General features: G+C 41.7%; 3 protein-coding genes and 1 pseudogene across 4 annotated transcripts; 3 read left to right on the top strand and 1 right to left on the bottom strand.

The window, feature by feature from the left end:
- The first annotated feature begins 43,198 nt into the window (after positions 1–43,198).
- LOC117591078 lies at positions 43,199–43,597 on the top strand. 2 transcript variants are annotated; one of them, XM_034284179.1, is made up of 2 exons: positions 43,199–43,286; positions 43,344–43,597. In XM_034284179.1, the coding sequence occupies exon 2, from the start codon at positions 43,357–43,359 to the stop codon at positions 43,504–43,506; it is 150 nt and encodes a 49-aa protein (XP_034140070.1). In that variant the 5' UTR covers positions 43,199–43,286; positions 43,344–43,356; the 3' UTR covers positions 43,507–43,597. The 2 variants fall into 2 exon arrangements, with proteins under 2 accessions (XP_034140070.1, XP_034140071.1); XM_034284180.1 differs by having other exon boundaries at positions 43,341–43,597.
- A 3,280-nt stretch (positions 43,598–46,877) lies between these two features.
- On the top strand, positions 46,878–50,247 carry LOC117591068. Its single transcript, XM_034284169.1, has 4 exons — positions 46,878–47,040; positions 47,103–47,194; positions 47,252–48,313; positions 48,946–50,247. The coding sequence occupies exons 1-4, from the start codon at positions 47,003–47,005 to the stop codon at positions 50,148–50,150; spliced, it is 2,397 nt and encodes a 798-aa protein (XP_034140060.1). The 5' UTR covers positions 46,878–47,002; the 3' UTR covers positions 50,151–50,247.
- Positions 50,248–51,925: 1,678 nt separating this feature from the next.
- Positions 51,926–52,654, top strand: LOC117591084 (annotated as a pseudogene).
- A 2,949-nt stretch (positions 52,655–55,603) lies between these two features.
- Positions 55,604–56,789, bottom strand: LOC117591058. The gene is made up of 2 exons (XM_034284158.1): positions 55,834–56,789; positions 55,604–55,771 (listed from the first exon to the last, which is right to left on the bottom strand). The coding sequence occupies exons 1-2, from the start codon at positions 56,776–56,778 to the stop codon at positions 55,604–55,606; spliced, it is 1,113 nt and encodes a 370-aa protein (XP_034140049.1). The 5' UTR covers positions 56,779–56,789.
- Positions 56,790–67,649: the final 10,860 nt, after the last annotated feature.

Raw genomic sequence — 67,649 nt, 5'->3', positions numbered from 1 at the left:
ATCTCAACATCACATGCTCCCCCATCTCTCGTTCTTGATGCAGGATGTGTGGATTCTCCGGCATTTTGGCGGCATGCGCCTCCACCCTACTTTTTTTTATTTGAGATGCGGCAACGAGCACATGGCCTGCCGTCTGTTCCTCTCCTGCTGCCCTCTCCTCCATTAAATTGTTCATTGTGCAAAGAATACTCCGAGAGTCGACTCGGGTACTCCGACTAGTACTCGACTTTGCGGCAGTTGCATTCCAAGGATTGTGGCACGAACCTATTTGAACACACACGTGTGTCAGCAGAGAGGAAACTTCAGCCGGGGGATCGTCGTATCAATTGTGTGTGATGGTCAAAAGTCATTTCAACAGCACTAAATTATGATTATCTTCAAGAAGTTGTACATGCTCGACAATCATCCAAAATACTCGGTCAACATTGTGGGTCGGTGAGTGTGGTAGGGGGTAGTGCTGTACTGGAAGGCAGTGTACGATACTTTTGGATTTGTGTAATGGCATGGAATGTTTTGATGCTTGTACCCAAAAACTTCGAGGGAAAAAAAGGGGTTATGGAAAGAATTTGCGATTTTTGTGTACTAAAAGCACAGATAATGTTGTGTTGGGTATTTAGAAAGAAAAAATTCAGGTGGATATATTTGAAAAAGGAAATTAAATCTCTGAGAGCTTCAGATGGATCAGGAAACTTTTCAAATTACATTTTTGATTCTTTATATAAAGAATTCTTGAATATTTAACTCTCTGAAATGTTTCGTTTTATGTAGTTAAGTCCCATTCCAATCCACCAATTTTCTTTTACCCATTTAGCCAAAAGTCACTTTATAATTAGCCAATTTCAAGCTAATATTATTCTCTAAATAACGATTAGGTAATCAAATTTTCTAAGCTCTGGTTAACCCGAAAACAACCTTACCAAATTGCATACGAGTGTTTGCAGTAGTTGCCCCAGCCAGCAATTAGAAAATTCAAAAGAAATCACTAAGCAAAATTGGGATTCAAAAAACGATTTCAAATGTAACGAGAAGGGGCGTGTGAGACGCTTCTTACGCGTCACAACTTTTATACCCGGCACTCAGGACTACATCTGCACCTTAGCAGTTATTTGTCAAATTGTACATTTTTTCTTCATCTGTCATCTACAACACTTCTCACACCAACACGCTCCGTTAGCTCGCCGCCCTTCCCTAGACCCACACACTGCAGACTCGAGGCAGAGGCAGAGGCACCGTCCGCACAAAAAAAAACAAACAAATATAAGCTGCGGGACGGGGTGGGTTAAAAGTCGGAAGAGTCAACGCCAGGGGGTGGGCAGAGGCAGGGGCCGAGTGAAGCAGAAGCAAAGTGTGAATGAGAGAATGTAAAAAGAACAACAAAAGCTGCTGGACAGGGTGGGTTTAGCCACTAGGAATTAATTTCTTCATTCTGGCTATAATAATGATCCGATCGGATCCCAATTTGGTGATCTGATAGATATGGCCATTTACTACGGAATGTTTTAGTTTTCTTTTATCTTCAAAACTGTAGATTTGGGAGGTTTTCGCCCTTTTGCGGGGGCGGAAGGCTCATTTTTGAAATACAGTGGTTTCAGTGTGAGCATACAGTACGGAGCCAAAATTTGGGGGCTCTAGCTCTTATAGTCTCTGAGAACTAGCCGACAAACAAGACGGACAGACGGACAGACAGACATGGCTCTATCGACTCGGCTATTGATGCTGATCAAGAATATATATACTTTATGGGGTCGGAAACGTTTCCTTCTGTGCGTTACATACAACCGTTATTCCCCACAAATACAATATACCCTATTTACTCTTCGAGTACCGGGTATAAAAATCTAATGGAAAATGCACAAAAACAACACACAACGAGGAGGGACGTGTAAGACGCTTCGTACGCTTCACAACTTTTATAATCGGTACCCAGTCAGTATATCTTTACCTTAGCGGATATTCTCGAATTTTGAATTTTAAATATTTTCTACATTTGTAATCTACATCTACATCAATTCTCGCGGCATCTCGCCCTTTCAGCTCGCCACCCAGTGAAGCAAGAAAGAATGAACAACAAAAAACAAGCATAGGCAAAGCTGCTGGAAGGGTGAACCCGATTCCCAATCCCAGTTCGGTGATCTGATAAATATAGTCATTCCTACGCAATGGCGGAATTTTTTATACAGCAGATTTTCGACCTTTCTTGGGACGGAAAAAGGGGCGGATAATTTTTTAATCACACTTGTATCAATGTGATATCACAGCAGTCTGAAGGCCAAATTCGTTGGCTCTTGCTCTAATAGTCTTTGAGAACTAGCCGACAAACAAGACAGATATGGCTATATCGATTCGGCTATTGATGCTGATTAATAATATATTCACACTTAATGAGGTCGGAAACGTTTTCTTCTGTGGGTTACATACACTTTCGCGCACAAATACATATACCCTATTTTCTCCTCGAGTACCGGGTATTAAAAGTAGCTGAGCACGTAACAACACACGCAATTTGCAAATGAAAATTGTTTTTCGTCTAATGTGGCACCAAAAAAAAAAAACAACGAGCAACCAAATCCGAGTACAGAGTGTCGCTTTCTTGGCTGCGGTTTGTGGCATTCAATTTCTTGACTCTTGCACGTTACGAGCTAATTTCATCTCTAATATCATTTAGTTGTTATTAGATCTTCCTTTTTCTTTTCTTTTGGACGCTTTTCGCTGGCGTTTTTTTACTGCCAGCTGACGCTAAGTGCCGCTAATTGAAATTTCGTTTTGGACTATTTTCTAGATTAGAGAGGTTATTTCCTTCTTTTACCTTTTTTTTTAACATTTGCTTATTAATATTTTTTGGTGTAGAACAATTAGCAGCAACTGTGTAGGGAATTTTTAAAGCGACTAGATATTGATGGGATTTTTGGTCATTCAAGAGGAGAAGTTAAAAGTATTTTGGAGAAGAAACTTTGGAATAAGAGTGTTGACATGACATATTTTAAATCCTTTATTTTAAACAAATTTAGATAATATTTTTCTGATTGATTTTATTCAAATATACAAAAGTATTTTCTGTTTGAAATACCAGATATTTCTCTGGGAGTTTATCCTTGTTTTCCATGCCATTTGAACCCCTCCCAGCTGACTCTGCATTTTGTCCTAATTTCGTTAGTTTCTTCCCTGCCCCTTCGTACACACACCATTTGCTTTGTTTTCATCTAACATAGGTGTTACCCTAATGAATAAATGAGGACAACAAACAAAGTGTTACCGGCCTACCCACACAGTCCTTGCTTATCCAGCTCATGGGGCAGGTTGCCACACACTACTAACACAGTATCCTTTGTCAATATTCATTATACGGGTGTGCATACTTTCTGCCGCTTGACAAGCATCGTAGCATGGCCCAAGTCATAAAATTGTCTAGTGAACGTCTCATAAAACGTGACGATAATCATAATTGATGCTCCACAGCTTTCACAGAGGAGGTTAGAGGAAGGTTCTACAAATCTTCCACAGTCTTGAAAATATTGTAATTTAGTTTGGTTGACCTACAACCCTCCGAAAACACCTTAGCCGCAGCCTCATCTCTTCTGTTGGCTTTTTGGCTGATTTTTGTAGGCGAAACTTAGGGTAAAATTGTTAATTGAAATTTGTGTGTAATTTCCATTCCCATCACCATTCTCTGAAAATGTTTGGCTGAGAGTTTATTTGTACTACATTGTAGTATTGTTTACTACATTGTAGTAGTAGCAGCTGCAACTGATTTCCAGTTTGGCTGCCACTTCGCCTATCCCAATGATAAATCAATGCAACATATGGTTATGTAGCTGCAACCTTTAAAACGACTGTTGTAAATTTTAAATCAATGTTTCAGGTGGGCAGGAGGCGTTGCTGCTCTCTTTTTTCCTTGCCTGTAAGTTCCAGCTTGTATCCTTTTTGGCTACACACGCACGCACTTGCGCACTTCCTTTTTCGTTGCCGTATATCCTATGGAGCAGCAGCCTTTTGTCGTCTTTCAGAGGGGGAGAAGGACTGACTCCATTTCGAAGAGAGTCGTCCCCTAGTGCATGTCGAAGGCTCGCCACTCCATCCATTATTGTATTAATTAACAGGAACAGGATCACCAATCAGGCGCTTGATTAATGATGTCACTCGCCATCGTAAATCTCGATTTGAACATGTGCAAATTTCGGTTTGCAAATAAATGGGGCTGGACAGTACGGACTATGGTCCAAACGGTGTCCCGTTTTGCATATGCGAGGATGCAGCAACACAACGCCTCGTTGACCAATCGCCAGCCACAATCTACCATCCACACATTCCACCTCCTTTCCTCCTCGATGTCCTTGGCGTATGCTTTGTGTTTCGGACATAATCATACATTAGGCCCCATCCGAAACGAGGACTAAGAACGACCGACTGCAACTCTGGTACATCCTTCCTCTCTCTCTCCATCTCTCTCTTTCTCTCTTACTCTCTCTGTGTGCCGTCGGCGGATGCATTAGGCTGTGATTGTGTTGCAACCGCCTGTTGATTCTACAAGTCGTTGCACATTTAAATGGGATTAATGCTTCGCTTGAACAATTGGCATAAATTTAACTAAATATAGCTGATTTCGGGTGCGCATTAAATGTAATGCAGTTGTTAGCATTCTTGGTTCTCCCCGTGTGTACATTAATCCTGTGGGTTATCGGGGAATCCTTGGGACTTGAAAATACATCGTAGAAATAGATATTGTATTAATTTGGGTGATGATACATTGAATAATAAGAGAGTATATTAGTTTAAATGGAACAATCATGTTTTAGGAATATTTTTCTGTTGATATTGCCTCCGTGCCTCCACGCAGGCATCAAACGTTAAGATATTTCCTTTTAGATACTCCTTTAGTACTTCCACTTTCAACTAGCACTCCTTTTGCCCTCTGATACCCCACTGGCAATTGACATTTGTGCAACCAGAATTCCTAAAAAAAACACATTTGGAGACACAGCATTTTGTGGAAAATTAGTTGATCATAAATTAACGTTAATTGCAGACAGGAGCAATAGCATTCGTGGCAAATATGTATAATTTCAATTTGGAAATATGTATGTGAACATTTTGCCTGCATTTTTGGACTCATAAAGCAAAATGGTTGCAGAGTGTTTCAGGAGAGTGTGGAATTATGGAGCGAGGCCGTGAGGGAGCAGTAGGGCAAACGCGAACCGCAGGTACTTCTAATCTCATGTAGTCGCCGATTATAAATTGTTGCGTACTTCATTTCGACCAAAATAATAACATGAGTAATTAATTTAATGTGCCAGCCGCAAACCCCAAAACAAGAGCAGTGAGGGGTAAATTGGGTGCATGTGAGCACTGCCTGGCAGGGTATCACTTCTGGGTGTAGTAAATTGCGTAACAAATGAACTAATGTTTATTGCAATTGTCGCGTAAATTACAATGCATTTGCCGAAATCTATGCAGATGCGATGGCGTCGTTTGGCACTGGCGGCAGCTGTATTCAAAATCTGGCAAATAGTTGGAAATTATTTTGGTCGCGGTTAAGTCTCGCCGTCCACACGCTCCTCCGTATCCGATTCTCCAAAAATTGTTCATTCCGTAATACAATTTGAACTGAAATGTTAATTTAATTCTGAAACAGAGAGATGGAGCTGTCCATGTCCCTGGGCCGTATACCTGTTGGGGGTCTTGGCCTCCCAATTGAAATTTAAATTAGAATAATGTTCGGTGTTCCCTCCTCCCTTTTCTCATTGCCTGTAGGTATAGTCGTACCCCCATTAATTGTATTATTTTTATGTCCTATGGTATAAATTCGTCCTTAGTTTATGGTGCGTGAATAAATGGCTGAATGCAGCAAAACATTCATTTCGTTTCATTTGAATGTCGCATCCACTGCACACGGCTAAGCCAATACATAAATTCACTTTGGCCTCGCCCCCCTCCTCTACGCTTACTTTAAGCTTAAGATTAAATTTTGTTTTACATTATACAAATAATTTATACTGAATTATTTGCTAATTGAATTATTGGACCTTAATAAAGCTAACAAAGTAGCGTTCTTTGAAGTAATAAATTAAGCCTTCCAGAGATTGGTTACAATCAGAGATGCTTTCCGATCTATATGTACCGATAGGTATAGATTTGAAGAAAAGAAAATCTTAGTTATATGTTAAGATTGAGATGCAGAATAAAATGTGCTCTATTGTCTCCCCATTCAAATGAGAGTTAAGAAAATTGCAAGATCTCTGAAAAGACTGAAAAGATATGTATATCGATAATAATCGCTATCTTCATATGGTTTTCTTTCTGTATTTCCACCAAAGGAATAAGTCTAATAAATCAATTTCCCGTTCCCATAAATCCTAAATCAATTGTCTCTTAATCAATTGATTTATCCCCCATTCAATCCAAGACACTTATTTCCACAAAAATTAACTTTAAGTGAGTTGTAACTTCCCTTCCCATCCCTAGACTTGCAGGACACTATCTTATGTGTGTGTGTTTTCCTCCCATTCTCTGTGGGTGCTTCGAGGGTTCGTCTGGAGTTTTGTTTATGCTGCCGTCTAATGTCATCCTGGACCCTTTTTTGTTGTAACAAATTGCGTCTGCAAGTGCCATCACAAACACACACAGCCAAATACCACACACACACACACATCCATAGAGAAACTTGTCCAAGACCCATCTCCATATTCCTTATTTAGTTTATGGCGCACTTGGCGCTGCTATCGTTAACCGTTTTTCAGTAGTCGTTCTTTTGCCGCATCGTAATGTCGCTCCAACAAATCACACCAACTTGGACCATAAATTGTTTTCGTTAATTCCAATTAGAAGGCTTCTTTGTACGAGTATCGGAATTTCTCTGCTACCCGTACTCATTGAAGTAATTTTTAAGGCTTCCGTCTGGTTGCAAAGTTGAAAATTGATTTCCATTCAAGGTACATATGTACATACATACAAGAATTTATGTGGGTTCCATTTTGCTATTAAGCTGATTAATTTATAGACTTGTCCACAGGGAAAAGTGATTTCGTGTTTAAATACGACAGAAGTAATTATCGAAGATGAATTATGGTTCGGAATGATATTTAAAAATGTTTTATGGATAAAAAAAAAATATCTTAAACTCATTTTAGATCGATGGAACAGACCGATGGGGATCAAAAATATTCCATGGTTTCATCCAAAAAAGAAACAAATAATTAATTAAAGTGAAATAAAGTGACACAATTTAAAATCTCCCAGTCCTAACTCAAAAGTAGGAAATTGCCTCGTATATTTTGTGTAGTCCTTCAATTATTCTTTAAAGTTCCCCACAAAATGTAACGTAAATAACCTTTCGAGTATTTTTGGCTTTAGTTCTTATAGTTCTTCTTCCCAATAAATCAACTCAACCCCTTTCCACTACATTTTTGGTGAACATTTTCACAGCTTAAATACACCGTATAGTGAAGTGTGTATTCAATAAAATGATTTGTGTGATACATAAAAAAGTACGCATTCCAAAAATGGCGTTGGCTATTTATGTTCCAGGACATTGCAGCTTGGTCCGGTGGACCCTTCCCTCCACTCTCTAGGGGACACCGACCGACACTCGGCAACACTTTAGGGCGAGAATTTATGACTGCTTTTTTCAGCTGCAGGTAGTACGACTAGTATGCGCTTTTCCGGCCAAGCACTTAATTGATGTTGTGTCGCGTAAATTATAAACAAAACAAAAATTAAAGTGGACTCCATGCTTTGGCCAGCAGCTCCTTGGGATTCTTTTGGCTCTTTTTGCCGCTGGCGCTGGCCGTTGGAGTTATGGCAGTGCCTCGGAAGCATCGCTGCCGGATCCGGAAAGGCTTTCATTGCAAGTGGTGTGGCTCCCACAATAAAAAAAGATGAAGAGGAACGCACAAGAGGCGCCCACACACACGGGACGCGTACGCCATTCCATCCGCTGGAAGTCTCCTCCCTCCCCGCCCGTTTAAATTTAGGGTCTGGTCAAGAGGCTAAGCAGCCCGTGGGAGTGAGGTCAAGCGTGTAAGTGCCCCGCTTCTTCCAACCGGATGTCCATCTGATGCCCTCAGCCCCATGGCTTCCTGCTGCTCTCGTTCCTGGACATCCAAAGAACTCCTCGTTTTCCTGGCTTCCTCCTAATCCACGCCTTTTTGCATCGCAGTGTCCTGGAATAGTGTGGTCCTGGAGGAGGTTCGCTCTGGCCGCTCCCACGTTGCATGTGTCGTCTAATATGGGTTTCTGTTGCCATAACATACAAAGCCTCCTCCCTGCTCATCTCGGGAATAGTTGGGGAGGACTGTCCTTCCAGTGAGCCTTTCAATAATAATTATTTTATCTGATTTTGCAAAGTGTTTTTAGTTAAATATATTTCATGTTTTATGTGCAGGACAACGAGAAAAGGCAAGACTAAATTGTTCACTTTAGATATTGGGAAACTTATGATATTACAAGGCAAAGTCCTAACATTAGATAGATTTATCGGCAGAAAAGTGCAACTACTTCTAGGTCATCTAGATTCCATCGCTTTTACTTTCTCAAGATTGCCAAAATGGCTTTAAACTTAACCCAAATCAGCTAGAGAACTAATTCTTATCTTCATATTTCAATTATTTTCAGGTTTAGTTACCTCTAAATCAAATACAGAATACTCGAAGAACTGCTTCATTTCACAACAAAACTAATCTTGGTTAACGCTCCTTTCCAAACAACAGCGAATTACTGCGTATAAATAAAATAAAGCTTAAAATCACCTAGAAATCAAATTAGAATCGTCCCAGAAATATATTTTAATTATATTCAACTTTCAATATAATCAAAGACAGACTCACTCCTGTTCTTAGAACTGAAAAAAAGGAAAACCAATGAAAATATAAGCTCTCTTTTTTTTAAATATAATATTTCCCCACACACATCAACAATCTGCAGCAGGTTAAAGCATATATGTACATATGTATGTATATATATGTATGTATGTATATGTGTAAATGCTCTGATATCGAAATCATTTCAATTCGATTTTACCGCGCGGGTTTTGTCATGTCCACAAAATTGACTTTGTCTCTGCTTTCCGCTTTTCACATTTTCCCACCAAATCCGTAACACCCCACTCTCAATTCCTATATGTATAAACTCGTATGAACATATGTATGCTCGATGGCAGCCCGAAACGATTTCAAAAAGTGATTAAATTTAACAGTCTGCAACGGAGTTAAACTCGGAAATCAGAAATTATATACAATGCGAAGGACAATTGCCCAGCGAGAGGACATAAAACAAGTGACAAAGAAACAGGCACACAGACAGACACAGACACAGAGACGAGAGACTCCAGCTCCAAAGAGGTTGGAAAGAGTTGTGAGTAAGGACATGCAGCAGGACATGTGGATGGGTGCCACACACAGCGACTGGTACTACTCAAAATCTGTGCGTCTGCACGCATTACAAACGAATTACGAGACTCGTTGTGCAATTGCAGTTCATTGTTATTTAATACATCTCTGGACTGTTCGTCGATGGAGCACGAGGAACACGAGGAGTAGCAGCAGCAGCAGCAACGAAGAGAACATGACTGGTAAATTATACTTTATGCAGGCCGGACACTGGATTTCTACAGCAGCAGCAGTGGCGGGGCGAGAGTCACAGAGTCAGTGGCAGAGCCAAACAGAAGGCAGACGGCATGACACTGATTGCGATATAAACGATTGTCAACGTATCCAAGTGGATTATTACCTCATGCCAATTATCATATCAACGATACACAGCCCCAGGACCAGGCACAGGAACAGAACATACACAGTGGCACGCAGGACATGCCAGGACATGGCACATGGCTGACAAGTGGCGCTACTCTGCTCTCTTTCCGTGCTGTCCGTCTGTCTATGTGGATGGGAGGGAGTCAAGCCAATGAACAGACTCCAGCAAACTCCGCCCACACACTTGACGAGGCGTTGATGGTGTCGGCATCTGGCAGATCGTCGTGCACTTCCTTCTCCTGCTGCTGCTCTGGCGTCTGCCTGGCAGGTGGATTGCCGGCTCGACTCGACTCGATTCGACCAAATTGCATGTACAATTTTAAATGGATTTTGATTGTTTATGACAATTTGACGAGGTGACTGGCCCGTTCGCTGCTGGCCACTGATAATGCGGCATTTAAATGATGATGGAGCCAGGGAGAGACAGGAAAGAGGTCAGAGTCCACCCTGAACACCCCACAGCAATGCAATTTGTGAAAATTAAGTATTTGCATACACGAGACAGTGGGACGAAAACAAAACATAACGAAATTATGTGGAAGGACAGAAATTATTTAAAGTCCAAAAAATAGAATGAGAGGAGGCTTAGAACTATTTTTTACAAGTATATCTAGATCCATCGAAGATCCCAAGGATATTAAGATGAACAGAGGCTACATTCTGCTCTTTGAGAGCATCTACAATGTTTTTCATTGGGTCATATACGAATAGGAAAAACGCCAGGAGTGGATCAGCATGATCTATTCATGCAGAATGAATTCAGTGGCTACCCGTGGGAACGGGGGTACCCATGTGTTCCACACTCTACAGTATTACAAGGAAATGCTAAAACCACATCAGTCGTATACACAAGTCCTGGATGTGAACGACATTGAAGATCAGCTCGTTTGAACCTATGTGATAGCCACAATAAACAAAACGGCATTGTTGCCTTTTTCTGCTGGATGAGCAGAGAAACATCAAAAGTTATCTGAACCGCGTGATAGTCGATCGAAGTGTAACGCTCCAAACATACTGACGAGAACTTTGGTCTGACCCGCTGGCTAGGCAACAATCACGTTGCAGCCCTTCAATCTGGCGGCTTTCCTAGAACTTCTGGCCAAACACCATGTGAATGAAGTTCGGAAGATCCTTTGCTCTTGCAGTCTTTTTGAGGATCCCACCGAGAAGCTCAGAGAGAATCAGCGGACAATGGCAAACGGAACGCGCAACGAAATGTTAGTCAATATTAATGCAAGTCTTTTGATTAAAGGTATTTAAATTGTGCATTGTATTCCGTGTGGTTGTACCCCAGTTGCAGCAGCAGCTCCTGTCATCACATTAACGGATTCGCGACAGTCCACCCCCCATTCAAATATGGTTGACATTCCCATTCCCCCTGTCAAGTCGTGTCTCTGGGGTGTCTCACGCAAATCTACTTTACAGGGCAGTGTTCTCAATGGACTGGTGGAGGCGGGAGGCATTGCGTGTGCCCAGCCCTTAAATCGCCGCTAAAGCCACCACAATCGTTGCTCTCACTCCCTCTCTCTCAGTCGCTCTGGCGTTGGGGGAATTGAAGATGTAGGGAGTCCTGGGCTGATGTTGGCACCATATGAAAACGCGGTCTGGCGTAGCGAGTGCGATTTTAATTTTTAAACAAGCCGCCGCCAGGTGTTCGTCGAAAGGCGCTGTTTTACATTCAGTCGCAAGTCGAATGGGAGGCATGACATTATTTTCTTGTGGCCACGCGAATCGCTTGATGGAATCCACAAGACGCGTAGAAGGTCAGGTTAGGGGGAGGCTCACAGTGTTTGAGGCCAAGTTGAAAAACTAATTTTGATTTTAATTAAATATTTATGACTCCCGGGTACGGCATGAAGATAGGTTAGACTGGGCTTTCGAGAGACACGGAGAGCAACTGGCAAATCCCACTGGGGGGGGCAAATAAATGTCATGAAACAACTCATTGACAGGCACATAAGGACACTGGTTTTATGGTCCACAGATATGACCAAAATATATGATTACCATGTGACCTGCTGCTATCCTGTACTGTCCTGTCCTGCCCTGTCCGTCCGCATGCAAGCTCGTAAATAGGCATTTTCCCTTCTTTAGTTCTCATGTACACATGATCTACCCCAGCGCCACCCAGAGGGACAACAAACTCCAACCCTCAAAACCCATACACAGCCACATCCTGACTGTAGCTGTACCTTCTCTTGTTTTTGGGCATTCTCAAAGTATTTTAGTTTATTTTTTTTTTTGGTTATTTAGCTAGTGATCCAGGTGGGACACTGCCCGAAACGAAGTTAGTGTCACCGACCAATGGTGCAGTCATAAAAATCAAAATAATTCGTCGCCCTGGTTAGCCTTTCTCTACGTTTTTATGCTCTGGGTTACACTAATGATAGGATTTTGCATATAAATGAAATCCACTGTGCCTCCTCTGACATTTACAAGGGTTCCCAGGCAGTAATATAACAATAATGTTTATAATATTGTAAATAGAAGAAAGAAAGAAATATAATTTATCTCTACCGATCTCTATAAATGAAGTTCTTAGTTTCTCCCTCTCCAAATGGATCCCTCTTTGCGAATCGTTATGCTTAAATGTTTGGTTTATGAAAAACAGATTTAGCAGCCATTTCTTTGTAAATTAACCAATGAAAGCATTATCACTTTCACCAACGACCAGTATCGCGTGTCAAAGATCTACAAAGCACTTCGGCGTACGGGTTAGGGGTTTCCTTACCCCTTAAAGCATCTGCTAGAATCGTGTGAATGATGCCCCACAGCCGCCGGTCAAATGGCATGCGTCGGCAAAATTTTCGTATAAATTGGACTTTTATGCAGTCGGAGTAAAGTGGCGACTAGTCCTGCGAGTCTCAGAGTGTATGCTGATTTCATCTCAACTCATTCAGGCATTACGTGAGCTGATTACGTTAGTCATGCGCGATGTCCAGAGCCAGAATCAGGAGCAGGAGCAGAATCAGAAGAAGGTTGCTGTGTGCCCCCTGCCTGACCACTGCCGAGAGTTCTGGGCGCCTCCTACTACGATTCGGTCTTGTTTTTCAAGTTTGCTTCAGCGGTAAAGTGAAATTGTGCCAACTTGCGCCTTGAAGAGGATTTCATTCGTGGCATGATTTTATGTCTTTGAGGCGGGGAGAAGCATGTGTAGGTTTGGGTGTGTAGTTCCTAGAGAAAGTTCCAATAAATGATTTTGCATTATTTTTGAATTCCCACTGCTACTCTCCTCCTCGTTATAATCTATGCATGTGGTTTTTCTCCGTTTCTCTCCGTTTGGGGATGCCATAAAAAGTCAATGCATGCGAAATGTTTTCGTGACACGTTCAAACTAGAGTCCAATGATATCTAGAGGGTCCTGGCGTTCGGTGTGCCGTGTCCATTGGTTTATTTTTATACCCGGCACTCGAAGAGTAGGTTAGGTTAGCTTGAGGCGGTCGTCGGGACTTCACAATCCCGACACACCTAGGCCGGTTTCGCACTCGAAGAGTAAATTAAATTGTATTTGTGCACAAAGTGAATATATGTAACACACAGAAGGAAACGTTTCCGACCCCATAAAGTATATATATTCTTGATCAGCATCAATAGCCTTGTCGATTGAGCCATGTCTGTCTGTCCGTATGTACGTCTGTCCGTCCGTCCGTCCGTCTTTTTGAGCGCCTGGATCTAAGAGACCATAAAAGCTAGAGCCACAAAATGTTGCATTCAGACTTCGGTATGCTTACACTGTTACAAGTGTATTTAAAAAATGGGCCACGCCCCCTTCCGCCCCTAAAAAAGGCGAAAACGTCCCAAACCTACAATTTTGAAGATAAAAGAAAAATAAAAACGCCATTTCATAGGGAATGTTTATATCTATCAGATCACCAAATTGGGGTCCGATTGGATCATTCTTATAGCCGCAATGAAGAAATTAATTTTCCGTGCCTAAACCCACCTCGTCGCAGCTTATATTTGTTTTTTGCTCATTCACACTCTGCTTCGCGCAGGGTGCGGCCTCTGTCGCATCGCTGTTCTGCCGTGAGTCTGCAGTGTGTGGGTCTAGGGAAGGGGGCAAGCTAAAGGAGCGTGTTGATGTGAGAAGTGTTGTAGATGTAGATGACAGATGAAAAAAAAATGTTAAAATTGACAAAATACCGCTAAGCTACAGATGTAGTACTGAATAACGGGTATAAAAGTTGTGACGCGTAAGAAGCGTCCCACACGTTCTTTCTCGTTTGTTCATCGAATGGGGCAAATCGTAAAAATTATGCTGATGACTCATCAGTACATGGGCATTTATTTTATTGCCAGTCGAAGGCCTTCAGTGTCACCTTTGCCCATAGTTGGATCAGGTCTTCAATTATGACCTCCTTCCAGATGAATCCAATTCCACTTTGACGTCCCCCTTCCTTATATGCGGCGTGGACTGACTATGAATGAGTTTCTATTTGTATTATTAATGATACCTGCGCTCTGCTAGTAATATTTACCACTGGCTGAATGGATATTATGCACATACATATGTACGTGCGGGAGTGTGTGAAAAATGTTATGTTAACCATATATCTAGTGCCACAAGCGCCAAACCTCCAAAGCTCATGAAATTCATCCTTAAAGCTGAAAAATTATAAATAAGCATTGAAAGGGGATTTTATGTAAAAATATATACATCATACATAAAAAATTCGTGAAATTTGTATGTACTTACATTCGTTTGGGCACAGTTATTACGTACAGGCCAGAGTCGCTTGCGGTCTACACATTTCCACGTGATATAACCAAAGAAACGAGGAGGGACGTGTGAGGCGCTTCTTACTCGTCACAAGACCTTACACGTTTTATTAAAATTTAACATTTTACATTTTTTCTACATATGTATGCAACCTGCATCTACAACACTTCTCAGTAGTGTAGAACGAGAGAAGAATGATCAAAAACTTAAAAAAAACTACTGGAAGGGGTGAGGGTAGCCACTGCAATGGAATATGAGAAAAATAGAGAAAAAGAGCGATGGGCATCCTGTGTTTTTGTACTTGATTGCTAAATTGCTTATTACTAGCTGCAAGGAAGAGCGACATCCATTGCCTCTGTATCGGCTTGCTGGTAATATTATTAATGATAAAATATTTTTTCACATTTCGGCTATAATTGCTGGCGATTCCGATGCTGGTGGACCTGTAGCTGGACTTTTGCCAAATTTAATCGAATCGAACGAATGTACAAAAAGGACAGGACACATGTACATAGATAACAAATCCCTGTTTGTATGCTACCCACCTAATCCTGACATATCTATATCCACGTGAAAATTATGCAACTCGTACGGAATGGAGCTCTTCGTTTTTTGCTGCACCTCCTCAACCTTTAGCAAATCGGCACCGGACTCACGACTGGGTATGCCTGTCGAGCTTTTCTTGCATTTGCGCTTCGTGAAGCGCTCAAGCTCGACGTTCTCTGGCTTGGGTGAGATCTCAGACAATGATCGTTTGGCAGCCACAGTTTTTAAAAGGCGTGCAACAGCAGCTTTGACACCCAGGAGCTTTGGCTTTGTCAGAGACTTGTAGTAATCTCGGTAAATACGGAGCTGCGGCATCGCCAGAAGGAACTTCACCATTCGATAGATTACTATCAGCATCACCATCTGCTGGAAGAGGAACAGCAGCAGTGAGGAGTGCCCCACTCGACTTTTGGGGACGCGGGATTGCTGCCACCAGAGCGGCCTCATGGCGATGCTGCGATTCTGGCACCGTCATTTTCAGAACATATGGCTTAAGACCACTACGCAGTGAACCCCCAAAACGGAGCCCCTTCTGGACTCCTGAGTAACCAAAACTATGCTTCTTCTGATCCCGGTCGATCTCCTCAATCTCGCTCTCCAAGCGTGCTACCTCCTCCTGATTGTTATTGGATAATGCCAAGTCGCGCTGCTCGATCAGTCGGATGTTGAGCCCTGTGATCTTCTCCTTCCGCCGGCCCGATTCTCGCTTCTTTTTAATAATTGCAGCCACATCATCTTCGGAGAATTGATAGTTTGTGGCCTTTGTGATGTCTTGCAGCTTCTTCGTGAGTAATGAGAGCTCCGGCAGCAGACAGTTGTCCTTCTCGCAGTTAGCAATCCAATTTTGGAATGCCTCAGGCTCCACGGGATTATTGCATATAGTGTCCAAGCGCGCAGAGCGGTCAAACCTGCCGTGGCGTAGGCGCAGCATGTAATGAGTTAACTTGTTGCTCAATTGATAAGGCTGCTTCGCTTTAACCACGCTTGTAATCCGATAGACTGTCGCCTGCAGATTCTCTCCGGGCATGTGGATGAAGCAATCGATCACCGTCTCCTCGAATATGGGCTTGTCCACAAAGTCAGTTAGTTGGCTGCGTGTCAGCACCACTTTATGAAGCTCTTCAAGCTTACTAAGCAAGGTTGGACTTGTCTTCGATTTTAGTCCATCATCGTCATTGTCTGCCTCACTGCCGGACGAATCACTCGAGTTGTCAGAGTAGATGTCCGATGCTCTAAGCTTCACTTTGCACACTTCCCTCAGACGTTTGTCCTTCTTTCTGAGCTTACCTCGATCTCGTTGGCCATCAGGCACCCACTTAGAGATTCTGTTTTGCTGGCATTGGCCGCCTTCATTCGATTTCTTTGCGAATTTGTGCATTCGTTCGGACTGCCAACGCTGCAGGGCAGTGGAGCGATCGTTGACTGCCCGCTGTATCTCCAGATCCTGACGACGAGAGAGCGAGCGCTCTTTCCCGCCAAGGCTTCCTTATCCAGGCACTCGCCATCTTCCAAATCCTCGTGCGCCAAGCGGCGCAAGTATATCTGTTGTATTTCCTCCAGCTGCTCCAAAGACATCTGCGTAGGATCATCGAATTCGGTCATCTTCCATGGCTCAAAGTTATCATCGGGCTTTGCTGGGATTTCGGAGCGCTCTTCGATCGTTTCCTGCTCCTCCTTAAGCTGTTGACTAATACTCTCCGTAGTTTCGGCTGTATCAGCACCACCCAAAGCATCAGCTTCGGGTCCTTGCATAGCCATCCACGATTCAAAATCATCCAAATCGACTTCTGCCGACATTTTTACTTGTGGGATTTGCAAAATGTACATTGGGTCGAAAACTAATTAACAACAAAAAAATTAAGGTAAAACTAGAGTATAATACCTGTTAAATTCAAGAAACCTCTTTACGTATTCTCATTCTCATTCGAAAGTCAGTAAACGAATAGATTAAATATTAGTTTTAATCGCAAAATGCAAATATTAGGTGGGCACTTATATCAAAGCCTTCTTGGCAAAAGAAAACTTTAAAGAAACGGTTGCTGTCATTCGATTTGAAGAAAAGTCTGTTTTTTTACTGGACATTTGAGCAGCGAAAAATGACAATCAGGCTTTTATCTTCAAATTTATAAAGAAAAACCACAGGTTTCCCAGAGAAATCTTTTGGTTTGTTTCCGACATAATTCATTTGTGGCCTTAGCTTGTTTCACTCTAAAAACTGCCATCAAAATCAGAGCTCTAAGCCAGCCCGCACCCCCATACAAAATGGATGCTGCCGGTGGTAGCAAATATCCACGAGGGGATGAGGATTTGGTATGTGTATGTGTATGCGGATGTCTGGGAACTGTGTGGCTTACCACAATTTCACGTTTGCCTAGCCGTGAACACGTTCAACATGAACGGCGATTAGTTGCATTTGTTTACGAGTATGGATTTCGGATTTGTCTCCGGCTGTGCTAGCAGCAGCCCAGAACCCAAGCAGGCAGCAGCACCATCCTGCAGCACTGCGCTCCTCGTAATGGTCAAGTTAACTTATTGCAACGTGGCGTGCGAGTGGCCAGTGAGTGCTCCAAAGGGGGTTGCTACCGATTTGACCATCAGACAATTGGATGTCCGGTAGCAGACCAGACCCACTCCCGGTGCTCTGTTGCAGGTGTGGGCTGAGTGGATTGTGATGCCCCTTCCTCGCGCTCCTCTCCTCTCCTCGCTCTCTCTGTCCCTCTGTGTCGATATGGATTTGATTTCTTTTTCTTGCAAGTTTATCCACATTGTAAAGTAGACATTATGTTGATGCGCCCGTGTCCTTTAGCTGTGCGGCTCTCGGGCCTCATATCGCACTTGGGACATCTGCCGACGGTGGCGATAATATCCCTGAAATTATTTTCAGTTACTCGTACACTACACCGGCACCATCGTCCCATGGTCTTGTTCTTTGTTTTATTGTTATTGTTCCGTTGCTGGGCCCATTGCCGTTGCAAACTTCGTGAGTCTGTGAACCATCCTGCTGTTCCTCCTGTTGCTGTTGCTGTTCCAGTAGATTCGTATCCAATCCAAGGACACATTAGTGGAAGATGGACATTTCTGTGTCCAGTTGTGGGTATCAGCGTCTATCTCTCTCTTTCCTGCAAAAGTTATTACATCTCGATTCGCTTTTGTCCCCCATAAAGATATCCGTGTGTGTTTGTGCCACTTGCAATTATACACTTACTGTGCAACATTGTCCATCTTTGTATCCTTTTGGATGTGTGTGATTTTCGCATATTGGCGCTACAAACTAATGGCTTCACTAACGATTGTAACCGTTGTCCTTAATGGCATCCTTTTGGGCATCCCATCGCGTCCCGTTTTGTCCATTTGTTTTTTCCCTCATCTGTTCATCCAATCCCCAAGCTACATTGGTCATGGGTTTAGTACACGGAGTACACACACAGTCCTATCTATGATGAAATGTAGAGACTGCTCGTAGTCTCTAAACTCGTTCTTTAGGCATTGCATTTGGGATAATTACACATCAGAGCAGGGCCAGAGTGTAGTGGGGAAACTGTGCAGTGTTCGGGAAAACATAGATTTTTGGCAGAGAAATGGTAGCCAAAAATCTTATTCCGTCCTATATCTATGGGATATATTCTGTAACATATGCAAGTTTTTTATATTTAATTTTATTTTAATGATTAAAAAATATTCAATTATCAAAACAAATATATTTTGTGAGGCATATAAAACGCTCAGCGATTTCTTTAGTTAAAAAAACTCACAACTATGGGCCAAGAAAGTCATTCCATTCCAAATTAACCCAGATATTTATTGATTGTTCTCTGTACTGTAAAAAAACGAGAGGGACGTGTGAGACGCCTCTTACGAGTCACAACTTTTATAGCCGGTACTCAGTTAGTATATCTGTACCTTATTGTTTTTATACCCAGTACTCAAACAGTAAATAGGGTTATTGTATTTGTGGGGAATGTTGGATGCATGTAAAGCACTAAAGGAAACGTTTCCGACCCAATAAAGCATATATATTCTTGATCAGCATCAATAGCCGAGTCGATTTTACATTTGACATATTACATTTTTTTATATGTCATCTACGTATACTTCTAAGGGTTCGGGGCGAAATGTTGAAATACACTTGTAATAGTGTGAGCGTTCAGCCATGTGGATCCAAAATTTGGTGGCTCTAGCTCTCTAAGATCCAGGCGCTCAACAAGACGGACGGAGAAACAGACTTGGTTATATCGACTCGGCTAATAATGCTGATCGAAAATATATATACTTTTTGGGGTCGGAAATGTTTCCTTCTGTGCGTTACATATGTACATCCGTTAGTCCCCACAAATACGATATAAAAAATATTTACTCTTCGAGTACCGGGTATAAAAACCTCATTGCAGTCAAAATAAAAATCGTACAAATTTATTGTTAATAGAAAAAGGGATCGAGCGGCGGCTGAAGCACGCACATTGAACCTTCTGACCCACTGAAGCCCTGCACTGCGATGGTGGTTGCGATGGGGTTGATGATGCCTATCTGCTGGTGGTCATTGCAGCCGCATCCGGTCCCCCTGGACATTGGACACTCGTAAACATCTCGAATCATACGATAACGAAAAAGAATCTCACAACGGAAACGGCATATTTAAAAGGCCAAAGGATTCTCTGCAATTTAGCTTAGAAAAAAAAACAAACAGAAAAGTATACGACGCAGCAAATTCAATGCCCAAGAGTCCTCTTCCCACTTCTAGTATCTCAGTACCAGCTCCTGTCTTGTGCTCTTCCTGCGAGAAAAGATTTTCGGGGGATTTTTAGTGTTTATTGACGTAGATTAGTTTGTTTATTGTAATCCTAGTTATAAATTAAGCAAAACTTGCGCTTGAAAACCTATTGGCAGCATTGCGAAAGGTAAGAAAGGGTTTTCCTTTGCGAGCGAGAGAACTTCTTTGGCCCTTTTGACCAGCAGGGACAAAGATATTAATCTTTCGCGGATTTCCCCAAAGGCATCGAACGAACTTAGCGCAGATAATTGCTGCAAATGGTTTACGACCGCAGCCGACAAATGTTTTTGCAGGAGGGAAATCTTTTGCCTAAAAATCTTTTGCACAAAAGAAAATTTCATTTACTTAAAGGAGAAATGCAGGTCTTTTCTGCAAAGCCAATGAGGAATAGATTTCTGTATCTAAATTGATTGTTTAAATTATTTTATAATGCAAAATGTTTGGCTTGTATAAATATTTTGATAGCTTTTATTTTAGTTGGAATTTAAATTTTTTACCAAAGGCAAAGCCAATTTCCGACACAAATCGTATGCAAATTTATAGTACAGTTTTTGGTTCAATCATATTCCAGATGTCCGCAATATTACAGGCGCAAGAAACCGCCATAAATGTATGTAAGTAATGTATTTCACTAAATATAAAAATTTCAACATACTGTACACATATTTTGTAATATTCCAGAATCGCGACATCTGCTGAGGTTTTTACCGCTCGTTCGATTCGATTCGAACATTTCCGCTGGCGCTAAGATGGGTTTTTATATGGCCCAAGGTGAGGCAGCAAGTCGCAGGTGGCTGCTGTTCAATGAGTAAAAATAGATATAAGAAAAACTAATATGCCAGTGAAGCAGAGGAACACAAAATACAGGTGAAAGAGTGGGGAATGTACGGAGAAAGATACAGGCAGATGAGTGGTAGATTCAGCTGGAGTAGTGGGAGATGGAAATTCCATACTCTTCTTTGTGAAGTGTGCGACTCTAGAGGAGGGGGCGAGCTAACAGGGCGTGTTGTTGGGAGAAGTGATGTATGTAAAACAAATGTAAAATGTAAAATTTGAAAAAAAAACAACACATGTCCTACTGAGTGCCGGGTAGCGGAAAGCGGAAAGCGTCTCACACTTCCCTTCTCATTCTTTTGTCTGGACGTTGATATGCAATGACTGCACCATCAAGTGGCCCATGCGACACCAAGCCAAAGCCTGTTACGCGCGGAACCCAGCAGAACGCAGCCCTCCTCCCGCCCAACCGACCGAGGGGCGCTGCCGCATGACGCGCGGCTCGATTAACCGAACCGGTCGCGAGCATGCAGGAAAGATAGATGTTAGGCTAATATTCGAGGAAAATTAGAGCTAAACACAACTAAACTAGAGCAACTAAAGCTAAGCAAGCTAAATTACCTAAGTCAGAAACAAGACAAAGCTAAAGTGAAACTAACTACGGTAGAGGTAGGCTAGTATGAGAGATTTATGAAGAGGAAGGGAGTTAGTCGAGGATATAATGTGATAGAGGAAATTATAATCCGAGCATAAGACCCTAAAGGGTTCGTGCAAGGCATAATTCGATCTGCACAGTGGAAGGAACAAAGGAATATAATTTATAGTGGGTCTAATGGGAATCGTAAAGTTTAAGCGGCTCAACAAGTCAGGGCTGTCTACATTCTCCTTGATCAAGTTGTGCATAAAAATTACACCATGCATTTTTCTACGATTTACTATGGATGGAAGGTTTATTAGAAGGAGTCTACTACGGTAGGATGGCAGTCTCACAGTTGCATCCCAGTTGAGGCCAACGCTAAACAAGACGTTCGGACTATTGATGCTGATCAAGAATATGTATACATTATGGGGTCGGAAACGTTTCGTTAGGGTATATTTTATTTTTGGAATCAATTGCCGAGTTGATTGAGCCATATGTGTCTGTCCGTCCGTATGTCCGTCTCTCCGTCCTCATGAGCGCCTAGGATTCAGAGACCATAAGGGATAGGGCAAACAAGTTTTGGATCCAGATAAAAATGAGCCCCGCACCCCTTCCGCCGCCACAAAGTGCGAAAATCTCGCACAGCCACAATTTTGAAAGTAAAAGAAAACTTAAAATGCCGTATTTCGCAGGGAATGACCATATCTATCAGATCACCGAATTGGGATCCGATTGGATCATTATTATAGCCAGAATGAAAAAATTAATTTGCAGTGGCTAAACCTACCCCGTCCAGCAGCTGTTTTGGTTTTAACACATCCTTTCATCCACACTCTAGGCTCTAGGGGAGGGGGGCGAGCTAAGAGAGCATGTTGGCGTGGGAGGTCATGTAGATGTAGAAGATGTACAATTTGAAACAAAAAAGACGCTAAGGTACAGATGATAATACTGAGTACCGGGCATAAAAGTTGTGACGCGTAAGAAGCGTCCCACACGTCTCTTCTCGTTGGAGCTTTGTTTGGGGAAGGGATGGCAGTGAAGCAGAAAAGTGAACGCGCTTCTAATTGCATTTTAAAATTGCGACACCCATAAAATGTGCTTACGGTATAAATAATTATAACGGCATTTGTCGCAACAAACAGAGAGAGATAGAGAGAGAGAGAGAGAGAGCAGAGCAGCACCAGAGGCTGGTTACCCAAAGCCACTCCTTTGGCGAGCGGCAATGATTTCCAGTGTCAGAAAGAAGCAATGCCTTTTTGCGAGGACACACCAGAGTCAGCACCATGCAGCCATGCAGTCAGTTTTGTTGTCGCATCTCTTGGATATTGCATGAGATTGCAGGCAGCAGCTTCCAGCTTCAACATCTTTTGCCCCTGGCAATGGTGGCTCTCCATTTAGCAGCAACTACGATGTCATGCGATTAACGTGAGCTGCATATTTTCAGCTAATTTTCTAATTAAAATGGTCTTTATGCATTTTTCAGCTCGTGGAATTAAATATTCAGCGCCAAATGGAGGCTGCAAGGAAGGAAAAGCCATCGACCCACCAGCAGCTACCCCGAAGCGCCTTTGCATGGGTAAGTTTTATTCTTTTCATTATTTTAGAGTTAAATTTAAAAAAATTGTATATTAGTTGATTTGGAACGGCAGAGAGTAAAATCGAAGTCAAAGGCAATCAAGAGATAAAACCAAGCCTCTCCTATTCTACCCAAGAAAAAAATCGTTCTGGACTTAGCACCCATCACCAGCTCCAATCAATGCCTCTTAAGCGACAGCACGCCAAATAACGGAAATGAAGACGAAAACGAATCACTGGACATGATAACTGAAGATAACTTAAATGAATCTGTCAAGCCGCCACATATATTCTTATCAGAAGTCACTGATATAAAAGGAATGCTGGTTTACCTCGAGACTACAATTAAAAAAGAGCTTTTCTTTTATAAAGTACAACGCGATGGTCATGTGAGAGTTATGGTATGTATTGAAGAATACAGGAAACTTGTTAAAACTCTTACTAAAGATTTTGTCAAATTTCACACATACCAACTTAAACATGAGAGGGCATTCAGAGTTGTTATTAAGAATTTGCACTTGTCAACGGATATCGACATAATCAAACAAGATGTTAGGTCCAAAGGTGACGCCGTTAGAAACATTAGTAATATTAAAAGTCGTGTAACCAAAGAGCTATTGTATTTGTTCTACTTAGACATTGAGCTCAACAATAAGAACTTAGATATATACAAAGTTAAACTCATTGGTAACGCAGTTGTTAATATAGAACCACCCCGTAAAACCAAAGAAATCGTTCAGTGTTATCGTTGCCAGGAATTTTGACACACAAAGTCATATTGTGCCAAAACTCACAGATGCGTGAAATGCTCTTTTAACCATCCCAGCAACGTTTGCCCAAAAGATAAAGAGCAACCAGCAAAATGTGCCAACTGCAACGAAGATCATGCTGCAAGTTACAAAGGGTATAAAGTCTATTAGGATCTTATAAAAAAAAAAAAAATAGACCATAGAAAATAAAAATGACCATGTTACATATCAATCATTTGCTCCGTTTAATAATTCGACCCAACAACCCAAATATTACCAATCATACAAGTCTGTAGAAAGAATAAAAAAGCTTCTAGAAAAACAATCTCAACATACCAATAATTTACTTAACATGATAATGTTACTTGTAAATAAGCTATGCAAATAAATCGAAACTTAGGAATTTGGAATGCCAATGTGCTTTCCAACCATGTAAATGAAATAGCTTTATTTTTAAAAACAAATGACACAACAATGACACAACAGCTTATTTCAGAAACACACTTCACTAAGAAATCTTTTTTTTAAGTTATTGGATACGACACAGTAAGAGCTGACCATCCATCAGATAGAGCTCATGGAGGTGCTGCAATTATTGTCAAGCAGTGCCTTAAATTTCAAATCATGGACATAGCGGGAAAACGCTATGCAGGCTGCCACAATTCAGATAAAATGTATGCATGCAGATGTATCAAAAACAGCGATTTATCTCCCACCAAGATTCACAATAAAATAACTCGATTTTCAAAACTTTTTCCAATTACTGGGAACAAAGTTTATCGTGGGAGGCGACTTCAATGCCAAACATCCATGGTGGGGATCCAGATTAACTAACCCGAAGGGATCGCAGTTATACAAATGCATACGAAACAATAACATAACGACTTTGTCAACTGGTGTGCCCACATACTGGCCTACTGATAGTCGAAAAATTCCAGATTTGATTGATTTCGAAGTATTCTCTGGAATCCCACAAGCACACATGCGAGTAATGGAGAGCTTTGACCTTAACTCAGATCATTCTCCAATAATAGCAACTTACAGCACAATAGTCAATATATTGGAAAAGCCCTATAAAGTAATAACAGCCTCTACAGACATTAACGCATTTAAAAGCTATTTAGACTGTGAAGGTTGCAGACCAAAAACAAAAAGTTAGAATGTCTGTACAAAAATTGTATTAAGACAAATTTTTTTTGGGAACAGTCTTCTAATTTTATCGAGAAAATATTGAACCTCCCCCACTGTACGCATTCCAGCGAGAGCCCACAGCCAAGATCAGAAGCTTTTATCTTGAAAAGCTCTTTCTTTCGAAATTGCACGTGCGAGCGCCGTTCACATGTGAGCTTTTCTCTCCGCAAGCATAGCTTACGGCTAGCCCTTCGAGAACCTTCTTAGCTCTCTCATACACAGCTTTTGGAGGGGTAAAATAGTTAGGCTAAGTGCATGCTGCACAGAACAAAAATTGCATTCAAAGTTGGAAGACTGAATTAATGTGCGTGTAGAAAATATGCATAAAAAAAAACGTGGTGAAAATTTTGCAAAACCATAAAAGTTGGTACGGTACATGTTGGTACGGAAGGAAAAAAATGAAAAAGTGACCTTATTACATAATTCCATGTATGTACTGTGCATAGGTTGTGATCCACGTGTGACAGGAAATTGCTGACCTGGCCTGACCCTCGGTCTCGGAGGGTGATCCGCTCCAGTACCACGATCATCAGTCCTTCTTTTTGGTGCCACCGGACCTTGCCTGCAGGCCGAGAAACGGATGGACTTGGCGATCGGGACCGAGTTGTTTATATACATATATATCTCACGCGCAACTAAGCCGCTCAACAACAACGATAATATAAAACCACCGCGCCTTGTGTAAAGAAAATGTAGGTGCTTGCAAATGTAGGGTGTGGAAAAATTAGCTCAGCGGTCATTGCCCTTGCGGCTGAACACCTATGCGCACTTAAATAGACCCACCTGACCGTATGTCACCTATTCTCTCCTTCTCTCAGGTTATTAAAATTGTTCGATGCCGACATTCTAAAAGCCACTTATGGAAAGAAAAGTAAATCACAAAAATCTAGAAAAGAAAATTTAATGAAAAATTATGGATAGAAAAAAAAAATAGAAAAGAAAATTGTTCAAAAATATTAAATATTCCTAGACATTAACTTAGAAATAGAAGAAGAAAAACATGGAATATATGCCTAGTTAATAATAGATTCTAAAAGGGTGCATCATCGGTCTCATTGTGTAAATGGAAGGGTATTGGTTAAATACCTCTTCATCACGCTTCTTGTTATTTTGCATATTTCTACATTTCTTTAACAGTTTTTATTGCGAACGTGAAATTGGGCCCAACGACACCAACAGCTTAAAAACAGTTTAAAAGTCTGTAAGTAGACACACATATATACACATACACTCCGGGTCAGGAGAATAGCGTCTACACAGTGAGACATGCATGCTTAACCATATATAAAATTAATTATTATTAACTACAATCACTATAATTATGCCATTTAATTCATTTAATTAATTCATTCTTACTTTATATTTTGATTATATTATTTTTATTCATATTTGATCATTCTCGTGAATTCCTAGGTATTAAATTAGTCCCACATATATATACACATGCAGTAAAAATAGTTTTAAGGGTTAGGGTAGAAATAATGGGGGTTACAAACAACCTGAAGTCATACAAGTCAAAGTAAAATCATAACGATTTAACATGAATTTCTAATCTGACTTTTTGAGGGGTTCCTAAGGCACATAGGCAGCAGCGGCAGGTTTTGGGTAGAAGCATAATGGCATATTCTTTTGTTATTCTACATGGAGGGTGGGTCAAGAGGGAAGAGCACAACCACCTTGCTCTTCACAGTAGGTAGTGGACCTTAAGTTCCATTTTCCCTGAGCCTAGCCGGCCAACCTTTAGTAGACAGAGAGTGCTGACGAGACGACACTTCCCGTGTCCGTTACAAGACTCAGCTATAAGCCTGGACATTTCGTTAAAAACAGGAGAGGAGATAGACTATGCTGTGGAGCTTTTTACAAATACAATTCATAATGCGAGCTACAGAAACACGAATCATGCTCTTAATCATCAACAACCAAACCAATTGTACCTTTCAACCGAACTTCGACAAAAAATACAAAATAAAAGGAATCTGCGAAAACGCTGGCAAGAAACTCACTGCCCTGCTGACAAAAGATTGTACAGCAAGGCTGCATCTGAGCTTAGACAACTGCAGTCGAACTTACGCAATAAATCTCTAGCTGCGTATCTGAGAAACTTAGACCCTAATTCCAGCAACAATGAATACAATCTATGGAGGGCGACTAAATACCTAAAGAAACCAGCTAAAAGAAACATAAATATTCGCAAAAGCAACGGAACTTGGTGTAGGTCTAATAATGAACAAGCGGAAGCATTTGCACAACATCTGCACTCTGTGTTTCAGCCAAACGATATAAATAATTATATAGCAGAGACTGAAGTAGAAAAAATTCCTTGAGTCACCCTGCCAAATGAGCTTGCCTATTAAAAGCATCAAATATGAAGAAGTTGTGACAGAAATCAAATACTTGAACAATAGAAAGCACCAGGCCCTGATAAAATAGACGGTATCACCCTAAAAAGTTTACCTCCAAAATGCATTGGGTTTCTCACTCTTATATTTAAGGCGATTCTCAGACTAGACCACTTTCCAAGTCAATGGAAATGTGCAGAGATCATTATTATCCTAAAGCCAAACAAAATAGAAACGGAATTGACATCATACCGTCCCATTAGTCTGTTGACAATTTTCTCGAAAGTGTTTGAAAAAATACTATTGAAGAGAATGTTACCAATTTTAGACGAACTTTCCATCATTCCTGAATACCAATTCGGATTCAGGAGGGGTCACGGGACCCCTGAGCAATGTCACAGGGTTATTAATGATATAGTTTCGGCATTTGAAAACAAAAAATACTGCACTGCTGCATTTCTTGATGNGAAACATAAATATTCGCAAAAACAACGGAACTTGGTGTAGGTCTAATAATGAACAAGCGGAAGCATTTGCACAACATCTGCACTCTGTGTTTCAGCCAAACGATATAAATAATTATACAACAGAGACTGAAGTAGAAAAATTCCTTGAGTCACCCTGCCAAATGAGCTTGCCTATTAAAAGCATCAAATATGAAGAAGTTGTGACAGAAATCAAATACTTGAACAATAGAAAGCACCAGGCCCTGATAAAATAGACGGTATCACCCTAAAAAGTTTACCTCCAAAATGCATTGGGTTTCTCACTCTTATATTTAAGGCGATTCTCAGACTAGACCACTTTCCAAGTCAATGGAAATGTGCAGAGATCATTATTATCCTAAAGCCAAACAAAATAGAAACGGAATTGACATCATACCGTCCCATTAGTCTGTTGACAATATTCTCGAAAGTGTTTGAAAAAATACTATTGAAGAGAATGAGACTGAGAATGAGACGAACTTTCCATCATTCCTGAATACCAATTCGGATTCAGGAGGGGTCACGGGACCCCTGAGCAATGTCACAGTGTTATTAATGATATAGTTTCGGCATTTGAAAACAAAAAATACTGCACTGCTGCATTTGTCGATGTTCAACAAGCGTTCGATCGAGTCTGACACAAAGGTTTGTTGTACAAGATAAAGGAATGGCTACCTGCTCCGTACTATTTATTAATCAAATCATATCTGGCTAAAGGATGCTTTTACGTGCAGCAAAAAACCGATACTTCATCACTACTTCTCATCAACGCAGGCGTCCCACAAGGAAGCGTATTGGGACCAATTCTCTACACCCTATATACGGCCGACATGCCAGTTACAAACAACTGCACTGTTGCACAAGCATATCTTTAAATGAAGCTTCTGTTCCTGCAGAGTGAGCTAAGCCTAATTGAAGACTGGTTCCTTCGATGGAAAATTAGAATAAACTCCCTGAAATCCGTCCAAATAACGTTTTCATTAAGACCAGGTAACTGCCCAAATGTTACACATAACGGCTCACCAATTCCACAAAGTACCTGTGTGAAGTATCTCGGCTTGCATCTCGACCGCAGATTAACATGGAAAACCCACATTAAAGCAAAAAGTCAACAACTTAGACCTAAAACACTAAAGGGTCGAAAATCAGAAACCACTTTGGAAAACAAAATTCGCCTCTACAAATCCGTAGCCTGTTTGGACCTAGGCTATACAGCTCTGGGGGACTGCTAGCAACTCAAATATTGAGATACTTCAGCGTTACCAATCAAAAACTTCGCGGCACATTGTCAATGCTCCGTATTACGTATCTAATGCAAATATCCACAAAGATCTTAATATTCCAACCATTAAAGAAGAAATATAGAAAACTAATAAGAAATACATCGACAGACTCCACAACCACGAAAATAATTTAGCCTTAAAACTATTAGACAATAGCTTTTCTCTGGACGTTGATATGCAATGACTGCACCATCAAGTGGCCCATGCGACACCAAGGCAAAGCCTGTTACGCGCGGAACCCAGAAGAACGCAGCCCACCTTCAGCCCGACCGACCGAGGGGCGCTGATGCATAACGCGCGGCGCGATTAACCGAACCGGTCGCGAGCATGCAGGAGAGATAGATGTTAGGCTAATATTCGAGGAAAATTAGAACTAAACACAACTAGACTAGAGCTACTATAGCTAATCAAGCAAAAATTACCAAAATCAGAAACAAGACAAAACTAAAATGAAACTAACTACGGGAGAGGTAGGCTAGTCGGAGCTGTCTACATCCCCCTTGATCAAGTTGTACATAAAAATTACACCAAGCATTTTTCTACGACTAACTAAGGGTGGAAGATTTATTAAAATAAGTCTACTACTGTAGGATGGCAGTCTCACAGTTGCATCCCAGTTGAGGCCCCGTAGGGCAAATAACAAAAAGTTTTTCTGTACTGATTCAATACGGTCCTGATGTATGTTGTACTGAGGGCACCATACACATGAGCCGTATTCTAAAATCGGACGAACAAGCGAGATATAGAGAGTCTTCGTTATATAGGGGTCATCAAATTCCTTTGACCACCTCTTTATAAACCCAAGCACACCCATGGATTTATTTACCATGGTTTAAATGTGTTCAGAAAACTTTAACTTGGGGTCTAGTTTAACACCTAGATCATCATCCAATGTAATTCTCTCAAGAGAACTACCGCAGAGGGTGTAAGGATCCAGGAAGGGGCTGGAGCGATAAAAACTCTTTACATGGCACTTCGAGGCATTAAGTTGTAACATACTTGCACAGCACCATGACTGAAAGCTATTGAGATCAGATTGCAAGCGAGAGTGAAATGAAATGTCCTTATACTGGACACAGAGTTTAACATCATCCGATAGAGCCATGTTTGTCGGTCCGTCCGTCTTGTTGAGCGCCTGGAGCTCAGAGACCATATGAGCTAGAGCCACCAAAATTTGCATTAAGACTTCTGTATTCTCATACTGTTACAAGTGTATTTCAAAAATGAGCCACGCCCCCTTCCGCCGCCGCAAAAGATCGAAAACCTTCTACAATTTTGAAGATAACAGAAAACTAAAAATGCCATTCCGTAGGGAGTGACCATATCTATCAGATCACCAAATTGGGATCCGATTGGGTTATTATTATAGCCACAATGAAGAAATTAATTTCCAGTGACTAAACCCACCCCGTCCCGCAGCTTATATTTGTTTTTTGCAAATTCTCTCATTCACACTCTGCTTCTGCATTATGCGGCCTCTGCCTCTGCCGTCCCTCTGCCTCTGCCGATTTTTAACCCACCCTGTGCCGCAGCTTATAGTTGGTTTTTTTTTGTGTGTGGGCGCTGCCTCGGCCTCTGCAGAGTGTGTGTGTGTGTCTAGGGAAGGGGGCGAGCTAACGGAGCGTGTTGGCGTGAGAAGTGTTGTAGACCTAGATGACAAATGAAGAAAAAATTTAAAATTTGACATATAACCGCTAAGGTGCAGATGTAGTACTGAGTGCCGGGTATAAAAATTGTGACGCGTAAGAAACGTCTCACACGTCTCTTCTCGTTTCTTATTCCGTTATTCTTGCAATGATTTGCACACAGAAATCGTAGGATAGATACCACGACTGGAGGTACAGTGAAGATTATAGCACTCTTATATTTATGTTGTTATTTTCTGGCTAATTCTTTGCAGTCTCTCCATTGATTCCAGTTCAATCCATGGCCCAGCTGTCTCTTTTGTCAAATCCCATAAACTTTTGGGGCAGCACATGTGAACTGAAAGATTTGTATGAGCACGATCCTTCGACACATCCATGGCACCATATCCGTATCAATTTCTTCCTCCCATTACGTTCGCCCATTGCAATTCTAACAATTTAACGACCTCCAGTTAGAGCAGAACGACGTGTGACTTGTGTCCTTACGGCGACAGATTTTTCTAATGTCTCCATTCGCATCCTTTGGCCAATGGCAATTAAATGAGCCACGGAATGGGGGCACACAGTAGCACTGGCAGTCGAAGGAGAAGTCTATATAATTGTTTTTTGCGTGCGTGTGGGTTTCGGGTAACTGTCATAAATTCCGCTGGAGTAACACGATTTAAATGAATTATATCTTCTGATTATTAGACAAAGGAACATCCCCATGTTCCCGCACTCTTGTCGAATCAGGCAGTTGCAGTTGGCCTTTAGGAAGGTGTAATTATTAGCATTTGTGCTGCTGGGCGAAACAATTAAAAGGGAAATCAGTTCGAATCAAAGAACAAGAAGGACTTTGCTGGCACACACATACACTGTAGACTGACGCACGAGGTGTGTTTTGTCAGTGTGAAGAACACATGTGCAATTGCCGCTTGCCTTAATGGGCCATAAATAACCAGGGACAACAATGAGAGGCGGCTGCACTGCATCCCACTTCAGCATATCTCTCTCTCCCCCCCTGTCATCCTACCACACTCTTCGCTTTTTTCTTGTTTCTTTTCTCTTAATGCTCTTTAAGGGGGTAACATTCTTTTTCCTATATGTTAGCAGAACAGTAAAGAACAAAGAAATAAAACGAGAAGGGACGTGTGAGACGCTTCTTACGCGTCACAACTTTTATACCCGGCACTCAGTACTACATCTGCACCTTAGCGGTTATTTGTCAAATTTTACATTTGTTCTTCATCTATCATCTTCATCAACAACACTACTCACGCCAATACGCTCCTTTAGCTCGCCACCCTCCTCTACAGCAACACGATGCAGAGTCAGGGCAGAGACGCGGCAGAGGCAGAGACGTGTCTGCGCGAAGCAGAGTGTGAGAGGATGTGCAAAAAACAAATATAAGCTGCGGGACGGGGTGGGTTTAGGCGCTGCAAATTAATTTCTTCATTATGGCCATAATAATGATCCAATCCGATCCCAATTTGGTGATCTGATAGATATGGCCATTCCCTACGGAATGGCGTTTTTAGTTTTCTTGTATCTTCGAAATAGGTATGTAGGTTTGGGAGGTTTTCGCCATTTTGCGGGGGCGGAAGGGGGCGGGTCTAATTTTTGAAATACACTTGTAGCAGTGTGAGCATACAGAAGTCTGGATGCAAAATTAGGTGGCTCTAGCTCTTATGGTCTTTGAGCTCCAGGCGCCCAACAAGACGGACGGACAGACAGACATGGCTCTATCGACTCGGCTATTTATGCTGATCAAGAAAATATATACTTTATGGGGTCGGAAACGGTTTATTCTGTTCGTTACATACAACCGTTATTCGCACACATACAATATACCCTATTTACTCTTCGAGTACCGGGTATAAATATGAGGCAGAAAGCCTGCCTGCAAAGTGTATCTGTCCCTTCTACCTTCGGCGGGATGCACATTCATTCCTTTGCTTCTTTTGTTACTGGGTGTTACTCCCCAGGACATGTGAAATTATTGCACGTCGACGTGCAGCCAATCCTTTTGCGTGTCCTTGACCGGCTATGTACATACATATGTACAATATACTCCCTGCCTGGCCTGCAGATGCATGTCCTTTGTAATTCATCAACGCTGCTGCTACTGATGTGTATGCGGTTGCGGCTTTGGGGTGTCTCCTTGTCGCCCTGTCAACTTTTCGCATAAAATGTTCCTTTCCGAAAATGTGCAAAATGTTGAAATGCGTCGACCGCTTTTGATTTATTGGTAATTGAGATGAAATATAAAATTCTGCCTGCAAATAAAAGTGTCTTCCTGCAAAAAAGACGCATTACGCTGCGCTTGTTTTAATTGAAAATAAATCTTGTCAATTTACGTCGCGGCCAGACACATCCTGTGATCCTGCCCGCGTTTCTGGGTTTGCCTTTATGTCTGATTTTCATTTCTTTTACCAAATTGTAAATTACTTCCGCCCTGCCCTTTTGTTGAATGTCCTTTTACTCTGGGATCTCCACAGCTCTCCTCTGTACGGACCAATGGTGTTGCGTACTTTCCTTTTTTTCATGACACTAGAAAAAATATACTAGCTACACCGAAATCCGGCGACGAACATCCGCCCCCTTTTTGACCCTTTGGGGTCGCGTCCTCTTTGAAATAATACAGCAACAAAAACCACAACAAAGTCTACATATAAGTAAACATTAAAATACTTTGCAGAAGGATTTTCAAAAGTATTAGGGCGCTGGGATACCCTGTGGACGAGGGCAATGGAAAAATTAATATAAGTAATTACAGTAAATATTTTTGGAACACGATTTTTTAGGTGTGGATTTTGAAGGGGCTTCCCACTTCTTGTCCTTATAAGTTAGTGTTATTTTAAGAGTTAAGACTAACCCTAAGGGCTAATGGCATGAAACGCCTAAATAACCGAAGATGAGTGTTAAAAATTCTGCATGCTCTATATTTTCGAAAGTAATTTTGTCTACACTAGACAAGACTTCGCCTGAACCAAATAGTGATTAACAATAATTCCTTGTTTATACTTAAAAATAAAAATGCTTTAGACATCAATTACTGAAGAAAAATATATATATATACTTTTTTTGGTATTCAATTGGACCATTAAAATTGGATGGTCGCACGACTATGAGTCCGCATTGACCAGGTACTTCAGTTAATGTTGGTTCAGTCCAGACCGGTTCGGTTCATAGCGCCGCGCGTCATGCGGCAGCGCCCCTCGGTCGGTTGGGCGGGAGGAGGGCTGCGTTCTGCTGGGTTCCGCGCATAACAGACTTGGGCTTGGTGTCGCATGGGCCACTTCATGGTGCAGTCATTGCATATCAACGTCCAGACAAGAATACTTATTAGAAGAAAATATTTTACTGAACATTTTGGACACCAAAAATGGAATGAAGACAAATATTTGAAATATTTTAAAATGAATTTGTCAATATGTTTTAAAATATTTTGTCTAATTCTGATTTTTACATTCAAGTGGAATGTCAAAAGTACGCCTAAGACACATTTTATCATTTTGGCAAGGATTTAATAATTAAAATTTCAGACTAAGAGTTAGAGTAAATGATAAATTACCGCCGCAATATGTGGCGGGTTTTCAAAGGGTTCAATATCATGAAGAATATGCTTGAAAACCTATATATTCATTTATTAAATTCATTTGAGCATTCTTTCAATTCAGTCAGAATTTTATAAATTTTTAATTATCTATTTAGAAAAGTAAAGCCCAGAGAATAAAAACTTCGTTGTACAAAAAAAAACGAGAAGGGACGTGTGAGACGCTTCTTACGCGTCACAACTTTTATACCCGGCACTCAGTACTACATCTGCACCTTAGCGGTTATTTGTCAAATTTTACATTTTTTCTTCATCTGTCATATGCACCAACAACACTACTCACGCCAACACGCTCCTTTAGCTCGCCACCCTTCCCTAGACCCACACACTGCAGACTCGCACACAAAAAAAAAAACAAATCTAAGCTGCGTGACGGGGTGGGTTAAAAGTCGGCAGAGGCAAAGGCAGAGGGGCGGCAGAGGCAGAGGCCGAGTGAAGCAGAAGCAGAGTGCGAATGAGAGAATGTGAATTGAACAACAAAAGCTGCAGGACAGGGTGGGCTTAGCCACTGCAAATTAATTTCTTCACTCTGGCTATAATAATTATCCAATCGGATCCCAATCAATGATCTGATTGATATCGTCATTCCCTACGGAATGGCGTTTTTAGTTTTCTTTTATCTTCAAAACTGTAGGTTTGGGAGGTTTTCGACCTTTTGCTCTAGCTCTTATAGTCTCTGAGAACTAGCCGACAAACAAGACGGACGGACGGACAGGCGGACAGACAGACATGGCTCTATCGACTCGGCTATTGATGCTTATCAATAATATATATACTTTATGGGGTCGGAAACGTTTCCTTCTATGAGCTACATACAACCGTTATTCACACAAATACAATATTCCCTATTTACTCTTCGAGTACCGGGTATAAAAAACTAAAGTACTTTTCAACCATTCAAGGACCAACGGAAATTTGACAAAATGGCTCTTTCTTTTCTGCTGCTTTCTTTATAGCCTTTAGAGGAGAGATAATTTCCTTTCTTTTGTTGATGCTAGGAGATTTATTTTACCATGTTTATGATTCATGAATATCAAATAAAAATAAGGAAGAAAAAAAAACTATTCAAAATCTAAAATTCGGTAGCCATTTACAGCGAACTTACTTTTTGCGGATCCACATAAATTGTTACCCGACGTACAATCTTTTGACACATTAAACTCCAACATGATGAAATGGTCGTTCCTCTTGTGTTCTCCACAAATCAAGGCTAAGATCGTTTAAATGATTTCTAAATCAGGGAGAAAAATGTCACTTTGTTTGTCCTTGATATGCGGGCGAACATTGAATTTATTTCAATCTTATTCTGGTAAATGAGGGAATGGGTTGGATGATGATGGTCCTTGGTAGTATCCAATTTTGGCGCTGCTTGCTTTTCCTTTTTGGCATTCGGTTGTGGGCCAAATGATTTCATGTGAAGCGGTGATTATTTTCACCTAAAATGCGTTACCCAGTGCCGAGGGAGGATTTAAGGAGGTTTGCAGGCGGAAAAGTGGCAGGATATTTATGGACTTTGAGCGTGTTCCGCCTTTGCCTGGGTGTGTGCTGTATGTATGGGTCTGAGGCATTTTCAATGTTTTTCTCAGTGTCTTCGGCCAGTCGATTCGATGCAGCAGCAGCACTCCACAGCACTCCTTCAGCAGCGACCGATGTGGCACTTGTATTTATGTCTTCGTCTATAAATCCATTTCTTGCAACCACTCACACATACACACACACACACACACAAAGAGAGAGCACGCCGAGCCACCATGCCACTATGCCACCATGTGCGCGCGTCTTCATGTCAAATTGTAGATTTATAATTTTCGGCTGCGTCGCCAATGCAACTTGTGAGGCAATAAAAAAAATAACGCTAGAAAATGCTTAACCGAAGAAAGAAATACACTTGAATAATCTCTGCTGCGTTCCTTGAAGGCTATTACTGAAGGAGCAGACTTGGGTTTTTGTCTTTCTTCTACAAAAAAGCGTTAAACATTACAGAAAGAGTATATGAAAAAGCGGAAAGAAAACCCACACATACTCTGGCAGGACAGCCGGAGGATCGAATCAGAACCAGTGCCAGAGCTCAAGGATTCGCCAACAGTCGTCGATTGTTTGTTCGACTCCCTCTCTCCCTGTCTGCAGTTTGGTGCTGGTTCTGGCCTGTCGGACGCCATGAATTATGATTTTTGATTGAAGTTGAGTTATTGCAATTCAATTTATTATAAATGCTGTGGTTGCCACGAACCTAGCCCGCATCCACTTCCACCCTAGAAACGGTTCAGCATGCAGGCAGGCAGGCATCAGGCGTCGCCTGTCCAGGACATTGAACTATGAGTTCTTGGCGTGGCCGAATTTCTGCCCCGTTTTAGTCTTCCTTCCGCAATTCTCTCATTCTTCTCTTTACTTTCTGTCTGTGTGTGTGCCGTTTTCGACGCTTTGCTAAATTTATTGCCGATTATTTTTACATTTCGTTCATTTTCAATTTTTCCCTTTATATTTTTGTTCTTTCCCCCTTTTGGCAGGACATTTTCTGGGTGTCGCGGCAATTAATTTTAACATTTTTGTTGATTTTTCATTGATTCTTCCACCGAGTAAGTTTTGCCTAGTTTTGGGAATCATAAAAGTTGAATAAAATTTTTTTTTTTTTTTTTTCTCTCTCTTTATATTTACAATCTGTTTTTAAACAATAAGTAAATTGTATAATTAATATTCAATTAACAGAAATAGCAGTTTTCCAATGAGCCCTGCTATTATATATAACATCTTTTTAGTTTGTTAAATTTATCTATCAGGGATATCGAGAATGTGGTATCTTTTCAGTCTTCTTACTGTTAGGCTATTGTCTAATAGACTTAAGGCTAAATTATTTTCGTGGTTGTGGAGTCTGTCGATGTATTTCTTACTAGTTTTCTTTATTTCTTCTTTAATGGTTGGAATATTCAGATCTTTGTGGATGTTTGCATTAGATACGTAAAACGGAGCATTGACAATTTGTCGCAAAGTTTTTGATTGGTAACGCTGAAGTATTTCAATATTTGAGTTGCTAGCAGTTCCCCAAAGCTGTATAGCGTAGGTCCAAACAGGCTTCAGTATGGATTTGTAGAGGCGAATTTTGTTTTCCAAAGTGGTTTCTGATTTTCGACTAATCAGCCAGGACATTTTTAGTGTTTTAAGTCTAAGTTGTTGACATTTTGCTTTAATGTGGTTTTTCCATGTTAATCTGCGGTCGAGATGCAAGCCGAGATACTTCACACAGGTACTTTGTGGAATTGGTGAGCCGTTAAGTGTAACATTTGGGCAGTTACCTGGTCTTAATGAAAACGTTATTTGGACGGATTTCAGGGAGTTTATTCTAATTTTCCATCGAAGGAACCAGTCTTCAATTAGGCTTAGCTCACTCTGCAGGAGTTCAGAAGCTTCATTTATAGATGTGCTTGTGGCTAAAACGGCTGTATCATCAGCATATGTTGCANTATAACATCTTTTTAGTTTGTTAAATTTATCTATCAGGGATATCGAGAATGTGGTATCTTTTCAGTCTTCTTACTGTTAGGCTATTGTCTAATAGACTTAAGGCTAAATTATTTTCGTGGTTGTGGAGTCTGTCGATGTATTTCTTACTAGTTTTCTTTATTTCTTCTTTAATGGTTGGAATATTCAGATCTTTGTGGATGTTTGCATTAGATACGTAAAACGGAGCATTGACAATTTGTCGCAAAGTTTTTGATTGGTAACGCTGAAGTATTTCAATATTTGAGTTGCTAGCAGTTCCCCAAAGCTGTATAGCGTAGGTCCAAACAGGCTTCAGTATGGATTTGTAGAGGCGAATTTTGTTTTCCAAAGTGGTTTCTGATTTTCGACTAATCAGCCAGGACATTTTTAGTGTTTTAAGTCTAAGTTGTTGACATTTTGCTTTAATGTGGTTTTTCCATGTTAATCTGCGGTCGAGATGCAAGCCGAGATACTTCACACAGGTACTTTGTGGAATTGGTGAGCCGTTAAGTGTAACATTTGGGCAGTTACCTGGTCTTAATGAAAACGTTATTTGGACGGATTTCAGGGAGTTTATTCTAATTTTCCATCGAAGGAACCAGTCTTCAATTAGGCTTAGCTCACTCTGCAGGAGTTCAGAAGCTTCATTTATAGATGTGCTTGTGGCTAAAACGGCTGTATCATCAGCATATGTTGCAACAGTGCAGTTGTTTGTAACTGGCATGTCGGCCGTATATAGGGTGTAGAGAATTGGTCCCAATACGCTTCCTTGTGGGACGCCTGAGTTGATGAGAAGTAGTGATGAACTATCGGTTTTCTGCTGCACAGTTGAATAAAATGATGGCTAAAATAAAGTAAAACCTTCTAATAAGCTTTATTCTATTTCAGTTCAATCTATACAATCCCTCGAAACTATTTCACACAACTCAATATATCAACAGATTTCCCCCCTTCGAGCCTCTCTAGCGTATACTGGTTTTCTGGCACAATCCCTGGCAAGCCATTTATTTGGTGGTGCTCCACCAAAAATCCGTTTTGGGCGCCCACCATATGCAGCCCATCAGCAATATTAGCTATTGGCGCTATTTATATGGCACATAAATCACAAATGGGATGGCCAAATGGCTCTCTCTATCTCACTCTTCTGGCAATGAGTTACTCGCAATTAAGAGAAATATATTAGTCTAGCAGCTGATTTAATTATTTAACGATGAAGTCCAAGTCCAACACCCAAATGAGGCAGCCGCAGGAGGAGCAGGACGGAGACTGCTGGCCAGTAAACAAGCCAAACAAGCAGAGCTCCGCCTCTTTTAAGCGTCAGACAACCGCATCACAGCGTCAGACAAAAGGCATCACACAGCATAGTACTCCCCAGTCCCCCCAGTTCCCATAGAAAAATGTAGTGAGTAATGGTGGAGGACATGGTTAAGGGTCTTCTCTTTATATGTTTGGGCTTTCCAGCGGGGAGTCTGTGCTTGGGTTTGTCTCTGGGTCTGGGGGAGTTCCTGTAATTGCACCAACGCGCATAATTCATATCAAATGACCATTTTAAAGTCCTTTTATTTCGGTGCGTCGCTCCTCCCCTCTCTCTCTCTCTTTCTCTCTTCCTCACTCTGCGTGTGTGTTTTATTCTCTCTGGGATCTCTCGCTCTGTCCTCCTCTGCTCTCCTGCCCACCAAAATATTTGAAATAATAATTCTTCGAGATAAATTACCCAAAAACAGGTGTGTCGGTGTGTGTGTCTGCTCCGTTCTCTAAATTGCCCTGATGCTGGTGGGTCGTCCTGGTGCTGCCACCCGACGAATCCCTCCTTCTGCTGTTAGTACAGCCTCCACTTGCTGCTCCTGTGCCCCAAAGCAAGACAATGACACAGAGCCACAACTACAACTACAACTACAGCAGGCAGAGGCAGGCAGGCCATCACTCTGTGCCTCTGCCCTCGTCGTATCCGTGTCCCTGTCCCCATTCGGGTTACTCCCAATCCCTGGCCCTGGCCAATCTACTTTTCCTCATTTTCCCGTCAGCTGCCCCATTCGGTACCAGTCGGTCAGTCGAGAGTCGTCGAATGGCAAACGGCGGCGGATGGGCTTAAGTGCTCGGCTGGCTCGTTGCTTCGTCCTGTTCGTCCTGCGTTTGGCATTTAGCATCAGGAAATTATGCTGACGCTGCCAACTGGTCTGGAGCATGGGGTATGGGGCATCGGGAACGGGGAGCGGGGAGCCGCACTGAGATTGGGAGCCCAGGAAATCAGCGACGTCTGCAGATGTGCATGCACATGTCCATGTCCTATCTACTGTCCTGCTGGTGCAGCTCCTGCGCCATCACCATGGCTCCTCATGTTCTGTCCTCATTAACCCCCCCGCCCTCCTCCTCACCCACCCCATTTCCACCACAAACACACACACAAACAGAGGAAGGGTGGCAGGAAGAGGGACGCCCGCTCTAATGAGTTCCAGGCTCCGCACGGGGGCATATGCTGTCGTCCATTCTAGGAGTGTGAGTGTGGCATGATGGCACATCCACATCCTAGTCGCGTTCCAGTTGATAGCCAACCAGCCGTCTCTGGTGCGCTGCTGCTTCTGCTGCTGTGTCACACATCTGGGTGCAAATTATGGCACATTTCAAATTGCTGAGAAAGTACACTCGAAGAAAATATGCAGAAGGAAGAGAATTTAAAGAAAGATAGTGAATATATTCAAGTCGACATACAATTACTCTTCGAGTATCGGGTATAAAAAACCCACAAGAATTGAGCTTGGTGCTCATTGCACTCGATTAGAAAATGCTTCCTGTAAAAGATCACTTCCCTTAGTAATTAGCCTTCGCCATTTCTCTTACGTACTTTTCAAATCTTTCAAAATCTTTCCGAAGTGCGGCTTTCGCACACTGGCGTTTCACATTCCGCCTGGCCTGCCAGCTAGAAAGAGAGCGCGATAATCGCCTAAAAGTTTACATTTATAATGCTCCAGCAGCAAGGCAGCTTCAGGGCAGGGGCTTTTCGAATAGGTGCACTCCCTCAACCTTTCCACTCCGGCAAATGCGGTGGAGACTCAGTCACAAACACCTCGTTCGTAAAACATTCGGCTGACGGCAGCATACAAAGACTGACACAGACCCCACGAGCGGACGGACAATCGGATGGACGGACATCTGTTTGAGAGGGCCAACTAGGAGTGTTTGGATGCAGCCAGGGGTTGGCTGGTTGGCTGTTTGGCTGGTTGTGTATGAAAGCTCTCCATGGCTCTCTAGGTCTAGGGGGTAAATGTGCGATGTGCACCACAGAGTGGCAGTGGCAGGAGCTACTTCTGCTGCTGTTGCAAAGGGCCAACCGACCAACCGACTCGCAACGAGAACAAAAAGGCGCGAAAATCCATTCGCACATACAATGGGCCACAGTGTGCATTATTTTAATGTCACTGATAAATCATTTTTATGTCGGTGCTAAATCAAAAGATGGACGAGCAAATGCCGTATTTCAAGCAAGTGAGAGAAGGGGAGAGAGCAAGTTCCTGCCACAGAGGGGTACGTTAAGGTACGGGTAACGGGTGTCACACATGCTGCCAGGGAAAAGGTGTGCTCTTCCTCCCATCCCTAGAGCCCTGGGCCTGGGCCGCCTCCATTCGTCCATTAAAAGGCGCTCCGGTGTGTCCAAAACACAACCGGGAGGAGGAGCAGCAGAAGCCTAGGGCCGGGCACCATCTACGGAAGAAGAGCTGGCACGGCCCGTTTATTTATTATTAACACAAAAAAGGCCCCGAGGACGAATTGCAGTTTTGCTTTGGAGCCTGTGCCCTAGACGTACCCCCTCCGGAGTAATGCGCAACTGCTCTCTGAGTGGACGCCTGCCTCATAATTCGTTGTCCTTGCAGGTTGTCCACCATTCTCCTGTATTCGTTCCACTGCTGCAGGAATTCATCTGCTTGCGGTCCAAACACGTTCCTTTTCCTATTTGCTCAGACTAATGCCCGCTAAACATGGTAAGTATTTGACTTAGGCCTTAGAGAAAACACAGTGGGTGATTTTGGAATGATCATGCCCTCATAAAAAAATTTTTTCTTCACCTCTAGGAATGCGCAAGAATGGCAGATTTCACTCAACTTAAAAATAATCCTGAATATTAAAAAAAAGAGAGCTTGTTATTAATTACATTTTTTTCTCTTTTAATTTACAATCTGTCTGTTTAAACAATAAGTAAATTGAACAATTAATATTAAATTAACAGAAATATCAGTTTTCCAATGAGCACTGCTGTTATTTGATTTGTTGGATTTTTGATTTTGTTGGATTTATCTATCGGGGAGATCGAGAATGTGGTTTCTTTTTAGTCTTCTTACTGTTAAGCTGTTGTCTAATAGACTTAAGGCTAAATTATTTTCGTGGTTATGGAGTCTTTCGATGTATTTCTTACTAGTTTAATTTATTTCTTCTTTAATCCCCCAGAGCTGTATAGCGTAGGTCCAAACAGGCGTCAGTATGAATTTGTAGAGGCGAATTTTGTTTTCCAAATTGGTTTCTGATTTTCGACTTATCAACCCTTTAGTGTTTTAAGTCTAAGTTGTTGACTTTTTGCTTTAATTTGGGTTTTCCATGTTAATCTGCGGTCGAGATGCAAGCCGAGATACTTTACACATGTACTTTGTGGAATTGGTGAGCCGTTAAGTGTAACATTTGGGCAGTTACCTGGTCTTAATGAAAACGTTATTTGGACGGATTTCAGGGAGTTTATTCTAATTTTCCATCGAAGGAACCAGTCTTCAATTAGGCTTAGCTCACTCTGCAGGAACAGAAGCTTCATTTAAAGATATGCTTGTGCAACAGTGCAGTTGTTTGTAACTGGCATGTCGGCCGTATATAGGGTGTAGAGAATTGGTCCCAATACGCTTCCTTGTGGGACGCCTGCGTTGATGAGAAGTAGTTATGAAGTATCGTTTTTCTGCTGCACGTAAAAGCAACTTTAAGCCAGATATGATTTGATTAACAAATAAAACGGAAAAGGTAGCCGTTTCCTTATCTTGTACAACAAACCTTTGTGCTAGACTCGATTCAACGCTTGTTGAAAATCAAGAAATGCAGCAGTGCAGTATTTATACCTGGTACTCGGCGATTAATAGCCACTGGAAAATAAATGTCTCCATTGTGGCTATAATAATGATCCGATCGGATCTGATAGATATGGCCATTTACTACGGAAGGTTTTAGTTTTCTTTTATCTTTAAAACTGTAGATTTGGGAGGTTTTCGCCCTTTTGCGGGGGCGGAAGGGGGCGTGGCTCATTTTTGAAATACAGTGGTTTCAGTGTGAACACACAGCAGTCTGGAGCCAAAATTTGGTGACTCTAGCTCTTATAGCCTCTGAGAACTAGCCGACAAACAAGACGGACGGACGGACAGCCGGACAGACAGACATGGCTCAATCGACTCGGCTATTGATGCTGGTCAAGAAGATATATACTTTATTGGGTCGGAAACGTTTCCTTCTATGCGTTACATACAACCGGTACTCGCACAAATACAATATACCACATTACTCTTCGAGTACCGGAAATAAATATAATATATTGAACACAGAATTTAATTTGTAAGGTTGTAAGATTTTGGTATTTTTATAACCCAAGTAGACCTGGTTTCTGATTTCAAACCTAGCCCTGATTTACGTGCCAAAGTTTTGTAATAGTCATTTTCTCATAACTTTCTCGACAGTCGCACGAAGCAGCTAACAAAAAAAATTACAGCTAATTTGAAAGAACATTTCAAACGTAAGTTAAAGTAAATAACTGAATAGTAGTAAAATGAAAGTCAATCAATTTCAGCAGCTCCACAATCAAAATGATGCCTGCATTGCCACACTTTATGCATCACGGTTCGCGTGAGGCAGAGGAACGTGCCAAGTTGGAGGTGAAGGCCAACATTTTATTATTTGCTGTGACCTGTGCCCTGATACGCTTTGTGCCCAAAATGATACGCAAGTTATTTTAGGAGCAATCTGCATTCAAAATTATTCTGACAAAATGAGAGACTTTGTTTCTTCAAATTAGAATAATAATAATTTTAAGAGTGGTCGGAAGCACTTGGAGTTCGTTTGTGTATTATTTAGGCTTCCCCTTTCAGCCATTCGAAGATCATTCGATCAATAATCATTGAGTGGAAAAGAAAAAAACCAAATCCTTTAAATTTATACTCACAATTGCAAGTGAGTGAGGGGGGAAAATCTCTGGCGGACAAGCGATTAACTTCCAATTGACTGTGATTTGAATGAACATCCGTCAGCAGGAGGCAACAAACCACAACGAATGAAGCAGGACGAAGACGTCTCGTCTCGCCTGTAGCTACGACACCTTAGGGCGCTTGACAAGAGGAATATAAATCAAATAAACAAACCTCATTAACATATTATCAGCCTCAAATTGTGACACCGCCCCGTCATCATAAGTTCAAGTGAGAAATCTGTCACGAGGCATTAAATCGTTTTGCTGAGACTGAGGCAGCCCCCAAAAGCCGCAAGTATCCTGCTCTTCTGTGCTGCTGTGTCGTCTCTTGGAGTCGTCGTCACGGCGCATGGATATTCCCGGAATCCTCAGCACACATAATTATGCGTGTAAACAAGCGTGATGATAGTGCGCTGACGTGTGACGATGACGATGATGCTGACTGCTGACGACGCGTCGTTGCCCTCTTTCGAACCCGAACCCAAAAAGGGTTAAGCCGTGACTTCTTGACTAGCCCGTAGCACCCTCCGGGCAACCCTGATGAAATACACTCAACTACTGGGAAAACAAATGGCTTTAATTCCATGGTGGAAGAGCTAGTTTCAGGCACTTTTTTGGCTGCCTGATTTATTCGCGTTGTGTTGGCAACAATTAGAAAAGTTACCGCAGGATATGCACCCAAGAGGAGCGAGATCGATGTCCTTGCCTTCTGGTGTTTTGCTCCTGACAGGTCTCACCAAGTCTCAACAATGTCGTTCATTCTGGGCCGCTGGGGCTGTGCGTTTTAATTTGACGAAAGACTGATGACATCTCATTAATATTCATTGCCGTTGGTACAGACACACACATAGTGTATCCTGTTTATGCACAGAGCTTATTCATGGTCCCTGGCGCCCTCAATCGCTCCCCTCCCTCTGTTGTGTGCCTCAAGATGGATGCTTTGCCGTTGCTTTGTTGCCAAATGTCCGGGTTCTAATGAGGCGTTAAATGTTTATCTTTTTTGGCTATCACGACAAGCCAAAGAGTTGTATGGGAATCTCAGTGTTGAAGTGGTATTTGGGGTAGGATATTTCCTGGCGGTTACTTGACTAAAATTAGCTTCGATTTGGAGGATATTTAGCCGCATCCAAAGTAGCCTACAACTGCATTCTGGGGCAACATTTTTTGATAACCAAAGACTATCTGTGCCCTCTTTGTACATATGTACATAATTTATGCTTATTTAACATATTTAAATTGTAAGCATCGTGATCCCCCTCTTGTGTAGCAGTTTATCGTCCAGCCACCCACACGGTCATAAGTATTTCAAATTAATGGCAACACTTCAAAATAATTATGAGGCACATGCCACAGAGCCAACACCCAGAGTCCCACACCGTTCCTGGTGGCAGTGTTAAGGGGCACCAAGCTCTGCGTCTTACCTTCTGCTACTTTTAAGATGCTGGCGCGTGACATATTTATGAAGTTCAATTATCATAAAATGCAAATGAAATCGTCATAGCACGGAAAACGTCAACCTGCCGGCATGCCTGACTGCCTGCTGCTCTCGAGCGCCCTCTTCTGCCATCCAATAAAACAAAAGAAAACCCTAAAACCCCACAGCTCGGAGACATGGCCAAAATTAAGCAATTTACTTGCGATATCCGGACACAGCCCGCTGCCCGCCAACCTTTGACCTGCCAGCAAGCAGTGTGGAGGGGCGCAATGTCAGGTGTCAGGGCAGGACATCTTCTTTTGGGTTTGCTAAATTGTATCTGTCGACTGGCGCTATTAAAAGAAATTACGCTCAAAACTAAATTGCATCCCCAGAAACAGGAGGCGAGTATGAGCCTCCTCCTCATCTGGGGCCTTGAAATGAGAAACGATTATGTTCTGGGCCCGACCCCCGTGGCATAAAGAAATGCCAAAGAACAAGAGGAGGCAAAAACTTTTAAACTTGTTTGCCATGTTGCTATTTACAAGTCCTGAGGGACATGCCCCTACCCGTTCCTCCTGTCCACCTGTTGTGGCGCATCAGGTAACTCCATTGCCGCATTGCGCTGATGCTTTGCGTTTTTCCGCGATGTTTATCCTTTGTTTGTGGCGGGGTCTTTGCTGGGCATTTCACCACAGCCATGCTCTCTCCATGTCCCGTCTTCGTCTCTCACTTGTCGCCTTTTTTTGGTGGCGGTTCTTTCTTGTTTCCTTTTGTTTCAAGTCGGCGTAATATGTTTCCGTTAGTTTCGGCTCGTCTTCGTTTTGTTTTTAGGGTCGGGTCTGGTTTTGGGAAGGGGAATCTACTTTTGGTGGCCTCGCCTTCCTCTCCGTAAACCGGTATAGTAATTTAGTGGCGCAATTTTGCGTAAATTGACGCTGTTGCTCCAAGCGTTGGGCACCCCTCTGACAACGGCGAATCTGAATTTTGGCTTGGGATTGGGGTTGTTTGTGTTTTATCTAATTATACCCTGAACTCGAAGAGTAAATATCGACACACAGAAGCAAGTTTCCGACCCTATAGACTCTATAGTATAGAGTTTATACATATGTATGTATGTATAGCCGAGTCGATATATGTACATAGCTATGTATGTTTGTCTGTCCGTCCGTCCTGATGAGCTCCTAGTACTCAGAAACCATTAGAGATAGAGCATCCAATGTTTTGCATCAGATTTCTGTAATATATCACACTGTTACAAAAGTATTTCAAATTTCGCAACTCATGCAGATTCACTGGGGCAGGGTGGTGAGCTAAAAGGGCGTTTCGGCGGGAGAAGTGATGTAGATGACAGATGTAGAAATAAAAAATGATATACAGAAACACAGATATACTGACTGAGTACCGGGTATACAAGGTGTGGCGCAAACGAAGCGTCTCACAATAGTCCCTCCTCGTTAATTGATTGAATTATACAAATAAAATCAGTGATTAAAGGAAATGCTCTTTGATTTATTGTATACTGTTTATAATTAAATTATCTATTATGATTTTGTGCACATTCAAAATGTAACCACATTCAATTTCTCGAACATTCAAATATTTCTAATATTATATTATGCCGATTTAAAACGTAATGGATTGTGATTTGATTTTGCTGTCTGAGTTATAAAATGACTTGAAATTTACTCAAATATACATATTTTTCAACCACAACAGTCTGGCAACTCAACAAAGCTTCGCATTGAACATTTCTGGAGTGGCGTCATTTCAATTTAATTTAATAAACATTTAATAAACATTTATTGAACATTTCTGAAATTGTAAGTGCGCAAAGCATCGAGTCACAAAGATGTCCAAGGAAAGTGAAAACTTTTTTAATAAATTCGTGTATGTATTAACTATGTGAATGTTCCCATAATTTTGCATGCAGTTCAAGGGTTTTTTTACAGTTCAGCGGCACCAAAAAAGCAACGCAGTGTTCCGCTAATAACTCCAAAGAACCATGAAGTAAATGGCAAAATATTCATAAATACGAATAAAGGTAAGCATTAGGTTTGATTCTGTATGAAAATGATTGCTTAAAGCCTAAACATTTTAGGGAAAAACACTTTGAAGGAGACGGTGGCTGCTGACAAAATTGTCGCTCACCGAGATGATATGGAAATTGGCAAATTATGGCAAATGGCTGGAAGGAAGGAAAGGAAGGAATACCGTGATAAAATGGACGAAACGCAAAGGCAAACGCGCAGCAACAAGGCCATGGATAAATTTGATTGTGTAGCAGTTAAGATGGCGCACGTCCAGGCAGAGATACAGCCACAATTCAGGAAAATTGAACAGACACAACAGGCAGACTCTAAGGATTTAAATCAGCATCATAAATGTGCACAGATGGAGGTGGGCGATTCGGAGGAGCTCATTCCTTACGTTCCTGAGTTTCTTACCAATAAGAAGGAAGCTGTACTGGAAGCACAGAAAGCTAAAACCGTTGTTATTGAGCAGTCTATTGAGTGTTTCAAAGATAGAAAGGATTGCCCTGAGTTCAACCAGCAGCAGCAAAATAACGCCAATTTTCTGAAAGAAAAAGTTGAAAGCGATGAAAGCGATGAAAGCGAAGATATCAAGCAGTTGCCATCAAAGAAGAATCTTCAGGAGGCTTCGGGAATTGAGGAAAATGAATCCGCTGATTTCATTAAAGGGTATTTAACCCTAACGGAGAAAGTTAATCAGGTAAAAGAACAAACTACTGTTGAATCGATTGCACTGGAAGAAGGCGAAGTTAGTAGAGACTCGGAGCCAACAATCAAGTCTAAACAGAAACAAAACCCACAGCCAATCGGTGACTGCGCAGACTTCAAAGTTAGTAGAGATTCGGATAAATCGAAGCCATCAACAAATTTCAAGCAGGAAAAACATCAACTGCAAATAAGTGACTGCCAAGAAGGTGCAGCTGGCAGAAATTTGAAACAATCTAAAATATCAAAAAAGTTCAATCAGAAAGAAAAACCACAGTCAATCGGTGACCGCGAAGAAGGTGAAGTTCCCAGCGATGATGATTCATTCTGCAAACCCGACAAAGGGAACGATGCGAAGGGCAATACCTGCTATCAGATGTTTGAAAGGAAACAGCTGACAAAGACTGTCCCCAGAGGCGCCTCAGGTGCGTAAACGCCCTTCCTCACTCAGTGTTTTTTTTATACCCGGTACTCGAAGAGTAAATAGAGTATATAGAGTATATTGTATTTGTGCACAGAAGGAAACGTTACCGGCCCCATAAAGTATATACACGTGTACATATATTCTTGAAAAGCAACAATTACCGATTCTATGTCTGTCTGTCCGTCTGGCCAACTATCCGTCTTGTTTGACTCCTGTTTTTCAGAGACTATAAGAGCTAGTCACTAAATTTTGGGTGAAAGCTCATGTGATATCACACTGAATCAATGAAACCCAATTCCTTAGGGAACGGCCATATCGATTAGATTCGCGATAAGATCGGCTCAGTTCATTATTATAGCCATAATGAACAAATTCATTTGCAGTGGCTACCCCCACCCCGTCCAGCATTATCCTTTGCTTATGCTTGTTTTTTGTTGCTCAGTCTTTCTCGCTTAGTATGTGAGGCTTTCGAGCTAAAAGGGCGTGTTGGCGGGAGAAGTGATGTATGTAGATTTAAAACAAATGTTAAATTCTAAAAAGGCCACTAAGATACAGATGTACTGGCTGAGTACCGGGTATCATAGTTGTGACGCGTACGAAGCGTCGTAATTATATTAATTTGAATTATTTCAGTTTCGGGCAATTATTTTCTGGGACTTGTGCCACCTGCATTAATTCCTGTCATCCACTACGAGAAATCGGATGCAGAGCCGTTCTTCCTACAGCAAAGGCCACTTATGAGGATTGGTCCGCTGCTGCGGACTCCATTGTTCATTAAGGCATTGCCCTTTGGCATGGAAGAGGTTAAGCAGCGGCAGGAGTTGGTCACCCACCGGACCACGAACACGGTTGGCATTTCGATCACATGGAAAAGCAAAAGCAATTCATTATCCCCCACCAAGGAGAGAGACTTGTCTAGCAGGAATAGCCACAAGAAGACCCACTCCGGTGGCTTTTCCCCAGTTAGCCGAAAGAAAACCCATTCGCAGCCAGTCCCTGGAAATAAAACCCAATCGCCGGCAGTCACAGCAAATATGACTCAGTCGCCGCCAGCTACTTTACAGAAACCCGACTCGTTGCCAGTCACTTTGAAGAGATCTGGCTCCAGATCCGGACTGTCACCCAGTGTATCTCCTCCTAGATATATCAGACACCTTGGCTCATTGAAGGCCGTCACAAAGCGCCGTCGTTCTCGCAGTTCCAGTCGTGATTGTCGAGCCGAAAATCAACGCTATCAATCCACTAGGCCGAGTCCGAGACCAGCACATTCGACAAGTAGAATTTCGGATAGACGACTCAGCTACCGGATAGGATCGCCGCATTCAAGTAACCGTCGGTCGGCGTCCCGTCGCTCCCCTAGTCCTCCCAAGAGCCGTCGATCACCCAGTCGTTTGTCCATGCGCCGTCCATCCCATAGTCGTGCTCACATGCATCCCATGAGCCGTCGCTCACCTGGTCCTCCTAAACGCCTACGCTCCCCTAGTCGACCCATACAGCGTCGCTGTCCTAGTCCGCCCATACGTCATCGTACGTACAATGCGCCCAAACAATTTCCAGCTATCCTTCGTTCAAAACCAAAGAGGAATGGGATTGTGGAGCGACGTTTACGAAGTGTATCCCCTATGCTACCTCGAAAGCGCAAGTTGATCGCCTCATCGTCCAGTTCAAATGACACCACCCTAAAAGGATCACCTCCAGAGGTTAGACCCACTCAAAAAATGCCTCGCAAGCTCGTTTTGCAACTGAAACTGGCGCGCTTGAATAAACAAATTGGGGATGCGAAAAGGCTGCGACAGTTAAAGATGAAATTAGCAGCTAAAATGAAGGCCGAATCCTGAAGCTAAAACCCAACAAACAACCAAAGAAAGATTTTTGTAGCTTTAGAAATGAGAGCTAGAATTCTGCCAAAGAATAAAATCCATAAGGATGAAAACACCCATGTAAGACTAGCCCTGGTGGCAGTGGAAACATTCCCATAAACCAAACAAAGGACGAGGGGGAACAGCAACCACGGGTGGGATTGGTGGTGGTACATAGCAGGCGAGAGGATGGGTGGTGGCATGCAGCATGCAGGGTGGCGGTGCACAAACAAAACAGGAACACCCATAAGCAGAAGCGCATCTGTAGCTCCGCTCGCCCCCTCTCTCTCTCTCTCTCTCTCTCTCTCTCTATCTGTGTGCTCTGCTAATATCCTTGTTAATATTATTAAACATTATTTATGGATTTGTTTAATTTGTATTTAGTAACGCTTCGTGACTCCAAACTCTCTGGCTGCAAAGCAAAACTTCAGATCTGCGGTCGTCTGAGTTGCCGAGCTGCCGTGTTTGTCGGGCTGCAGAGTTGCATTGCTGCCAGCTGAGCCACATCCACATCCTGGCTTGTGCTCCTGTTTGCCATAGTCCTTGTTGTCGCTGTCGTCGTCGCCCTGGTGGAACAATTACATGGTTTTTGCCTAATGAATTTATCTGCTCATCAGTATCTCCACTGAGTTGCATGCCACCTCACAGAGGCAGGTCAATGGAACGGAGTGTGTGTGTGTGTGTGTGTCTGGGTAGGTGGTTTCATAGTGAGTATTATGTAGTTTTTCCCCCACACGAGCTATGTTAATTGGCCGATATCTTGCATGTGTTGTTATCCACAGTGCCTAAGCGGAGTTTAACATAAAGGGAATCAACTCGATTTTATCGTAATAAAACGACAAGAAAACGAGAAGGGACGTGTAAGAAGCTTCTTACGCTTCACAACTTTTATACCCGCTACTCAGTACTACATCTGTACCTTATCGGTTTCTATAAAATTTTACATATTTTCTTCATCTATCATCTACATCACTTCCCCCTCCCCTGGAACCACACACTACACGTAGCAGAGTGTGAATGTGAGAATGTGCAAAAAATAAAAAAAAAACTGCTGGACGGGGTGGGTTTAGCCACTGAAAATTAATTTCTTCATTATGGCTATAATAATGATCCAATCTGATCCCATTATAGTCCCAATAATGGCGATAGTCCTGATCACTGATAGATAGTGATATCTATCTTCCCAACGGAATTGCGTTTTTAGTTTTCTTTTATCTTCAAAATTGTGGCTGTGGGAGATTTTCGCCCTTTGTGGTGGCGGAAGGAAGCGAGGCTAATTTGAACAGTGTGAGTATACAGAAGTCTGGATGCAAAATTTGGTGGGTCTAGCTTTTATAGTCTCTGAGATCCAGGTGCTGAACAAGACGGACGGACATGGCTCAATCGACTCGGCTATTGATGCTGATCTAGGATATATACAAATATACATTATAGGGTCGTAAACGTTTCTCTGTGCGTTATATACATCCACTTTGTACGCAAAAAACAATATACCCTATTTACTCTTTGAGTACCGGGTATAATAAATCCAAATGAGCTGGCAATCAACACTGAATTAACAGTCCAGTGTTGGTTGGCGCAAGGCAAATGGAGCGATCCGAACCAGTTCTCTTACAGCAAAACTTTTTCTGTGTCGTGAAATGACTTCTTTGTGTTTTTTTTTGTCAAGAAAACAATAAACAATAAAAAAACAGTTAATATTCTGGTGAACGTCAAATAACATTTAAAATAATTGTAAATAATCATTCTTAGAGATGTCTTCACGTTGTGATCGCGCCGTTACAGTTTTCTCCCCCGATGGGCATTTGCTGCAAGCCTTGCCTTGCCTTACGCAAAATTTGTAAGTTTTACCGTGGTGGATGGTAAAACTTACAAATTTTAACATTCTGTGAAATAAGAGAAGAGATCGGTGGACAAGCTGGAGGTGGATGAAGAAAATTTGACCAAAATTTGAATGCTCGACCGACATATTCTCATGACCTTTGCTGGTATCACTGCCGATGCGCGTTTTCTGATTAACCGTGCCCAAGTGGAGTGCCAGAACCATCGCCTTAATGTCGAGGATGAGCCGTCGCTGGAGTACATTGCGCGTTACGTTGCCCAGCTAAAGCAGAAGTACACGCAGAGCAATAGTCGTCGTCCCTTTGGTATTTCCTGTCTGATTGGCGGCTTTGACGGCGATGGCACGGCGCACTTGTATCCACTTGTAACGGAACCATCGGGTATTTTCTATGAATACAAGGCCAATGCGGTCGCTAGAGCCGGACAGTGCGCGAATTCTTGGAGAAGCAAGTTGGCAGGTCGTCAAGTTGGCAATTTGAGCGCTTCTAGAGGTGGCTCGCACGGGACAAAGCAATCTGGAGGTGGCCATTATGGAGAACAACAAACCACTGAGGATGCTAGACGGAGAAGCCATCCAGTAGTTTGTTAATGTCATAGAGAAGAAGGTAGAGTAGCTCGAAAGAAAGAAGCCAGCAAAGTAAACACAACACACAACTCCTTAAAGATGATCTCTCACTCTCATGAAAACTCTCTATTGGTAAAATTTTGTTGCCTTTAAAGCAATTATCTTAATTTACAGGAATTTTAACATTAATTTACATGTAAAATATATTTTTTACTTTAATCGTGGACTAGGGTTTCACAGATTCTAATGATAAGGATTACGATGTTTGACATCGTAAAGAGTGCTTGGCTCCATTTACATATTAAGTGTTTAGTCTTAATTAGCAGCAAAAATAACTCCAAAAAGAAATAGTCAAACAAAACAAAAAGTCCAGGTTTATCACAATAAAAAAGCTTATAATTGAACTAAGAAGTTATATAATTCAACCTTAAGTACACTTAATTTCATCAAAAATATATATTTCATATAAATTGCTACCGCAATTTCGGATCTCGCACGTACAGTGGCCAAAATCAATGACATGAGGAATGTCTTCCCAGTTCCACCGGGGGCATACAAAAAAAATAAGCCGCCATTTCCATCATCAATTGCATTAATCAGTGTATCATAGACTTCCCTCTGCTTAGGATTCAACTGAGGTACATTCGTTTGAACTGATTGGATTAGTTCATGTGGATCATATTCATGTTCACGTTCCAATTCTCTATTAAATGCGTCATTCATTCCGCGATCTGGCGCTGGCATTCCTAACCTAACTAACAAACTGCCGCACATGAGGTAACACATATCTTCGATCAAGAGCAAAGTCAGGTTATGGATCTCCTCATTCACCTCAAGATCGTAATTTCTTGAGCCGAACAGTGGGATGATGTTCGTGAATAGGGAATGAAAATATACGCCAAATTGCTTCATTGCAGTTCACATATCTACCAACTTGATAGCGCGTGATTTCATCGTTGGTATTGGATATTTGGATACCAAAAACCGCCATGTCGCTCCCTTTCGTGACATATTTGCAAATGTATTTAATTGACTTGACCGAATTGCAATACTCAACATTACAATGTGCTTTGAATGTTTTGGAAAGAAGTGGCGAATATGGAACAATCCAACTGTTGTCAACTACGAAATCGTTTCCTTTCACTTTGGTTGTGACAGTTCTACCATTATCATCGGGCGATCGACGCCGATACAATGGATAACCATCGTTGCCTGTAATGGTCTCTACCGTCAATTTTCGTGGATACCGTTTGGAACACTTGCCGACGAACGGTGTGTTTCATATATTCTTTGTAGTTGTCCAGTATTGCGTCGTGTAAGTACAATATTACGTGTTTCCAAGTTTTCACCAACAATCAGGATTGTCACTTCATCGATTGTTGGAGCATTAAATGTGCGCTCATGTGTTCCAGCTGGTCTTTTATCTGCTCTGATAACAACTTTATAGTCATCACTTGGCATGCGCTCTAAAGCAGTCTTGAACAGCCTGACCAATGCATGATGTTCATGAAGCATTTGCTGCAGATCTTGGAGAATTGCTCTTTTCGTAGCTGTGTTGATCCTTTGACGCCTGTCAAGCTGTTCTTCCATATTGCCCATGAAGTATATTTGCAAGAATTTATGCTGTGCATCTTCTATAGGTTGCAATGATCCAATGCGATGGTAAATCTGGCTTTGAATCTGTAAAGTCAAAACCATAGTTATAGTTAGACTTTATTTTATATATATAGATAAGATTACCTTAAATGTCGGATTATATCTGTGTTCTTCGATAATTTCCGCCCCAAATGAAGTCATTTGGAAACAGACATTGTATTTTTGAGTGTTCGCTAGAAAATGTCGGGATTCTAGTGTTTCGCCATAAAGCAGGGAGCACAATGGCTCTGGTGGCGGGACCAATAATGGCAATTTCACTTTACCACTAAGGCAGCACAAACCAGGCGTTGCACCAGCAGACTTCAATGCTCCACAATGCTGGCAAACAACGTCCATTGGACCAATGCAAACTAAACGATGCAAGCTGTAGTCGATAATGCAATCATACAGAAACGCTGCTCGATTCAAACCATTTCTTCTTGCACTTCGAAGATTATTCATCTGTTCTTCTGTACGATAAGCTCGACGATTTCTCTATCTTTGCTCTTGTGTTTGAGAAGCACGAATTAAGGCCCTTCTTTGCTCCATATTAACGCGGCACTGTTCTCATGTTTCAGAGCTATTCCGTTGCCTAATTGCATTACGGCTTCGCTGGGAAAGATTAGATCTTCTAGGACGCGGCATTGTTATTAAAATGAATAATACAAAATTAAACAAATAAATAAAACAAATATTAAATATGATTAAAAAAATACAAATGAACAACAAATGAACAAATGAACTTTTTAGACAAATTTCTGAACACACACATGATGTCTTCAGGAAAAAATAAAGTTTTGGCTTTAAGGCTGCAACAAACAGGCCATAAGTTGTTTTTAAGATGTATTCTGCTACTCGCGACGGAAACAAATCCAACAAATCAAAAACCATGGCAATCGGTCCAGCCGTTCTCGAGTTATAAGTGCTTTACAAAATACGACTTTCTTTTATATATATATATAGATATAGATAGATTATCCATATTTTAGCAAGTTTTCAAGCCACAAACATTTAACTTTGATTGGGCAGTCGGTGCTCCCATTTTATTAGCATCTTAATAGTGATTTGTTGTCAAACTGTTGGGCTCAGGCAAACGGATAAATTTATAGATTAAGTTTTGCATATGTAGATAATTAATTAAAAGTTGTTGTCCCAAAAAACGATGGAGAGTGCCGCTCGAGTTAATGGCTAGTTACGTAGCGCAAATCACTGCCCTTTGCTTATTTATTTATTCATCATCTGCCGAATCAAATTGTTCTTTCAACTGCGCAATTTCATCATTCAGATATTGATACATTACAATAAGGGCAATTAAAAGATATTGAAAGAATAGCAGCTGTAAGGAAAAATGGTTTAGAAATATGGAAAAATATCTTATCCCCGTGCAAAACTATACCAAAATGAAATGCAGAACATCAAAGCGACAAATGGAGAGAAATTTGTGCTGGGAAGTGTTCAGTAAAGTGCCTTTAACATCCTTAGCCAGAGAGCGAAAACGCTTGGACAACGAACATCTTTTCGATAGAAAGGTTTCAAGGATCTTAAGGAATCCAAGACGCTGTAAAAGAGTGAGAATTAAAGCAGGGGTTAATAGACACAATATTCAGTTACATTTCTCACCTCTTTTTCCATTAAGAATTGAACCAAAAATAAACACAAATAATCCCAAGCAATGCAGGCATAAATGGAGGCATTGGCTGCATAGAAAATTCTCCGTTTGCGATCCTCAAAGAGAACATGCCAGGTTTTTTGATAGTAAATATACGAATAGACACCAAAAAGCAGACAATTTCCGTTCATGGTGACCAGAAACAACAGAGAGTGCTGCATTGCCTCGAAAAAGTCACCGAAACGGGCTATAAGGAGCTGCAATTGTTGTCGCAGACTCTCCAGATTGTCCAGACTGGAATTACTGACAGACACCGTGCAGGATGTAGAAGCCATTTCCACCTCATCTTTCTTCAAGTTGGCACTGAGGGCCTCCTCCACATTCGTTTTGATCTCCTGCAACTTGCCACGCATTATCCAGGTCAAAATGTTGTACAATCTCAGCGAACCGGCAAGACAGAGATGTGGCATAAAGAGAGCCGCTCCGATCATGGCATCCTGCAATGGTGGCAACTCGAATATCATTTCGTAGGCAATGTAGAAACCAAAGCAGAGCAGAATCCCAAAAGTAGACACCAACAGAGCATAGGCCACGGCTTCTTCTTTACGAAATGATCTTCCCTTTCCAGCTAGAGACTCCAGCAATGGGTTGATTACTCCCACTGCTCTCACGGATGAGTATACCGCATAGACACACGCTTTGACACCCAGCAGCAATTGCAATCTTGTCAATCCAAACAGAAATGTGGAGACATTCTTTAGTATTGTTAGCATCGATGAGGACGCATCAAAATGCTGCGCAAAGCAGACTGCATAAATGCATCCCAGTACCAGGATATTGACAATGGCAGGCAGGGACAATCGGAATCGTTGGGTCTTCGAGTCCATCCAATAAATCTGATAGCCAGACAGCATCAGCACAATATTTGTGGCCCTCAGCACACGTGAGTTATTCATTTCGAGCTAAAAACAGAACTGAAATTAAAGCTGAACCAAAGCTAAGTTACCTTTCCATTTGGGAGGCCTTTATCTGTCCATCGCAATGTGACGAATTATGAACAGCAAAGCGTGAAGTGTGCACACTGCAACAAATAGTTGTAGGAGATATTTAGTTGTGAGGGAAACTTTTACTATTATGTTTGGGGTCACCAAATTGTTTTTTCTTGCATTTTTAGTAAATCAAGAGTTTCGGATTATAACAGAATAACAGAATTGGGTTCCCGAAAAGTTATTTATATTTCAGGATAAGATTCAAATAATATTTTTGGGGATTTTTGGGAAGTCAACAAACTGTGTTTCAGCTGGTTAGAACTTTTACCCTTACATTTACATTTTTGAATTTAGCTTATTCATGCTGAAAATCCGCAGTAACCATTTATATTTCAACAAAAATTACGACTGTTGAACATTTTTTATACCCGGTACTCGAAGAGTAAATAGGGTATATTGTATTTGTGCACAAAGTGGACAAATAGATATACCTATTTTCTTGATCAGCATCAATAGCCAAGTCGATTTAGCTATGTCTGTCCGTCCGTCTGTCCTTCCGTCCGTCTTGTTGAGCGCCTGGTTCTCAGAAACTATAAAATCTGGAGCCACCGAATTTAGTATCTAGATGGCTGTATGCTCTCAACGCTACAAGTTTATTTAAAAATTTCGCCCGCCCCCTTACGCCTCCGCAAATCGCGGAAATCTGCGGGATCCACAGTTTTGAAGATACAAGAAATCTAAAAACGCCATTCCGTAGGGAAATACCTTATCTATCAGATCTCAGAATTGGGATCCGATTGGATCATTATTATAGCCAGAATGGAGAATTTAATTTGCAGTGGCTAATTGCCAGCAAATGTTTAGCTTTTTGCACATTCTCTCATTCACACTCTAATTCGTGTAGTATGCGGGTTTAGGGGAGGGGGCGAGCTAATAGAGCCTGTTGGGGTGAGAAGTTATGTAGATGTAGATGACAGATGAAGAAAAAATTTTAAATTTGATAGGAACCGTTAAGGTACAGATGTCCTACTGAGTACCGGGTATAAAAGTTGCGACGCGTAAGAAGCGTATCACATGTCCCTTCTCGTTTTATTGTTAAATTAAATCTTCAAACATAAAAAAAAATTTCAAAATTCACACTTTCTAATGAATACGAACAGTTAATTACACAGATATCTTAGAACAAACTACACCCTTCTAAAGAATTTGAAACAATGAAGCAGAAGAGTCTTAAGAAGTTTACCGCTTCACAACGCACCGCACAAGTGCCTGTGTTGGCTACAGCATCGCGTGCCAAGTCAACAGGTTGAGTTAGAAAATTATAAATTCCCCGAGTTAAATCCATTTAAAAATTTTTTTTAGCTTCATTCCACTCCCACTGCTTACTTGGTTAATTAAAATGTGTCTCTTTGTTCAAAAAACGTGACGGCACCTTAACAAAAGAAATGAAAACTACTCGGTTAAACGGAAGGCATCTCGCAACTATGCACCTACCGGGAATTGGATGGGGGTCAACACCGAGACAGTGTCAACAGCGAGATAGCGCATGGGACACAATTTCCTACTGGAACAGATGTGTGAGTGTGGGTGTGTGGGTTTCGTGTCAACATTTGAAATTAGAAACAATTAAAAAGGCAGCGCGGACTCAAATATTTGCACATTTGCACAACTGTGTAAAATCTTAGAGACATGAAGACAGCAGCTGCTGCTGTTGGTTATGCTGCGCTTCTTTCATCTGCCACCTCGCGGCTGTTGACTTTTGGGGTACACTTTAAATAGAGGACAAACAGTGCGTGAAGCAAATTAAGATCCGATGGCTGCCTCCTGCTGATGTTCCCTCCCCTCTAACATCATATTTCAGTTTTTTAAATTTAAATTCCTAAACAAAGGCACTTACCCATTCTTCATTTTTCACTCCTCCTCCTGCTCATCCTGCTTCTGGTTCTCCATCATTCTTCATGCCCGTATTTCATTTGCAATTTGTACCTTTTGTGTGGCTCCCTCTCAAGAGTCATAATTCAATAAATAAATGCAAGGCTGACATGTGGACAGGCCGCCAACATATCGCATCGAATGCACTCAAAAATTGTGCACAGGATCTCGCTGCTGCCTTGTGTCCCCAGAAAAAATGAAGTAAAATTTACGGCCACTTTTTGGCCGAGAAAAAGTATAACAAAGCGACCGAGCCGAACCGCCATCACTGGAGCATCCTGTGATTATATGCAATCATTTGGTGTGGGTTTGGTGCTCCAGGACACGTTCAGGACAGCGTACAGGTATTGAAGCACTGCAAATCTATTAACGCAGCAGTCAGGCTGCAGTTGGGCAGAGACACCCACTTTGGTCATGCTGTTGGCTTTTGATGGAGGCAACCACTGTTGCAGTCACTGGTTGGGCATGGCATGTACATATGTATGTACGTCATAAAGTGTGGGAGCATGTTGCATGTAAATGATGCGCATTGGGGTAAGTCAAATGTGATTGTATGGGAAACAATTTGGGGATTCAATGAAATTTTGAATGATTTTGGAGTATAAAATCCAATTAACCAATTAACACAAAAACTCGAATTTATATGGAGAAAATATGCCTTAAAATTTTAATTTTCATTTTAATTCCGGAATTCCAACCAAAAACAACTATTGACTAACCCTAATGTGTAGATTTGTCGTTTACGGGCTTTGTTGCATGACTCTTCCTTCTCTTCCTCTCCGTTTTTTTATTATCCATTTGGCTGCTACGCATACCCTGATGATGATGATGATGATGATGATGTGGATGACGATGATCCAGTTCCAGTTCCACAGATCCACGGCCTGAGTCCACGAAATTATGATGCATTTTTATGGATTTTCAATGTTTTTGCTTTGGTGCAGTTTTTTCTCAACTTGTGGGGGTGGCAAGGATTACGTTTCGTCAATGGGCAACCCAAAAAGAGCTAAGGGATTTTTTGTGTGTGTGTGCGGACTGCTTCCGGGCAGCTACGTGTTTTTGTTGTTGGATTGGCTGCTGCCTCAACACTGATTTATGCCTGTTGATGGACGACATGATCGGGCAATGGGCGAGCGGCGATGCAAGCATCGGGAGTGCAACAGAACAACAACAAATAACACAAAAAAAAACAGCGTGCAAAATTGAGGGCGAATAAAAATTTATGCATTTTCATTGATATGCAAAGCGTTGTTGCAGCAGCAGCAGCACCATCAAACCCCGTGGCAGAGACAGCGGCACAGTCAAAGATGAAGAAGAGAAGAGCTTGTGTGCTCGTTTCCGTTTCCGCCGCAATGGGTATCGAGTTTGGTAGGGGAAAGGAAACTGGCATTGGAGGTGGCGGTTATGTCGACATGTTTGGCGTATTGTCGAATTGCATAATATGCACTTTTTCATCGGCCATCCGCCAAAAATGTACAGCCCTACACATCCATTTATTGCCCGACAATTGTCCCCTGAATCCTCCCAAACAACCAGCCAGCCAACCAACCAACAATGGGAATGCCATCGTCGACCATCGCCCAATGGATTTGTGTCTATGTCCATGGATATCCTGTCCTGGTGCTGGTCCTGGTCCTGTCCTGGCTCCGAACAGCTCTGAGTTATGAGTCGCAAGCGAATGTTTCCTCGCTGCAACTCACAGTTTTCAATTCGTTTCGGATTCCATCAGCGAATATCAATAAAATTTCAGAGAGACACACATCCTTTGGACACATCAGCGATATGCTGCCGATATCCATTGTCGCCAATTCGTGTGAAAAATTATGTTTTTAATATTTGACAAAAACATGAAAAATGTGAAAACAATAATCGTAAATTTTTATTAATAGCAAGAAAGAGTCCAAAAACAAACACAAACAACAATGTCACAATATCAAACCAATTGTGCGTTTTTTGTGCTTTGAAAATATGGCAAAAAACGTGCACAACGTGATTGTTGCGGAAGTGACTCATCAATTGACAGGAAAAAAACGGATGCAAGACTTGAAATGTTTCTATTATATTTACTTTGTAGGCAGAGATGTTGGCCCATATTGGGTTGGGCATTAATTACGCTACCCGACAAAATCTAACTTTTTTTCACACCTTTTTTCTAGACTGAGGGCTTAACATTTTTGTTATACTCGGTACTCGAAGAGTAAATGGTATATTGTATTTGTGCAAAAAAAATGTAACACACAGAAGGAAGCGTTTCGGATCCACCAAGTATATGTATTCTTGATCAGCATCAACAGCCGAGTTTATTTCAGTACGTCTGACTGTCCGTCCGCCATTCCGTCTGTCTGTCTTGTTTGTCGGTTAGTTCTCAGAGACTATAAGAGCTAGAGCTACCAAATTTTCCTTCCTCACTGCTGAACGCTCACAGTGATACCATGTTATTAAAAAATTAGCCCCGCCCCCTTCCGCCACCCAAAAAATTACAAAAATCTGCTGTATCCAAAATTTTGAATATAAGAGAAATTCCGTAGGGAATGACCATATCTATCTGATCACCGAATTGGGATTAGATTATTATTATTATCATTATTATAGCAAGAATGAAGAAATTAATTTGGAGTGGATACCCCCACTCCGTCCAGCAGCTTTTTTTATATTTTTTCAAATTTTCTCATTCCACACTTTGCATCGTGTAGTGGGTGGCTCTTGGGGAGGGGCGACCTAAAAGAGCGTGGTGCCGTGAGAAGTGATGTAAAATATAAAGAAAAAATGTATAATGTTAAATGTACAATTTAACAAAAAACACTAAGGTACAAACGTACTACTGAGTTTCGAGTATAAAAGTTGTGACGCGTAAGAAGCGTCTCAAACTTCCGTCCTCGTTTTTTGTTTTGTTTTTTTGCATCATCAACTGGCAATCCCAAACAAACGATTGCATTCCAGAGGATCATCTGGCGGAATTCTTTTTCCTTAAAATATGTAAAGCTACCCCAGGGAGACAGTGTGCTGTAGCGAGTACAAGAAATCTTGCAGCTGCCTTTTGGGGTATGTGTTGCTGCCGCTGTGTTGTTGCTTTGCTGTTCTGTTGGAGATGCGCTCGCGTTGTAGAACACATCATCATCGTAAATCATGGTGGGGCTTTCTCTGGTCGTCGTCTCTTGGTGGGCGAGATGCCTCGGACATTTTTCGAACTCGGTTTTCTCGGACGTTGGTCAAGAGTCTAAATAAAAAATAAGTAAAAGGCTGACAGGGGCTTTCGCGCAAGACCTCGCACTTGGACAAGCCGACTCGACTTCGACTCGTACATATATCTTTTTTATTTTTTCTGTTTATTTTTTTCGAGTGTTGCACACAACAAAATTCGCATTCGAGAGACCTGAGAATTTTTGTTGCAGTCAAGAGTTGGTTGTTGTAAATTTAACAAGGAGAAAGAGAGAGAGAGAGAGAGAGAGAGAGCGGGAAAGAAAGCGAGGCGCAGCAAAGGGATTTCATAAAAATTGCGCAATTTAAAATGTCACAACATAAATTCTGTTTGCGTTTTCGTTATGCAGGCAGCTGCGGGATGGGTATATGGCTGGCTTGCTTCGGTGGCAACAAAACGAACGCCAGGCATGGCACTATAAGTATTAAATTTTGCTAAAAGGACCTCCTCACAGACAGACACTAAGGGCTGCGAAAATGTCCTTCGAGCGTGGACACCCCTCATCAAATCCATGCTACTCTCCTTAAAGGCCCAACAAACCTCTCCCTTGCAGAGGCCACCCAAAAGATGGGGTAAAACTTGGCGCTGACGCCGCTGACTGGCTGTCGAGCGACTGAACGAAATGGCAAGCGAGGAAACAAAAGTAATCCAAAATTCACACACACACAGAAACCACGACAGCTACAGGACACCAGAGCGCACCCAGACAGGACACTCGGTGTGGCAAAACGAATGGCGCAGCGCACTAGCCTATCCAGGAGCTGTTAAGAGTGGAGAAGGGATCCTCCTTTGTTAGGTGGCCTGCGTCTGGCTCGGTTCTCTGTGTTTCACGCTCGTCAGTGGAATCATCGTGGGGTTCTCTTCGTTGTCCTGGCTGCTACTGATACTGCAACTCTCGATGTAGTCCGTCACTCGTCATCGTAAGATTTTGTTTGTTTAATTTTTTAGTTTATTTGTTTTTTTTTTTAATTTTTGCGACAAAAAAAAAGGAATAGCAAACGGAGTCCTTTTGGTCAGGAAACTTGTTCAGGCTGGGCATCAACTACAATTTCTATCGTGAACATTTCTTGCAATGCTCGTCAGTGACACAAATCACAGGAAAGTGTTGGTGAATGTCCCCTCTATGTGTTGGTGAGTGTGTGTTCAGCCGACTTGAAGCAACGCCCATTGCGCAACACTTTCGGCTTTTTTTGCTCTCTTTCTCTTTTCTGGCTTTCTTTCATTCCTTTTTGTTTTTTTTTTCTTTTTTTTTTTGCCTTTTTCCCACTTCTCATTTGTCGTGAGAGGAGTGTTGCCTCAATTTTTTTGGACTCATCTGTGGGTTGCATGCTCGAGCAGCAATCCCCATCCCTCTGTGTGCATTTGCGAGTGTGTTCTGTCTGCTACTCCACCCGCTGGCGTCCTGACACTTCACATTCGAAGCTGGAGTTGTCCTTCTGTTGGCCGTAACTATTTTTGGTCTTGGTTGGACATAATCGTGTCTGCATTATTGGTTGATGTTTGTTGTTGTTTTCCTTGCACACCACCCTACTGCACTTTGCATAAAAAGAGAGCACCCCACCCACACTCTTCTGTAGTAGGTGTTCTGGGTTCCCGTTTTGTTCGGGTGGCACTACGTTTATCGCCGGGCAGCATGTTGCAAGTTAGGTGGCTTGGAGACATAAATATTTTGTTTGTTCATCCTTTCCCTCCACAGTTGTTCTCATCTAGCGCTGAGCTGCGTTTCGTTGTTTTCCTTTTTGAAGATTATGTGTGTTTTGTTGCCTGGCAGGGATCAGCATAAAATGTTGCAAGCTGAGCATTTTTTTTACTCCCTCAGTATTTCTGGGCAATTGTAGGGTGTCTGAAAGGGTATAAACGGGTTCCAGCGAAGGTTGGAGAGGGTATAGATTTATGATCTGTGTAGATTCTGATAGGTTTATTCATTATATGTCGCTATTTAAAATTTCACATTAATCTAATGGCCAAACTGCGGGTTTTCCTAGCCTGGAAACTGCTTTGACAATCTGTCAAGGGATTTGACAATTATAAAATCAATCACATACAAATTTGCAACTCAAAAATACTTTATCTGAAAGGTAACTCCCGAGTCGTTCAAACCCCAAACTTCAAGTATTTTCCACACTTTTTTTCTCTCTGTGTTTGCTCTCGCCCCTAAAGGTGTTGCTGTATCTTGTTTGAGTATGTGTGTGGGAGGGAGGTATGGAAATTATCCAACGTATGGCTTGAAGGTGTCCAGTGGCAGGCAAAAACGGGTTAAATGTTGTGGCGAATTTGTAATTAGAAATTGTCGCTTGGCGCATTTCATTCTGTTTGCTTGTTTGTTTGTCTTTAGTTTTCGTTTTAGATTGTACTGCTGCTATTTTTGCGTATGCCAGACTTTAAATATTTCATTCAGGCTCGTAATTAGGTTTGCCTTTTAGGGAAGATTTCAAGCCAAAAGTAAGTACAGTCACAGCAATAGCCAGGCCCGTTCCATAGTCAGTAATTCCATGTTCCAGCCACCACCCAACAGTCGCTCTTTTTTCTCTCTTAAATAATTGCTTGTAATTCACTTGGGCATTGTATATCCTCAGCGAACTCAATATTTTCATTAAATCATTTATTTTCTGCAACGAAAAAATGTAAAAGAAAAGAAAGTACAGCCGAGTACCGCATTATGAATGATAATTCATAGCATGGCTGGTCTTTTCGCTTAACAATTTCTGACTTTAATATTCGGATGATAAGGGAGACAAAATTCAGCGGCGACTCTCTCGAAAGAATTTATTACTGGAACGAGACACATTAAATAATGTTGTTCATTTTTATTTTATGTCTTGCATATAATGTTAAACTTTACGATCATATATGTCCAAAACGGGTTTTTGATTTACAACGCAAAAACTTTTGTGCTTTCAACGAATGTTACGTAGACCTTCAACACTAAATGTGGTTTAGTCGTTTGTGTTGGGGGTAGACTTCAGGGTTAAAGTGGGATGAGATGAGTGCTCAGGGATAAAGTGGGTTGAAATGAGTCCTCACGGTTAAGGCTGGCAGATTTTGACTTGTGAATCTCTGTGGTACAGACGGCTGCTCTCTTGCCACCATTATTTTGCCTCAATAACACTTCTTATATAAGTGTTCTCCCATCATCCCAGCGAGTCATCAAGTGGCTGTCCTGACATCCCCAGCAAACTGTTGTTTATGGGCGTGGAAAACAACCATTTCAAGAGCTGCATTCCAGGTGCAATATATTACCATCTCAGCACAGCAGCCACCATCCAGCATCCACCGTTAATGCCGTGTTTGTGTGTGTGCGTGAATGCATCTTGAGTCGTCCTTGCAACGACATCATCATCATCGTCGTCATCATGGGTGCTCCAACGCCAGCTCCATGGGCCATGGGCTGCAGCACCTGCTGTCATGGTATGGGGGCTCTCGTTTTGATCTATAGACTGGTGGAACGGCAAACCAACCCAACGCTTTCGTGTTCGACTCGCTGGGTGACTGTACCTCTGTCATTCTCTTTCCAGAAGCTTCCCTTGCTGCTTGAGGGCCCGCCTCTGCGCTTCTCCTGAAGCTTTTGGAGTCCTCTTTTGCCACCCCCACAGCTTGGAATTTATGAGCATCCCACATGGAGCATGGGTGTTGAAGGCAGCAGGAAGCAGCCAGGAGCCTGGAAGCCGGGCTTTTGGGGATTTTTCTCTCAGTCGCGTCTCGGTGGCAATGGCAGGCTGCGTACTTTTTCTAGTTATATTTTCATTTTCTTCATGCTGCTGTTGTTTTTTGGTTTTGGCGACTTATCTTAAATGATGTTTTGTAATATTTTTTTTAATGATTTTCAAATTAGTTTTAAATGTCGTAGGAATTTTTGGTGTGTTACAATTCTTGCTGTTTCTTAAGAACTTTCTGCAAAACTTTCACAGTTTCAGGAATTGCTTTATCTATGCCGTTAAAAATTATTCAAAACCCTCCACAAACCCAACCTTCGGCTCTCGAACCTTTCGCTGTTTTCCCTATTTTTTTTGTTTTGCTTTTGTTTTTGTACTTATGGATTATCATTGGCGGAGCAACCAGCAGTCGTGGTGGTTGTGGGGGTTAGCCCTGGGTGGGACTGGCGTGTCAAAACGCAAATGATTTATTGAACTGACAGCCAGAGCAGTGAGTTTTGTCGAGTCAAGTCGCACGGATACGGACAACGATGCGGAATCGTCGGTGGAGTCGTCGTAGTCGTCCTCGTCGTTGAATGCGACACCGTTGAGGCAAAAGGACGAGAGGCATCTCCTTTGAGTATAATCTCCCGTACACATCCTGTCGTCTGTACTACCTCCTCCCTGGCCCTGCACTTTCCTAGTTTTGCCGCCATTTCTTGTTTCGATGTTGTGCACTTTTCCCCGTCTCGCTTTTTGTTGCAACTTGCAGGCGAGAGAAAGCGACAGAGAGATGTGGCATAAATGGGAGGAGTTTTCCGCTCAACTCAACTGAAAACTGAAACTGAACGAACTGAGAGGCCCGGGCGCAAGAAATGGCACCGATGTGAAATGAAGTTTTGATTTAGTTCAAATTTGTTATCAAAAGAAACGCGTTACTGCTGGCTGCTCGTGCTGCTGCTTCTGTTTTCCTTTTCGCACCTACCTCCCTCCCGCTATACGTTTTCTCCTCTTTCGGAGGTTTTTCCCTTGCAGTTTTTCTAATAAATCACAGCTTGGGTTGTGTCTCCTGATATGGGCGGTGGGCGGACCTTTCGGGCGTAATGGTATTTTGATTTATGTCTCCACCAACCATAATGCAAAAGTTCTCAACATATACACACAGACTACACACACACATACACATTCCCATAGATATATTCATACCAGAAATATTTGCAAAATTATTTCTCAACTTTTCAATATTTTTAAAAGAGCGTATACGTGATATTTGTTTAATTGATTGATTAATGAAAGCTTATCCTAACGGGGAAACGTTAAAAATGTTTACATTTTTGGGTTCATCTGTTAGATTGCCCTTGAACAAAAAATATAGACGATATAATTATTTTTGAGAATCAAAAGAAGGTACTGAATGGTTAAATTTTTGTTTAAGAATATTACCGAGCTGTGCGTGCCAATATATTATATTTAAGTTAAATATATTCGAATATATTCGTTAAATATATAGTTAACATACAATTAAATAATATATTTTCAAATATTTCATTTAATTTATGGGTGTGTCTATTGATTTTTTATTTTAATCTTTTTTAATATTTAATATTTATAATATATTTATAATTAATATTTATTAATTTTTTTTTTAATCAACACTCTTGTACATTTATTTGTACTACCTTAACTATTCCAGTTGAGCAGACGATAGTATTCAATTATTTTCCAGAGTATCTAAGAGATCTCGAAAAAAATATTCGGTGGAACCAAAGACGGTATTAAACTATTTCATTTATGTTCGTAAAAGAACAACACAGTAGAAGCTTCTAAAACCTGTAGATAATGTTTGACATATTACAATTGTTCAGGGATATACATTATTAGTTTGGTTTCAGTTACGGAAAAGTATTAAAAAACATACAAAATCGAACTTTGGGACTTAAGCGGCCTCTCGCTCGAGAAAACTCAAAATAGAGTGTAATAATGGAATTATATTTATGCATATATAAAAAGTTGGATTGAATGATTGAATCATTGACAGCTTTTATATCTTCTCAAGTATTTCTCACTCTTCCTTA

The sequence above is a fragment of the Drosophila guanche genome, unplaced genomic scaffold (assembly GCF_900245975.1).
Source record: "Drosophila guanche unplaced genomic scaffold, DGUA_6, whole genome shotgun sequence".
NCBI classification, from domain to species: domain Eukaryota; kingdom Metazoa; phylum Arthropoda; class Insecta; order Diptera; family Drosophilidae; genus Drosophila; species Drosophila guanche.
Note: the sequence above shows the minus strand (reverse complement) of the source record. Positions and strands in the feature narration are given on the sequence as shown.

Excerpts from the sequence above, each read along its gene's own strand:
- LOC117591078 (XM_034284179.1), top strand. The coding sequence starts at position 43,357 with ATGATGCCTGCATTGCCACACTTTATGCATCACGGTTCGCGTGAGGCA.
- LOC117591068 (XM_034284169.1), top strand. The coding sequence starts at position 47,003 with ATGTCCAAGGAAAGTGAAAACTTTTTTAATAAATTCGT. Across the intron at positions 47,195-47,251 it reads ATTCATAAATACGAATAAAG|GGAAAAACACTTTGAAGGAG; the intron begins GTAAGCATTAGG and ends TAAACATTTTAG. Across the intron at positions 48,314-48,945 it reads TGTCCCCAGAGGCGCCTCAG|TTTCGGGCAATTATTTTCTG; the intron begins GTGCGTAAACGC and ends GAATTATTTCAG.
- LOC117591058 (XM_034284158.1), bottom strand. The coding sequence starts at position 56,778 with ATGAATAACTCACGTGTGCTGAGGGCCACAAATATTGTGCTGATGCTG. Across the intron at positions 55,772-55,833 it reads AATTCTTAATGGAAAAAGAG|CGTCTTGGATTCCTTAAGAT; the intron begins GTGAGAAATGTA and ends ACTCTTTTACAG.